Source organism: Macaca mulatta, chromosome 8 (genome assembly GCF_049350105.2).
Source record: "Macaca mulatta isolate MMU2019108-1 chromosome 8, T2T-MMU8v2.0, whole genome shotgun sequence".
Lineage (NCBI taxonomy): Eukaryota > Metazoa > Chordata > Mammalia > Primates > Cercopithecidae > Macaca > Macaca mulatta.
The window spans coordinates 66932433-67004521 of record NC_133413.1 but is presented as its reverse complement, the minus strand read 5'-3'; the positions used below and the strand labels follow the sequence as shown (position 1 = coordinate 67004521).

At 41.0% G+C, this 72089-nt stretch overlaps 1 protein-coding gene across 3 annotated transcripts; it reads left to right on the top strand.

The window, feature by feature from the left end:
• The first annotated feature begins 37483 nt into the window (after positions 1 to 37483).
• SDR16C5 (short chain dehydrogenase/reductase family 16C member 5) lies at positions 37484 to 57818 on the top strand. 3 transcript variants are annotated; one of them, NM_001260736.1, is given in 7 exon segments: positions 37888 to 38041; positions 41739 to 42085; positions 45835 to 45966; positions 48990 to 49089; positions 51243 to 51387; positions 52356 to 52481; positions 56235 to 56472. In NM_001260736.1, coding segments are annotated over 6 exon segments (930 nt in total). In that variant the 5' UTR covers positions 37888 to 38041; positions 41739 to 41752; the 3' UTR covers positions 56329 to 56472.
• The last annotated feature ends 14271 nt before the right edge of the window (positions 57819 to 72089 follow it).

Below are 72089 nucleotides of genomic sequence, written 5' to 3'. Positions count from 1 at the left end.
TCCCAGTTAGAATGAGTAGGTCTAAGGTGACAGATTCACTCCAGCATTCCAATCTCCCTAAGCCTTTGAGTCCCTTCCTCTACATTAAACCAAGGGAGATCAGGCATTTTCAGCTTGCTCATAGTGAACTATCTTTTGATCCACGTATCAGCTAACCAAGGAAATAAACTATTAGAACCTTTCTTTATAACTCCCCAAACTGCAACATTAATGCAGAATCTCTGCTTAGTGGGCACATATCAATAAATTCAGCCTGATTCAACTTTATATTTCTACCACCATTATCCCCACCATTAATATTCATTGCCATAACTTTCTACAGATTTCTGCTTACATAAATTAGAAAACTCAAGTAGTTATTTTGGAGTGTGGCGCACCTCTTCATGGGTCACATTCTTTATCTCTCTTCTAGAGACCTGCTAGGACTCAAGTCTAGTTACAAGTCTAGAAGCAAAGAGAGTGGTGGGAGTGGGTCCTGAGGAGAATCAGCATTGTCTCGCCTGGCAACTTTCTCAGGGGTGGCCACTGCTGTTTCCTCAGGTAATGCAGGATTAATTTCCCCAGACAGTTGTGGAAAGGCTGAAGCAGCCTGGGTGGGGGAGTAGATGTTGCCACTACTACTAGTGGGGGTGGGGAGGCCATTTCCTCTGGTAAAAAAAAAAAGTCTCATCAGAATTTAGGAGCTCGGTGTCCCCAGCTTACCATCACTTCTCCATCCCAAGTTACAGGCTCCCATTATTTCCCAATCAATGCCCTCACTTTAACAGCAGACACCTGGCAATGCTGAGTGTGCACTTTTTGTTGCAGGTTAGCCACTCATATGATAAGAGCTTGTGTCTGATTTTCAGCAATTTCAGCCCTTTATCTACAGAAAAGAAGACTCTCACCCAGGGTACCCTTAGAAACTGAGGCAAGTTATGTGCTTCTGGAACCAGGAGACATAATTCCTGAGCTCATCCTTTTGTTTCATCGCTGAGTCCAGTAAACTTTGGAGCAACTAACCAACTTCATTATAAAATGAATGAAAACAAGCATACAACATACCAGAAGCTCTGGGACACAGCTAAAGCAGTGTTAAGAGGAATATTTATAGTGCTCAACATCCACACCAAAAAGTCAAAAGATCTCATATTAACAACAAAACATCACACATAGAGGAATTTGAAAAATAAGAGCAAACCAACTCCAAAGGCAGCAAAAGAAAAGAAATAACAAAAATCAGAGCTGAATTGAACAAAATGGAGATGAGAAAAGCCATACAAAAGATAAACAAAACCAAAACTTGGATCATTGAAAGAATAAATAAGATTGATAGAGCTCTAGCTAGACTAATAAAGAAGGATAAGATCCAAATAAACACAATCAGAAATGACAAAGGGGACATTACCATTGATCCCACAGAAATAAATTTTTAAAAACCCTCAGAGACTATTATAAACACCTCTATGTGCACAAAGTAGAAAACCTAGAAGAAATGGATAGATTCCTGGAAACATACAACCTCTCAAGATTGAACTAGGAAGAAATTGAAACCCAAAAAGACCAGTAACAGGTTCTGAAATTGAATAAGCAATAAAAAATCTAACACCCAGAAAAATTCTGGACCAGTAGGATTTACAGTCAAATTTTTACCAGACATACAAAGAAGAGCAGGTACCAATCCTACTGAAACTATTCCAAAAAATTGAGAAGGAGAGACTCCTCTCTAACTCATTCTATGAGGCCAGCATTACTCAGATATCAAAGCCAGGCAGAGACACAATAAAAAAAAGAAAACTTCAGACCAATATCCCTGATGAACACAGATGCAAAAATAATCAACAAAATACTAGGAAACTAATCCAGCAGTGCATTAAAAAAGCTAATCCACTACAATCAAGTAGGCTTTATCCCTGGGATACAAGGTTGGTTCAACACACACAAATCAATAAGTGTGATTCATCACATACACAGAACAAAAACCGCATGATCATCTCAATAAATGCAGAAAAAGCTTTTGATAAAATTCAACATCTTTTCATGTCAAAAACCCTCAACAGACTAGGCATCAAAGGTACATACCTCAAAAATAATAAGAATGTTCTTATTATTTTGATGCCCAACATCATACTGAATGGGCAAAAGATGGAAGCATTGCCCTTGAGAATCAGAATAAGACAAGAATGCCCAATCTCAGCACTCCAATTCAGCATAGTACTGGAAGTCATAGCCAGAGCAATCAGGCAAGAGAAAGAAATAAAAGGCATCCAAATAGAAAGAGAGAAAGTCAAACTATCTTTATTCACAGATGATATAATACTATACATAGAAAACCCCATAGTATCTTCTCAAAGTCTCCTAGATCTGATAAACAACTCGGCAAAGTTTCAGGATAAAAAAATCAATGTAGAAAATCAGTAGCATTTCTATACACAAATAATGTCCAAGCTGAGAGCCAAATCAAAACACAATCCCATTTAAAATGGACACAATAAGAATAAAATACCTTGGAATACAGCTGATGAGGGAGGTGAAAAATCGCTACAATGAGAATTATAAAACACTGCTGAAAGAAATCAGGGATGACACAAACAAATCATTAAGTAAATGCAAATAAAAACCACAATGGGACACCATCTCACACCAGTCAGACTATTATTAAAAAGTCAAAAAATAAGAAATGTTGGAGAGATTGCAGAGAAAGGGGAATACTTATGCACTTTTGGTGGGAAGGTAAATTAGTTCAGCCACTGTGGAAAGCAGTCTGGAGACTTCTGAAAGAACTTATGGTAGAACTACCATTTGATCCAGAAATCCTATTACTGGGTATATACCAGAAGGAATATAAATTGTTCTACCATAAAGACCCATGCACATGTTATGTTCATCACAGCACTATTCACAATAGCAAAGACATGGAATTAACTTAGATGGCCATCTGTGGTGGACTGGATAAAGAAAATGTGATGCATGTACACCATGAAATACACACAGATATAAAAAAATGAGATTATGTCTTTTGCAGCAACTTGGATGGAGTTGGAGGTCATTATCCTAAGCACATTAATGCAGGAACAGAAAACATTCTCATCTGTAAGTGGGAACCATACATTGAGTACACATGGACACAAAGAAGGAAAGAATAGGCACTGGAGCCTATTTAAGGATGGAGGGTGGGAGGAGGGTAAGACATAAAAAACTACCTCTCAGGTACTATGCTGATTACCTGGGTGACCAAACCCAAGGGACATGCAATTTACTCATGTAACAAAGCTGCATAGGTACCCCTTGAACCTAAAATAAATGTTGGAAAGAAAATAAAATTGACAACACATAAAGAAGATAATAAAAACCAGCAGCAACCTAGCAAAACAAGTATTACTAGACCTAAAGAAAGAGATAGACAGCAATACAACAGTAGTGGGGGACTTCACTCACAACACTAGACAGATCATCAAGAGAAAAAATTAACAAAGAAACATTGGACTTAAATTGTACATTAGGCCAAATGGACTTAATAGACATTTGCAGAACATTCTACCCAACAACTACAGAATATACATTCTATCCACCATCACATGGAAAATTCTCCAAGACAGACCACCTGTTGGGTCACAAAGTAAGTCTTAACAAATTTTTAAAAATCAAACTCAGACCACAGTGGAATAAAGCTAAAAATCAATACAAAGAGAGGAACTTTGGAAATTAAACACATACATCAAAATTAAACAGAACGCTCTTAAATGATTATTGGGTCAAGAATTAAAATGAAAATTTAACAATTTTTTGAAATTAATGAAAATGAAAACATGACATACCAAAACCTGTGGATACAGCAAAAGCCATGCTAAAAACAAAGTTTAGTGCACTAAATGGCTACATCAAGCAAGTAGAAATATCACAAATTAAAAACCTAACATCACATCTCAAGGAACTAGAAAAACAAGAACAAACAATACCCAAAGTTAGCAGAAGGAAAGAAATAATAAACATCAGAGCAGAACTGAATATAATAGAGACTAAAAAGTTACAAAACATCAACAAAATGAACAGTTGGTGTTCAAAAAGTTAAAGATAGTTGATAAACCACTAGCTAGACTATCTAAGAAAGGAAGAAAGAAAATCCAAATAAACACAATCAGAAAGGATAAAGACATGACAATTGATACCACAGAAATACAAAAGATCATCAGAGACTATTATGAACAAGTATATGCTCACAAACTGGAAAACCCAGAGGAAATTAATGCCTGAAAACATACAACCTTCTAATATTGAACCAAGAAGAAACAGAACTTCTTAAAAGACCATTAGAAGCAAGAGCGAATCAGTAATAAAATATCTTCCAACAATAAAAAGCCTAGGACCAGATAGATTCACACCTGAATTCTACCAAACATACAAAGAAGAACTAATACCAATGCTCCTGAAACTATTCCAAAATTATCAAAAAAGGGGGAATTCTCCCTAATTCATTCTATGAGGCCAGGATCACCTTGATACCAAAACCAGAGAAAGACACAACAAAAAAGAAAATTACAGACCAATATCCCTAATGAAATAGACACAAAATTCCTTAACAAAGTACTAGCAAATCAAATCCAACAGAACATCAAAAAGATAACACACCATAATCAGGTAGGTTTATCGCAGGGATGCAAGGATGGTTCAACATAGGCAAATAAATAAATGTGATACATCACATAAACAGAACTAATGACAAAAATCATATAATATTATTAATAGAAACAGAAAAGCATTTGATAAAATTCAGCATCCCTTCATCACAAAAATCCTCAACAAATTAGACATAGAAGGAATATACCTCAAAATAGTAAGAGTCATCTATGACAAACCCCCAGCCAACATTGTACTTAACAGAGAAAAATTGAAAGCATTCCCTTTAAGAATTGGAACAAGACAAGGGTGCCCAATTTTACCACTATTCAACATAGTACTGGAAGTCCTTGCCAGAGTAATCAGGCAAGAGAAAAAAAATAATAAATGGCATACAAACTGGAAAAGAGGAAGTCAAATTATCCCTGTTCACTGATGATATAATCTTACATTTAGAAAACCCTAAAGACTCCACCAAAAACCTTTGGAACTGATAAACTCATTAAAGTAGCAGAATACAAAATTAACATACAGAATTCAGCAGGGTTTCTGTATACCAATAATGATCTAGTCAAGGACTAAATCAGTAAGGGAATCCTATTTACAATAGCTACCAAAAAAAACAAAACCTAAGAATATATTCAACCAAGGAGGTGAAAGATCACTACAAGGAAAACTACAAAATAATGGTTAAAAAAATGTAGATGACACAAATAAGTGGAAAAACATCCCATGCTAATAGAGTGGAAGAATCAACATTGTTAAAATGATCAACGCTAACCAAAGCACTCTACAGATTCATCAAAATACCTATCAAATTATCAACATTATTTTTCATAGAATTAGAGAAAACAACCCTAAAATTCATATGGAACCCCCCAAAAATCCTAAATAGCCAAACCCATCCTAAGCAAAAAGAACAAAGCTGAAATCACTGCAGTACCTGACTTCAAATTAAAATACAAGACTTATAGCAACCAAAACAGCACAGCACTTGTATAAAAATAGACACATAGATCAATGGAACAGAATAAAGAATCCCAAAATAAAGTCGCACACCTATCACCAACTGGTCTTTGAGAAAACCACAAAACTATAAACTGGGGAAAGGACACTATTTGCTAAATGGTGCTGAGAAAATTTGATAACTATGTGCAGAAGAATGAAACTTAACCCATACTTCTCACCATATACAAAAATTAACTCAAGACGGATTAAAAACCTAAATGTAAGACCTGAAACTATAAAAACCCTAGAAGAAAACAGGAAAAACTCTTCTGGACACTGGCTTAGGAAAAGAATTTACGACCAAGTCCTCACAGGCAAACATAACAAAAACAAAAATAGACAAATGGGACTTAAACTAAAAACCGTCTGCAAAACAAAGGAAACAACAATGTAAACAGACAACCTACAAAGTGGAAAAAAGTATTTGCAAACTATGCATCCAATGAAAAGCTAATAGCTAGAATATATAAGAAACTCAAATAGCTCAACAAGAAAAAAATAAACAACCTCATTAAAAACTTAGCAAGGGACATGAACAGACATTTTTCAAAAGAGGACATACAAATGACCATCAAACATATGAAAAAATGCTCAAGATGATTAATCATCAGAGAAATACAAATTAAAACCACAATGAGATACTATCTTACACCAGTTAGGATGGCTATCATTAAAAAGTCAAAAAAAAAAAAAAAAGACATTGGTGAAGATGTGGAGAAAAGGAAACACACATTGTTGGTGGAAAAGTAAATTGGTACAATATTTGTCAAAAATAATATGGGAATTTCTCATAGAACTGAAAAATAAAACTACAATTTGATCCACCAATCTCATTACTGGGCATATATCCAAAGGAAAGAAATCATTATACCAAAAAGATATTTGTATTTCTATGTTTTTCACAGCACTATACACAATAGCAAACATATGGAATCAACCTAAGTATCCATCAATAAAGGACTGGATAAAGAAAATGTTTATTTATATCTGTGTGTGTATATATATATATATTCAGCTTGGAATACTACTATACTACTATATATAGAATACTACTGCTCTAAAGAAAATATTTATATATAACATTTTATATATTTATAAAATATATATACTATATATGTCTCTATATTTATATATGTCATATATACATACAGATAGTAAGAGAGAGAGAGAAAACACTGAACCAGACACTGGTTCTGGTGTCAAGATAATGCTGCCTTATAGAATGAATTAGGAAGAATTCCCTTCCCTTCAATTTTTGGAACAGTTTGAGAATTGATATTAGTCCTTTATAAGTTTGGTAGCATTCAGCAGTAAAACCATGTGGTCCTGAGCTTTTCTTTGTTAGGAGAAATGTTACTACTGATTCATTATCATTACTCATTATTGGTCTCCAAGTTTTCTATTTATTTTTGGTTGACTCTTGATAGGTTGTGTACATCAAGGAATTTATGCCTTTCCTCTAAATTTATCAATTTGTTGGTGTATAATTGTTAACAATATTCTCTCGTGATCCTTTGTATATCTGTGGTATCAGCTGCATGCCTCCTTTTTTTGTTTCTGATTTGTGCCTTCTTTCTTTTTCTTAGTGAGCCTTGCTATTAGACTATTAATGGATTGTTAATTTTATCTTTTCAAAAAACCAATTTTGTTTTGTTGATCTCTTTTATTGTCTTTTTGGTCTCTATTTTGTTTATGTTCTGATCATTCTTGTTTCCTTCTTTCCACTAATTTGGAGTTTGGTTTATTTTCTCTTTTCTAATTATTTGAGGTGACTCATTGGGTCATTTATTTAAAATTTCCTACCTTTTTGATGTGGGCATTTATTACTATAAATTAACCTCTTAGCACTGCTTTTGCTGTATCCCATATGTTTGGTGTTTTTGTTGTTGTTGTTGTTGTTGTTTTTGAGACACAGTTTCACTCTTGTTGCCTAGGCTGGAGTGCAATGGCGCAATCTAGACTTACTTCAACCTCCACCTCCCAGGTTCAAGTGATTCTCCTGCCTCAGCCTCCTGAGTAACTGGGACTACACGTGCATGCCACCACGCCCAGCTAATTTTTGTATTTTTAGTAGAGATGGGGTTTCACCATGTTGACCAGGCTGGTCTCGAATCCCTGACCTCAGGTGATCTGCCCACCTCAGCCTCCCAAAGTGCTAGGATTAGAGGTGTGAGCCACTGCCCCCAGACTCCCATATGTTTTAGTACGTTTTGTTTCCATTTTTATCTTTCATGAAATGTTTTCATTGACTTCTGAATTTCTATATTGACCCGTTGTTTGGGGAGCATATTGTTTAATTTTCACGTGTTTGTACAGTTTTCAAAGCTCCTCTTGTTATTGATTTCTTTTTTCTTCTTTTTTTAATTATACTTTAATTTCTAGTGTACATGTGCACAACGTGCAGGTTTGTTACATAGGTATTGTTTTTGATTTCTAATCTTATTCCATTATGGTCAGAAAAGATGCTTCATATGATTTTGATTTTTGAAAATTTGTTCACACATGTAACCCTTGAAACTAAAAGTTGGAAGAAAAAAAGAAAATCTGTTAAAACTAGTGTTGTGGCCTAACATATGGTCTATCCTGGAGAATGCTCCATATGCTGATGAGAAGATTGTGTATTCTGTAGCTGTTAGATGCAAGGTTCTGTAAATGTTTGTTAGAGTCATTTGGTCTAGAGTACAGTTTAACTCAAGTCTCCCTTTCTTGAATTCTACTTAGATGACCTGTCTGATGCTGAGAGTAGGGTGTTGAAGTCCTCAACTATTATCATATTGGGGTCTATCTTTCCCTTTATCTCTAATAATATTTGCTTTGTGTATCTGGGTGCTCCAGTGGTGGGTGCATAAATATTTACAATTGTTATATCCTCTTGCTTTCTTGATCTCTTTATCATTACATAATGATTTTCTTTGTCTTTTTGTATGTTTTTTCTTTTTTTTCTTAAAGTCTCTTTTATCTGCTGTAACTCTTGCTTGTTTTTGGTTTCTGTTTGTGTGGAATATCTTTTTCCATCCCTTCACTTTTAGTCTATGTGTGTCTTTACAGTTGATGTGAGTTTCTTGTACGCAGCATTTTCTTGGGTCTTGGTTTTTTAATCCATTCATACAGTATTTATCTTGTAATTGGGGGGAATTTAAGCCATTTACAAAGTTGTTATTGATAGGTAAGGACTTACTCCTGTCATTTTGATAATTTTTTCCTGGTTGTTTTGTGTATCATTTTTCCCTTTCTTCTTCTCTTGTTACCTTTGCAGTTTGGTGGTTTTCTATAGTGATAACATTTTATTCCTTTTTTAAAAAAATTGTTTGTGTATGTGATCTACCAGTGAGTTTTATACTTTGTGTGTTTCATTTTCCTTCTGCTTTCAGATGGAGGACTCCCTTAAGCATTTCTTGGAGGGTCAGTGTAGTGGTGATGAATTCCCTCAGCTTTTGCTTGCCTGAGAAAGATATTTATCTCTCCTTCATTTCTGAAGGACAGCTCTGCTATGTGCAGTATTTTTGAGTGGCAGGGTTTTTTTTTCTTTCAGTACTTTGAATATCTCATATCATTTGCTCCTGACCTATAAGGTTCTGCTGGGAAATTTGCTTTTAGTGTAATGTGAATTTCCTTCCATATGACTTGATGCTTTTCTCTTGCTGTTTTTAGAATTGCCTTTGACTTTTGACAGTTCGATTATAATGTGCTTCAGAGAGGATCTTTTTGGTTTGACCTTTCCACTTCCAGTATGTAGATGTCCATATCCCTCCCAAGACTGGGGAATTTGTTAGCTATTATTTCATCAAATAGGTTTCCCATGTGTTCTAGAAATTCCATAATGTGATGCTTTTCTTTTTGGTTTTTGTGGTTTTTTTCCTTAATGGTGTCCTGTATATCCTGTAGGCTCTTTTCATTCCTATTTTTTAAAAAAAATTTTGTCTGTGTGATTTCAAAAGTCCTATCTTCAAGTTCAGAAATTTTTTCTTCTGCTTGATCTAATCTATTGTTGCAGTGCTCAATTGCATTTTTGTCTTGTTTCATTTTGGGTTTTTTTGCTTTTGTTTTTGTTTTTTTTTTTTAAGACAGTGTCTTGCTCTGTTGCCCAGGCTGGAGTACAGTGGCACAGTCATAACACACTGCAGCCTCAAAACCCTGGACTCAAGTGATCCTCCCACCTTAGCTTCCCAATTAGCTGAGATTAGAGGTCTGTGCCATCATACTGGGAGGAGTTATAAAGTAACTATAAACATTTGATGGGGAGGAACACTATACACTATACTTTGGGCTTCTCTGGGACAGGGAAACTGGGAACTTGGAAGCTGTGCTTGTAGGTTATTGGCTCCATGGGAGCATGAAAGCAGGTACATACTTGCTTTGTGCAAGTCTCTCTGTACTGAACCTCTCTCCACTTAAAACACTTCATGGTGAAGTGAAGTGTTAAAACACTCCACTTAAAACACTTCCTCAGATTCATTTCTGAGGAAGGAGAAAACGTGCCTGAACCTCTGTGTTGACTGAAGCATATGAGAGGTGAAGCCAACTGAACTTCCTGGGTTGAGTGGGGACTTGGAGAACCTTTCTGTCTAGCTAGAGGATTGTAAATGCACCAATCAGCACTCTGCAAAAACGCACCAGTCAGCGCTCTGTGTCTATCTAAAGGATTGTAAACACACCAATCAGCACTCTGTAAAAACGCACCAATAAGTGCTCTGTGTCTAGCTAAAGGATTGTAAATGCACCAATCAGCACTCTGTAAAATGGGCCAATCAGCTCTCTGTAAAATGGACCAATCAGCAGGATGCAGGTGGAGCCATATAAGGGAATAAAAGCTGGCCACCCCAGCCAGCAGCTGCAACCCACTCAGCTCACATTCCACGCTGTGGAAGCTTTGTTCTTTCGCTCTTCACAATAAATCTTGCTGCTGCTCACTCTTTGGGTCCACACTACCTTTATGAGCTGTAACACTCACTGTGGAGGTCTGCAGCTTCACTCCTGAAGTCAGTGAGACCATGAACCCACTGGGAGGAACAAACAACTCCAGATGTGCCAGCTTTATGAGCTGTAACACTCACTGCTCACTGCTAAAGTCTGAGGCTTCACTCCTGAAGTCAGCGAGACCACGAACCCACCGAGAGGGACAAACAACTCTGGAAGCGCCACCTTTAAGAGCTGTAACATGCACTGTGAAGGTCTGCAGCTTCACTCCTGAAGTCAACAAGACCACGAACCCACCGGAAGGAAGAAACTCTGGACACATCTGAACATCAGAAGGAACAAACTCCGGACACACCATCTTTAAGAACTGTAACACTCACTGCGAGGGTCCACGACTTCATTCTTGAAGTCAGCGAGACCAAGAACTCACCAGAAGGAATCAGTCCCGGGCACACATGGACTATGCAAGTTCTACTGAGAGCAAGAGGGAGAAATGTCTGCCATCGCCCACTGAAACCTGCGGCTCCTTCTGCCACCCTCTTAGTGGGCTCCTGCTCATGCTTGTCTTCTGAGTTTAAAGATTGAGTTGAACCCAAAAAGTCTCCCTATTGGGTTTTGTATTTCTCTTCCTATTTAGATATCTTTGAAATTTCAGAGTATATAGCTTTCCATGTAACTTTTTTTCTAAATCTTCGCATGCAGTCCTGAAATCTAACAAAGCAACAATACTGAATTGAGTGAGCTTTCAATTTGGTCACTTCAATTATTTCCTTCCACCCAGTTCTTAAAAAGCCTGTGGTTACAACACTTTTCATGTGTAGACCCCATCTTACTAGCAATCTGTACTTAAAACACTTCATGGGCATGTCAGTTTAGGGAAGTGAAGATTCACTTTGCATTACAAGAATATTATAACTAGTAGTTAGTCTCACCATACAAAAGTCTTCCCAACCCAGTGCAATAGAAAATAGTCAAAAATTTTAAGCATTAAAATATGTGAAAACAGTGTTTAATAATGAATTAGCCATTTAAAAATCAAATGCTTGAAAAAAAAATTTAACTGATGAAAGAGAAATTTGCAATGACTCCAAAAGAGGCTCCTACAATCTCCCAGGGGCTTTGAAAAATGAGAGCACTTTCTTTTGCCTGAGTTTATTTTTAAAAATAAGCCTTTTCTTTACTTTAATACCAGAAAGAGGGCAGATTTTGGCTTAACATAAGAAAGAACTTTCTGATAACAGCTTCCCAAAATAAAAATGACTGTTCTGAGTATTAATGGAGTTTTCCATTTCTGAAAATCAAAGGTTAATGACTAAATTACCTGGATCCCTTCCAATCCTAAAAATCTCTGATAATAATGTAATGATTTAAAGCTTGTTCTTGCAATAAATCTTTATTGAGAAACTAAGTGCAAAGCATAAATACCTGCGAAACTACTAAATGTACTTTTGATTCACAAATAAAACTGAGTAGGAGAAAAGGAAAATAAGAGTCTGAAGGTAACTTTGCAGAATTTGGGGGAAAAAACAATGAAAAGTGTGGAGGCCAAACAGAAAATAAAGAATATCTTTTCTTACAAGAATTGTACCTAGGGTGAAACATTCTTTTTCTGCAAGGAATTTGAGAAGCTTCTCAGAAAAGAGAATGAGCCCTCTCTGATCCAAGAAGCAGGGATGAGAACAGCAGGCAATCCTTGACTCGCTTTTGGCCTTTGATTTACTCAAGTGTACAACCTTAAGGATAAATATGAATTGTTTAGGACATTAGAAGGGTGCTTGAGAGGCTGTGTGGATTTAAAAGATACACTAGTTAGATAAAAGATAAATTTTCATGGGAAGGACAAACCCTAACATGGGGATTTCATTGTGTTTCTGCTGTGTGTTATGGAATATGAATTATCTTCCTCATCTATTCACAAAATGTTTCAGTTAGTGCCCTGTGGAGATAAATCTTTTTTGAGTGATGCTATTAATATAAAGTGCTAAGTATGGCCTTCAAGTGCAGCCAGGATAAAAGCAGGTTGGCCCATAAAAGCCCCCCATAGTTGTGTATATACACACACACATATATATATATATATATATATATATATATATATTTGCCTCCATGTGATCCAAGTATGGGGGCTTTTATACACACCCACACACACACACACACACACACACTGGAGGCAAATCAAAGAAAATGATGAGGAAAGTAAATCATGGACTATACACAAATTCTTCTCAAAATGAAGAAAAGATGCCTCTAGCAAGCACCCCAGGGTCAGAAGCAGGAGATGGGGTTTCTCGGGGGGCTCTGGTCACAGTCAGCTTCAAGGCATCCAGTGACAAAGGACCTAAGAGTTGAGAGAACAGTTGTGCAAACCTGTAAGAGGAAGAGCAGGGCCACTGCAAAATTAAAATGTGGAGCCCTCTGTTCAAAAAGCAGGAAAAAAGTGCCATAAAAGGATCTAAAATATAAAGCTTTTTCCTTTAAAAAATATTATATTACTAATATAACATACTAGTGATAATTATCATACATGAGTATCAACAGAAACTTAAAAATTACCCCAAAATTTTTTGCTTTAATAATTTTATATAATACAATAAATAATAATTTATCAATGTGATAACTTGATTAGGCATGAGATTTTTCTCACTCTTTTTTTGCAACTTCATTTGTTAGATCATCAAAATCTGTATCTTTTGTCACTTCATTTTCAATCAATATAATTGAAAGAAATATTTGTCACTCTAGGCAAATAAAAGATTGCAGACAATTTTTAATAATATTTAATTTTGAGAAGGAACTTTCTGCTGACACGACTGTCAAGAATATGTTGTAGACTCTAATAACATTGAGATATATTTCTGACAAATTATTACAAAACATAAATTTCAGTACATCTACAGCTGATGAATCTCATGGAATAATTTTTCTAAGACATAACTCCTCATACACATCAGTTACATGTAAGTATGATTTTAAACACAAATTCAGACCAGGCACTGTGGCTCATGCCTGTAATCCCAGCACTTTGGGAGGCAGAGGTGGGCGGATCGTTTGAGGCCAGGAAATAGAGACAAGCCTAGCTGACATGGTGAAACCCTATCTCTACTAGAAATACAAAAATTAGTTGGGCATGGTGGCAGACATCTGTAATCCCAGCTACTTGAGAGGCTGAGGCAGGAGAATCGCTTGAACCAAGGAGACAGAGGTTGCAATAAGCTGAGATCGCGCCACTGCACTCCAGTCTGGGCATGAGTGAGACTCATCTCTAAATAAATAAATAAACACACAAATTCATACAATGGCATTTTAATGTTTCCTTTGACTTCTGAATGCCATACAAGGAACCCAAAGTGGCTTTATTATTTGTACATAATTCAAAATACCTGTTTATGAATGCTGTCACTACCTTCAGTGACAAGGAAAAAACTAATTTTAAAATTGTCTTCCTTACTAATTACTGGTTCATGTGAAGCTTCAAATGAAAATAGTGCTTTTTCCATCCAACACAATGATCTTTAGACATAATTTCTATTTCTAAACCTGTGAATGTTTGCTTTGTAATGTGGCAGTTCTCAAAAACATAAATTATAAATATTCTAATAAATCTTTGATATGCTTTATTGAAATGTCTGCGCTTACAATCTTATTTTGCAATGACTTACCACAAAGCTTACTGCCTAAACACTGGCCATTCCTATTCTGGTGCTCAGATGGGAGAGTTAACGCTTGTGTTAACTCAGGGACAGACTCTGGAGATGACAGGCAAGCCAGCCTTTCACTGCGGGTCTTGGTGCTGCCCCCATGTGGAACTGTTCTCTCTCCTGTGGGCACAATCACTGCCACGGCTGATTCTGCTGCTGCTAACACAATAGCAGCACCAATCTAGGCCCACTTACAGGTTTAACCCTCTCCCTGGGGCTCTGCAGCACTCCAGACTCCCCCAAGGCATGCATCTGCATATGGAGCCAACTACTATGTGTGCACTGTTTGCTCTGCCTGGAGCCTGAGCCTGCTCATGCATGGTCTGCTCCTGGACCAACCCCGTGTGCACACTGCCACCAGGTACATCCTCTGTGCTTACGCCCAGGCTCCATTATCCCATCGAAATTCTCTTACAAAACACAAGTTCAAAGATAAATTAGGTGGAATGTTAATACAGTAAAGGCAAAACATTAAACCAAGCACAAGGTCCTTCTGATCACAAGACTGAGTGTGGCCCTGAAGGTCCTTGAAGCTGGCCCTATCCCTATGTGTCACATACGGTGCTGGAACTTCCAAGAGAAAGGCCATATGGTGGAGTCAAACTCCCTGATTCAAATTCAGACTCCCAATTTACCAACTAGGTGACTATTACTGAGGTTGCTAAGCCCCAACTTTCTTGTCTGTAAAATGCAAAAAGTAAGATGACACATCTCAATCGCTGTAGAAACAACTTTACAACAATCCATGTAAATCTCAGCACAGTGCCTCGAGCATAGTAAGTGCTCAATAAACTGTAGGTCTCCATATGTTATTGCCCATGAAAACAGGCAGGAGAGCCTCATGGTTGAAATTGTGACCTTGTTAAGAATACAATCCTGGTGCTAATTGCTACTGGTAAGTCTGGGCAGGTTAACTTCTCTGGCTTCAGGTGCCTCATCTGCAATAAAACTAATTGATTAACACATGTAAAGAACTTAGAAATTTTCCTGATGCCTTACAAGTACTCAGTAAGTGTTAGCTAAGAATATTTTTTTATCATAATTTATTCCTTACAACGCCAGGTTCCAAGATGGCCAAATAGGAACAGCTCCAGTCTACAGCTCCCAGCATGAGTGATGCAGAAGACAGCTGATTTCTCCATGTCCAACTGAGGTACCGGGTTCATCTCACTGGGGCTTGTCAGACAGTGGGTGCTGCCCACGGAGCATGAGCCGAAGCAGGGTGGGGCATTGCCTCAGCTGGGAAGCACAAGGGGTCAGGGAATTCCCTTTCCTACCCAAGGCAAGCCATAACAGATGGTACCCGGAAAATCAGGAACCTCCCACCCTAATACTGTGCTTTTCCAATAGTCTTAGCAAATGGCACACCTGGAGATTATATCCTGTGCCCGGCTCAGAGGGCCCCACACCCGGCTCGCAGGGCCCCATGCCCATGGAGCCCCACTCACTGCTAGCACAGCAGTCTGAGATCAAACTATAAGGCAGCAGCAAGCCTGGGGGAGGGACGTCTGCCATTGCTGAGGCTTGATTAGGTAAACAAAGTGGTCAGGAAGTTCGAACTGGGTGGAGCCCACCACAGATCAAGGAAGCCTGCCTGCCTCTGTAGACTCCACCTCTGGGAGCAGGGCATAGCTGAACAAAAGGCAGCAGAAACTTCTGCAGACTTCAACATCCCTGTCTGACAGCTTTGAAGAGAGTAGTGGTTCTCCGAGCATGGAGTTTGAGATCTGAGAACACACAGACTGCCCTCGCAAGTGGGTCCCTGACCCCCCAGTAGCCTAACTGGGAGGCACCTCCCAGTAGGTGCCAACTGACACCTCATACAGCCGGGTGTCCCTCTGAGACGAAGGTTCCAGAGGAAGGATCAGGCAGCAACATTTGCCATTCTGCAATATTTGCTGTTCTGCAGCCTCCGCTGGTGATACCCAGGCAAACAGGGTCTGGAATGGACCACCAGTAAACTCCAACAGACCTGCAGCTGAGGGCCCTGACTGTTAGAAGGAAAACTAACAAACAGAAAGGACATCCACACCAAAACCCCTTCTGTACATCACCATCATCAAAGACCAAAGGTTGATAAAACCACAAAGATGGGGAGAAACCAGAGCAGAAAAGCTGAAAATTCTAAAAATCAGAGCACTTCTTCTCCTCCAAAGGAATGCGGTTCCTCACCAGCAATGGAACAAAGCTGGATGGAGAATGACTTTGACTAGTTGAGAGAAGAAGGTTTCAGATGATCAGTAATAACAAACTTCTCTGAGCTAAAGGAGGACGTTCAAACCCATTGCAAAGAAGCTAAAAACCTTGATAAAAGATTAAACAAATGACTAACTAGAAAAAAACAGCATAAAGAAGACTTTAAATGACCTGATGGAGCTGAAAACCATGGCACGAGAACTACGTGACACATGCACAAGCTTCAGTAGCCAATTCGATCAACAGGAAGAAAGGGTATCAGTGATTGAAGATTAAATGAATGAAATGAAGAGAGAAGAGAAGTGTAGAGAAAAAAACAATAAAAAGAAATGAACAAAGCCTCCAAGAAATATAGGACTATGTGAAAAGACAAAATCTACTTCTGATTGGTGTACCTGAAAGTGACAGGGAGAATGGAACCAAGTTGGAAAATACTCTGCAGGATATTATCCAGGAGAACTTTTGCAACCTAGCAAGACAGGCCAACATTCAAATTCTGGAAATACAGAGAATGCCACAAAGATACTCCTCAAGTAGAGCAACTCCAAGACACATAATTGTCAGATTCACCAAAATCGAAATGAAGAAAAAAATGTTAAGGGCAGCCAGAGAGAAAGATCAGGTTACCCACAAAGGGCAGCCCAACAGACTAACAGTGGATCTCTTGGCAGAAACTCTACAAGCCAGAAGAGAGTGGGGGCCAACGTTCAACATTCTTAAAGAAAAGAATTTTCAACCCAGAATTTCATATCCAGCCAAACTAAGCTTCATAAGTGAAGGAGAAATAAAATCCTTCACAGACAAACAAATGCTTAGAGATTTTGTCACCACCAGGCCTGCCTTACAAGACCTCCTGAAGGAAGCACTAAACATGGAAAGAAATAACCGGTACCAGCCACTGCAAAAAAAATGCCAAATTGTAAAGACCATTGATGCTAGGAAGAAACTGCATCAACTAACAAGCAAAATAACCAGCTAATATCATAATAACAGGATCAAATTCACACATACCAATATTAACCTTAAATGTAAATGGGCTAAATGCTCCAATTAAAAGACACAGACTGGCAAGCTGGATAATCAAGACCCATCAGTGTGCTTTATTCAGGAGACCCATCCCACAAGCAGAGACACAGATAGGCTCAAAATAAAGGGATGGAGGAAGATCTACCAAGCAAATGGAAAACAAAAAAAAGCAGGGGTCGCAATCCTAGTCTCTGATAAAACAGACTTTAAACCGACAAGGATCAAAAAAGACAAAGAAGGCCATTCCATAATGATAAAGGGATCAATTCAACAAGAAGAGCTAACTATCCTAAACGTATATGCACCCAATACAGGAGCACCCAGATTCATAAAGCAAGTCCTTAGAGAATTACAAAAATACTTAGACTCCCACACAATAATAATGGGAGACTTTAACACCCCACTGTCAATATTAGACAGATCAATGAGACAGAAAGTTAACAAGGATATCTAGGAATTGAACTTAGCTCTGCACCAAGCAGACCTAATAGACATCTACAGAACTCTCCACCCCAAATAAACAGAATATACATTCTTCTCGGCACCACATCACACTTATTCCAAAACTGACCACATAGTTGGAAGTAAAGCACTCCTCAGCAAATGTAAAACAACAGAAATTACAGCAAACTGTCTCTCAGACCACAGTGCAATCAAACTAGAACTCAAGATTAAGAAACTCACTCAAAACTGCTCAACTACATGGAAACGGAACAACCTGCTCCTGAATGACTACTCAGTACATAATGAAATGAAGGCAGAAATAAAGATGTTTTTTGAAACCTATGAGAACAAAGACACAACATACCAGAATCTCTGGGACACCTTTAAAGCAGTGTGTAGAGGGAAATTGATAGCACTAAATTCCCACAAGAGAAAGCTGGAAAGATCTAAAATTGACACCCTAACATCACAATTAAAAGAACTAGAGAAGCAAGAGCAAACACATTCAAAAGCTAGCAGAAGGCAAGAAATAACTAAGATCAGAGCAGAACTGAAGGAGATAGAGACACAAAAACCCCTTCAAAAAATCAATGAATCCAGGAGTTGGTTTTTTGAAAAGATCAACAAAATTGATAGACCACTAGCAAGACTAATAAAGAAGAAAAGAGAGAAGAATCATATAAAATGCAATAAAAAATGATAAGAGAGATATGACCACCAATCCCAAAGAAATACAAACTACCGTCAGAGAATACCATAAACACCTCTACACAAATAAACTGGAAAATCTAGAAGAAACGGATAAATTCCTGGACACATAGACCCTCCCAAGACTAAACCAGGAAGAAGTTGAGTCCCTGAATAGACCAATAACAGGCTCTGAAATTGAGGCAAAACTTAATAGCCTACCAACCAAAAAAAATCCAGGACCAGACAGATTCACAGCCAAATTCTACCAGAGGTACAAAGAGGAGCTGGTACCATTCCTTCTGAAACTATTCCAATCAATAGAAAAACAGGGAATCCTCCCTAACTCATCTTATGAGACCAGCATCATTCTCATACCAAAGCCTGGCAGAAACACAACAAAAAAAGAGAATTTTAAACCAATAACCCTGATGAACATCAATGCAAAAATCCTCAATAAGATACTGGCAAACTGAATCCAGCAGCACATGAAAAAGCTTATCCACCATGATCAAGTGGGCTTCATCCCTGGGATGCAAGGCTGGTTCAACATATGCAAATCAATAAACGTAATCCATCATATAAGCAGAATCAAAGACAGAAACCACATGATTATCTCAATAGATGCAGAAAAGGCCTTTGACAAAATTCAACAGCCCTTCATGCTAAAAACTTTCAATAAACTAGGTATTGATGGGACGTATCTCAAAATAATAGGAGTTATTTATGACAAACCCACAGCCAATATCATACTGAATGGGCAAAAACTGGAAGCATTTCCTTTGAAAACTGGCACAAGACGGGGATGCCCTCTCTCACCACTCCTATTCAACGTAGTGTTGGAAGTTCTGGCCAGGGCAATCAGGCAGGAGAAAGAAATAAAGGGTATTCAACTAGGAAAAGAGGAAGTCAAATTGTCCCTGTTTGCAGATGACATGATTGTATATTTAGAAAACCCCATCATCTCAGCACACAAACTCCTTAAGCTGATAAGCAACTTCAGCAAAGTCTCAGGATACAAAATCAATGTGCAAAAAACACAAGCATTCCTATACACCAACAACAGAAACACAGAGAGCCAAATCATGAGTGAACTCCCATTCACAATTGCTTCAAAGAGAATAAAATACCTAGGAATCCAACTTACAAGGGATGTGAAGGAACTCTTCAAAGAGAACTACAAACCACTGCTCAATTAAATAAAAGAGGACACAAACAAATGGAAGAACATTCCATACTCATGGATAGGAAGAATCAATATTGTGAAAATGACCATACTGCCCAAGGTAATTTATAGATTCAATGCCATCCCCATCAAGCTACCAATGACTTTCTTCACAGAATTGGAAAAAACTGCTTTAAAGTTCATATGGAACTAAAAAAGAGCCCGCTCTGCCAAGACAATCCTAAGCCAAAAGAACAAAGCTGGAGGCATCACGCTACCTGACTTCAAACTACACTACATGTCTACAGTAACCAAAACACCAAAACAGCATGGTACTGGTACCAAAACAGAAATATAGATCAATGGAACAGAACAGAGCCCTCAGAAGTAATACCACACATCTACAACCATCTGATCTTTGACAAACCTGACAAAAACAAGAAATGGGGAAAGGATTCCCTATTTAATAAATGGTACTGGGAAAACTGCTAGCCATATGTAGAAAGCTGAAACTGGATCCCTTCCTTACTCCTTATACAAAAATTAATTCAAGATGGATTAAATGTTAGACCTAAAACCATAAAATTTCTAGAATAAAACCTAGGCAATACCATTCAGGACATAGGCATGGGCAAGGACTTCATGACTAAAACACCAAAAGCAAGGGCATCAAAAGCCAAAATTGACAAATGGGATCTAATTAAACTAAAGAGTTTCCACACAGCAAAAGAAACTACCATCAGACTGAACAGGCAACCTACAGAATGGGAGAAAATTTTTGCAATCTACCCATCTGACAAAGGGCTAATATCCAGAATCTACAAAGAACTTAAACAAATTTACAAGAAAAAATCAAACAACCCCATCAAAAAGTGGGCGAAGGACATGAACAGACGCTTCTCGAAAGAAGACATTCATGCAGCCAACAGGACACATGGAAAAATGCTCATCATCACTGGCCATCAGAGAAATGCAAATCAAAACCACAATGAGATACCATCTCACACCAGTTAGAATGGTGACCATTAAAAAGTCAGGAAACAACAGGTGCTGGAGAGGATGTGGAGAAATAGGAACACTTTTACACTGTTGGTGGGACTGTAAACTAGTTCAACCATTGTGGAAGACAGTGTGGCGATTCCTCAAGGATCTAGAACTAGAAATACCATTTGACCCAGCCATCCCATTACTGGATATGTACCCAAAGGATTATAAACCATGCTGCTATAAAGACGCATGCACACATACGTTTATTGTGGCACTATTCACAATAGCAAAGACCTGGAACCAACCCAAATGTCCATCAATGATAGACTGGATTAAGAAAATATGGCAAGTATACACCATGGAATACTATGCAGCCATAAAAAGAGGATGAGTTCACGTCCTTTGTATGGACATGGATGAAGCTGGAAGTCATCATTCTGAGCAAACTATCACAAGGACAGAAACAAACACCACATGTTCTCACTCATAGGTGGAAATTGAACAATGAAAACACTTGAACACAGGATGGGGAACATCACACACCGGGGCCTGTCATGGGGTGGGGAGAGTGGGGAGGGATAGCATTAGGAGATGTACCTAATGTAAATGATGAGTTAATGGGTGCAGCATACCAACATGGCACATGTATATATATGTAACAAGCCTGCACGTTGTGCACATGTACCCTAGAACTTAAAGTATAATAAAATAATAATAATAATTTATTCCTCACAACAACCAGAGAATTAAAATACTGCAGAAAATTTTTTGTAATTGTTAATTTTGAGAAGAAATTTTCAAAGTTTCTGGAACAACTGGAATAGATATGTGTTGTCATGCTTACTCTACAAATGAGAAAACTGAAGCTCCAAGAGGTCAAGCAGCAGCAGGGTTGAACTAGGTCTCAAAAATAAGGTTGTGTGGTCTTTTCCACAGTCACTGGTTTGTGTGACCTAATCTAAGGTTACACTGCCAACAAGGGGAAGAACTAGGTCTCAAACACAAGGCTACACAACTGCCATCCAGCTCGGGCAGATTCTGAAGGCTAAGCTCATAACCCTTGCTACTCCCTGATACAGAGAATATTCCACCCAGGACTCTTCCAGTTAACTTGGCAGTGAGGGTCCCACATCTCCCAAGTTACTTCTGTAAAACCACATAGCTTGTGGATTTCCAAAATCCTTCCCAGCTCTAACACCTTATAAAAGGTCAAAATGTGTTACATTATTTCCATGTGACTTTCACTCACGTGCACTTTCCCTAGCACACAGTGACATAACTGGACTACCTGGACAGATTCACTATATCTGCAGACAAAGGAGATCACGCGATGGTGTTGCCTGCCAGCCTTTGACCACAGCCAGCAGTTCAGCTTCCTCCTCGGTTCCCACTGAGCCAGGGTTCAGTGTAATTGCTCTCTCGTGGTCCTCTCCTCTTCTTTCTTCCCCATCCATCCTTGAAACCCCACTCCTGTGGAACAGGCATGTCTCGGGAGAAGCCAATCTGGGCACTAAACTCACACAAGAGTAGCTCCTGGGCAGGCGCAGAGAGAGGGGGAAAGGAAGGCCCCCAGCAGAGAAAGAGAGGTCAGGTACACCAGCTGCTGGTCCTGTTAGGGACCAGATGGCGTTGGCCCCACTCTGGGGAGGACAAACCTTCTTCCCACTGGCAAATCCAAAGGGGTGATTCCTCAGAAGTTATGACTACTGTCATTTTTCAAGTCGTAAAGATAAAGTTGTGGCATGATATGTGGGAAAGCCATAATTATACATGTGATAGCATGGAAGTTCTCCGTGAATGACTCTATCTTCAGAACATGAGCCTGCTGTTAAACTTTTGAGAAATCTACTCAGACTAAAAGCAAAGATTGCCTGTCTTGGTACCAGAGGCTCCCACTACATGTGAGGCACTCCCCTCTGGGAGCACAACAGGGGTGGGTGGTGTGAGGCAAAGTAGCATACGTCTGCCTCTGGCCAGCCACATAGTCAGCCCTTGTCATAAAGAGACCATGTTCGGTCATTCTTCCTGTCAGCATAGCCTCACAAACCCCTGGCTCTGGTTGAGCACAGCCCATGAAAAATGCCTCAAAGACAACAAGCAGAAAGGAGTACAGGTTTCCATGTCTTGTCTAAATCACTGCATTTTTTAAAAAAGATAAGTCCAGTGGATTTCGAGGATCATAGCAGATGAGAGGCAGGACTAGATTGCAGCTCCCTACATAGCAGCATGTGGAGGCGTGCACTGTGAATTTTAGCTCCAGATCAACTGCAGTAACAAACCAGCAATTCTGATAGGACCCAAAGACCCTCTGAAGGAAGTGGACTGCTTCTGCAGGACTCAGGAGACACCCTAAATACTGTGAGTGCCCCAACTGGGAAGTGGGAAAGAGAGACCCTCCTCTCCCAAACCAACACATCCCCACTGGAGAAGTTGAAGGTCTGTTTGCGGGAAAAGTTTCCAACTTTAACTAGAGCTGAGTCAAGTTAGAGGGTCAAGTGAAATGCGGGGGTAGGGGAAGCAGCAAAAAGGTCCTCCTGTGTCCGGAATTGGCTCCTTCCAGTGGGTTCTTGGTCTTGCTGACTTCAAGAATGAAGCCGCGGATCCTCATGGTGAGTGTTACAGTTCTTAAAGATGGTGTGTCCAGCGTTTGTTCCTTCAGATGTTCAAATGTGTCCAGAGTTTCTTCCTTCTGGTGGGTTCGTGGTCTTGCTGACTTCAGGAGTGAAGCCACAGACCTTCACAATGAGTGTTACAGCTCTTAAAAGTGGCGCGTCCAGAGTTGTTTGTTCCTCTTGGTGGGTTCGTGGTCTCAGTGACTTCAGGAGTGAAGCCGCAGACTTTGGCAGTGAGAGTTACAGCTCATAAAGGTAGTGCAGACCCAAAGAGTGAGCAGCAGCAAGATTTACTGTGAAGAGCAAAAGAACAAAACTTCCACAGCATGGAAGTAGACCGGAGCTAGTTGACACTGCTGGCTTGGGTGGCCAGCTTTTATTCCCTTATTTGGTCCTGCCCACATCCTGCTGATTGGTCCATTTTACAGAGTGCTGATTGGTGCATTTACAATCCTTTAGACACAGAGCACTGATCGGTGTGTTTTTACAGAGTGCTGATTGGTGCATTTACAAACCTTTTGCCAGACACAGAGCACTAATTGGTGTGCTTACAATCCTTTAGCTAGACAGAAAAGTTCTGCAAGTCCCCACCCAGCCCAAAAGCTCAGCTGGCTTCACCTCTCACTGGGAGCTCACTGGGTCCCCAAGCAGCCCTTTCTTGCCTGGCACCACAGGATCCATCGGGAGGGTGGCCAGAGGAGCAGGGGGTAAAATTCCACAGGAAGTAGTTCTCTAGCTGAACTTCCTAACAATTTGAATGGGGTGGGAAGCCTCCTAGCCAGAACTCCAGAGTGCAGACTTCACAGGAAAGGTGAAGAACTAAAGCTCTTTTTTCACAGCTGGGAGGCAGATAGCCTCGGGAAAGTTTTCAAACTGGTCTCCCCTTCTGCCTGGAAACAGAACTGGGGATGTTGGTGGGGGCACAGTGGGAGGGAGCTGGGTCCTTTGTTTTGCATGGGAACTGGGTGAGGCCTGTGACTGCCAGTTTTCCCCCACTTCCCTGACAACCTGCATGACTCTAGGGGCAGCCATAATCCTCCTAGGTACACAACTGGAGTGACCTAGGAATCTCACCCCCATCCCCACAGCAGCCACAGCAAGACCCGCCCAAGGGGAGTCTGAGTTCAGACATGCCTAGCCCCGCCCACACCTGATGGTCCTTCCCTCTCCACCCTGGTGTTGGAAGACAAAGGGCATATAATCTCAGTCCCTCTCCATACTATTGCAGAGGATGCTTTCTGGAAAACACCACCTCCTGGAAGGAGGCCAACCAGCACAAAAATAGAGCATTAGGGCCAGGTGCGGTGGCTCATGCCTGTAATCCCAGCACTTTGGGAGGTCAAAGCGGGTGGATCACAAGGTCAGGAGATCAAAACCATCCTGGCTAACATGGTGAAACCCTATTTCTACTAAAAATACAAAAAATTAGCTGGGCGTGGTGGCAGGCACCTCTAGTCCCAGCTACTCAGGAGGCTGAGGCAGGAGAATGGTGTGAACTTGGGAGGTGGAGGTTGCAGTGAGCCAAGATCACACCACTGCACTCCAGCCTGGGGAACAATGAGGCTCTATCTCAAAAATAAGTAAATAAATAAATAAATAGCATTAAACACCAAAGCTAAGGACTCTGATGGAGTCCATTGCACCCTTCCCCACTGCCACCAGAACAGCTACTGGTATCCATGGCTGAAAGACCCATAGACGGTTCACACCACAGGACTCTGGCAGATAACCTTCAGTACCAGCCCAGAGCCGGGTAGACTCGCTGAGTGGCTAGACTCAGAAGAGAGACAACAAGTACTGCAGTTCAGCTCACAGGAAGCCACTTTCATAGGAAAAGGGGGAGAGTACTACATCAAGGGAACACCCCGTGGGACAAAGGAATCTGAGCAACAGTCTTCAGCCCTAGACCTTCCCTCTGACAGAGCCTACCCATATAAGAAGGAACCAGAAAACCAACCCTGGTGATATGACAAAACAAGGTTCTTCAACACCCCCAAAAAATCACACTAGTTCACCAGCAATGGATCCAAACCAAGATGAAATCCCTGATTTACCTGAAAAAGAATTCAGGAGGTTAATTATTAAGCTAACCAGGGAGGGATCAGAGAAAGGCAAAGCCCAATGCAAGGAAATCAAAAAAGTGATACAAGAAGTGAAGGGAAAAAATATTCAAGGAAATAGATAGCTTAAAGAAAAAACAGCCAGCCAGACACAGTGGCTCACTCCTGTAATCCCAGCACTTTGGGAGGCTGAGGCAGGTGGATCGCCTGAGGTCAGGAGTTTGAGACCAGCCTGGCCAACGTGGTGAAACCCTGTCTCTACTAAATATACAAAAAAATTAGCCAGGCGTGGTGGCAGGTGCCTGTAGTCCCAGCTTTGGGAGGTTGAGGCAGGAGAATCCCTTGAATTCAGGAGGCAGAGGTTGCAGTGAGCCAAGATTGTGCCACTGCACTCCAGCCTGGGTGACAGAGTGAGACTCTGTCTCAAAAACAAAAAACAAAAAGAAAAGAAAAGAAAAGAAAAAACAGTAAAAAATTCAGGAAACTTTGGACACACTTTTAGAAACGCGAAATGCTCTGGAAAGTCTCAGCAACAGAATTGAACAAGTAGAAGAAAGAAATTCAGAGCTCAAAGACAAGGTCTTTGAACTAACCCAATCCAACATAGACAAAGAAAACAGAATAAGAGAATGTGAACAAAGCTTCCAAGAAGTCTGGGATTATGTTAAACGACCAAACCTAAGAATAATTGGTGTTCCTGAGGAAGAAGAGAATTCTAAAAACTTGGAAAACATATTTGGGGGAATAATATAGGAAAACTTCCCCAGCCTTTCCAGAGAAATCTAGACATGCAAATAGAAGAAGCACAAAGAACATGTGGGAAATTCATTACAAAAGAATCTTCACCTAGGCACATTATCATCAGGTTATCCAAAGTTAAGACAAAGGAAAGAATCTTAAAAGCTATGAGACAGAAGCACCAGGTAACCTATAAAGTAAAGTCTATCAGATTAATAGCAGACTTCTCAGCAGAAACCCTACAAGCTAGAAAGAATTGGGGACCTCTCTTCAGCCTCTTCAAACAAAACAATTATCACCCAAGAATTTTGTATCCAGTGAAAGTAAGCATAAAATATGAAGGAAAGATACCATTGTTTTCGGACAAGCCACCACTATAAGAACTGCTAAAAGGAGCTCTAAATCTTGAAACAAATCCTGGAAACACATCAAAACAGAGCCTCTTTTAAGCATAAATCACACAAGACCTATAAAACAAAAATACAAGTTAAAAAGCAAAAGCAAAAAAAAATTTTTTTAAGTCTAAGTACATAGGCAACAAATAGCACAATGAATGCAACAGAACCTCACATTTCAATACTAACATTGAATATAAATGGTCTAAATGCTCCACTTAAAAGACACAGAACCACAGAATGGATAAGAAGTCACCAACAGGGGTAGTATTCTTATATCAGACAAAACAAACTTTAATGCAACAGCAGTTAAAAGAGACAAAGAGGTACATTATATAATGGTAAAAGGTAAAATATTACAATCCTAAACATATATGCACTTAACACTGGAGCTCCCAAATGTATAAAACAATTGCTAACTAATAGACCTAAGAAATGAGATACACAGCAACACAGGAATAGTGGTGGACTTCAATACTCCATTGACAGCACTAAACAGGATATCAAGACAGAAAATCAGCGAAGAAACAATGAATTTGAACTATACCTTGGAAAAAATTGACTTAACAGATATATACAGAACATTTCATCCAACAACCACAGAATACACATTCTACTCAACAGTGCATGGAACTTTCTCTCCAAAATAGACCATATGATAGGCCATTAAATGAGCCTCAATAAATTTAAGAAAACTGAAATTATATCAAGCATTCTCTCAGACCGCAGTGGAATAAAACTGGAAATCAACTCTAAAAGGAACCTTCAAAACCGTGTAAAAACATGGAAATTAAATATCCTGATCGTGAATGAGCATTGGGTCAAAAACAAAATCAAGATGGAAACTGAAAAATTCTTTGAACTGAATGACAATAACGACAGAACCTATCAAAACCTCTGGAATATAGCAAAGGCAGTTCTAAGAGGAAAGCTCATAGCCCTAAATGCCGACACCACAGTCTGAAAGAGCATGAACAGACAATCTAAGGTCACACCTCAAGGAACTAGAGAAACAAGAACAGGACAAACCCAAGCCCAGCAGAAGAAAGGAAAAAACCGAGATCAGAGCAGAACTAAAGGAAACTGAAACAGAAAAAGAAAAAAAATACAAAAGATAAATGAATCAAAAAGCTGGTTCTTTGAAAAGATAAATAAAGTTGATAGACCATTACCAAGATTAACCAAGAAAAGAAGAGAGAAAATCCAAATAACCGCGCTAACAAATGAAACAGGAGATATTAAAACTGACAACACTGAAATACAAAAGGTCAGTCAAGGCTGCTATGAACATCTTTATGAACATAAACTAGAAAACCTAGAAGAGATGGATAAATTCTTGGAAAAATACAACCCTTCTAGCTTAAATCAGAAAGAATTAGATACCCTGAACAGACCAATAACAAGCAGCAAGATTGAAATGGTAATTAAGAAATTACCAACAAAAAACAGTTCAGGACCAGACAGATTCACAGCACAATTCTACCAGACATTCAAAGAAGAATTGGTACTAATCCTTTTGACACTATTCCACAAGACAGAGAAGTAAGGATCCTCCCTAATTCATTCTATGAAGCCAACATCACCCTAATACCAAAACCAGGAAAGGACACAACCAAAAAAGAAAACTACAGACCGATATCCTTCATAAACATAGATACTAAAGTCCTTAACAAAATACTAGCTAACTGAATCCAACAACATATCAAAAAGATATGCAGCAATGGTTTAACATAAGCAAGTCAATAAATGTGATACACCACATAAAAAGAATTGCTGACGACATGATGGTTTACCTTGAAAACCCTAAGGACTCCTCCAGAAAGCTCCTAGAACTGATAAAAGAATTCAGCAAAGTTTCTGGATACAAGATTAATGTGCACAAATCAGTAGCTCTTCTATACACCAACAACAACCAAGTGGAGAATCAAATCAAGAACTCAACCCCTCTTACAATAGCTGCAAATAAATAAATGAATAAATAAATACTTAGGAATATACCTAACCAAGGAGGCAAAAGACCTCTACAAGGAAAACTACAAAACACTGCTGAAAGAAATAACAGATGACACAAAGAAATGGAAACACATCCCATACTCATGGATGAATATAATCAATATTGTGAAAATGACCATAATGCCAAAAGCCATCTACAAATTCAATGCAATCCCCATCAAAACACTATCATCATTTTTCACAGAATTAGAAAAAACAAATCTAAACTTCATATGGAACCAAAAAAGAGCCTGCATAAGCAAAGCAAGACTAAGTGAAAAGAACAAATCTGGAGGCATTACACTACCTGATTTCAAACTATAAGGCCATAGTCACCAAACAGCATGGTACCGGTATAAAAATGGGCACATAGACCAATGGAACCGAATAGACAGCCCAGAAATAAACCCAAATACTTAACAGCCAACTGGTCTTCGACAAAGCAAACAAAAACATGAAGTGGGGAAAGGACACCCTTTTCAACAAATGGTGCTGGGATAATTGGCTAGCCACATGTAGGAGAGTGAAACTGGATCCTCATCTCTCAGCTTATATAAAAATCAACTCAAGATGGATTAAGAACTTAAACCTAAGACCTGAAACTATAAAAATGCTAGAAGATAACATTGGAAAACCCCTTCTAGACATTGGCTTAGGCAAGGATTTCATGACCAAGAACCCAAAAACAAATGCAGTAAAAACAAAGATAAATAGCTGTCACCTAATTAAACTAAAGAGCTTTTGCACTGCAAAAGGAACAGTCAGCAGAGTAAATAGACAACCTACAGAACGGTAGAAAATCTTCACAATCTATACATTTGACAAAGGACTAATATCCAGAATCTACAATGAACTCAAACAAATCAATAAGAAAAAAAATTCATCAAAAAGTGGGCTAAGGGCATGAATAGAACAATTTTCAAAACAAGATATACAAATGGCCAACAAACACATGAAAAAATGCTCAAAATTACTAATGATCAGGGAAATGCATATCAAAACTGCAGTGATACCACCTTACTCTTGCAAGAATGGCCATAATCAAAAAATCAAAAAACAGTAGATGTTAGAGTGGATGCAGTGAACATGGAACAATTCTGCACTGCTGATGGGAATGTAAACTAGTACAATCACTATGGAAAAAGAGTCTGGAGATCCCTTAAAGAACTAAAGTAGAACTACCATTTGATCCAGCAATCCCACTACTGGGTATCTGCCCAGAGAAAAAGAACTCATTATTCGAAAAAGATACTTGTACATGCATGTTTATAGCAGCACAATTCACAATAGCAAAATTGTGGAACCAACCCAAATGGCCATCAATCAACGACTGGATAAAGAAACTATGAGATGGAATTCTACGCAGCCATAAAAAGGAATGAATTAACAGCATTTCCATTGACCTCAATGAGAATCGAGACTATTATTCTAAGTGAAGTAACTCAGGAATGGAAAACCAAATACTGTATGTTCTCACTGATACGTGGGACTCAAGCTATGAGGATACAAAGGCATTAGAATGATACAATGAACTTTGGGGACTTGGGAGGAAGAGTGGGACAGGGGTGAGTGTTGGGGTCCATGTGTTTCCTAAACAAAGGAATGAACACACAAGACAACACAAGACAAGACAAACATGGCGGCCGCCTCGAATGGCGCGCTCTGCTTTATTTTATACAGTCGTTTGTGGAATGTTGCCAAGTCACAAGACACATTGTTGTTTTTCTGACCTTTCCCTGACTTTCTGGATTTTCAAGATGTTTACACATAAACAAGCCCCCAGGATCTGCTGTTAGGCTGGCTCCTTTGTCCTCCCTGTAAACAGGGAAGGAACGCCCTGCTTTGTTTGCAAGAGCAGGACTTACGGGGAACGCCCTGCTTCCCTGCTTCGTTTGCGAGAGCAGGACTTATCAGGAACGCCCTGCTTCGTTTGCAAGAGCAGGACTTATCGGGAACACCCTGTTTGTGAGCACGTAGTCCTCTACAGGTGAGGGACAAAAGACTACAAATATGGTGCACTGTATACTGCTCCGGTAAAGGGTGCACTAAAATCTCACAAATCACCACTAAAAAACCTACTCATGCAACCAAATACCACCTGTACCCCAATAACTTATGGGAAACAAAGAAAGAAAATGAATATAGTAGCTCAAGGAAAAAAACAAAAAGATAAGTTCAATGATGCTAGACTTTGACTCTTTCTATACATAATATCTGACAGGATTGATGATTACACCTCTGTAATCTATAACCAGATGTACTCTTGCACCCAAACTTTGATGAAATTTTGCTGTAATGTAACTTCATAGCACACGCAGAATCTCCACCACCTGACATACAAGCTGTGGACTGAAACACTGGTTTGGAACCACGTAGAAACCCTCTGTAAAACACTTCTGGGTTGCAATCAGTAAGAGGGAACAAAATGAACTTTGTTTGAAAGCCTGATTTTTTTCTTTAGTTCACAGTCAGGAGGGTAGAAGGATTTGGAATATGGGAACTTTCATTGAAATAGAACATACATTCAAAAAAAGTGCATAGAAGTGTATACAGCTAGATACGTTTTTAGACAGTGAACATAAATGTGTAACCACTGCCCAGGTCAAGATGTAGAACATGAATGCCACCTCAGAAACTTCCCATTTACCCTCTGTTGGTCATGACTCCTCAAAGGTAACCACTGTTCTGACTTTTTCACATGGATTAGTACTGCTGTTTTTGAACTTTATGTAAGTGCAATCACATAGTATGTACTCAGGTGTGTCATTTTTTTTTGGCTCAGTATTATGTTTGTGAGAGTCATCTACAAATTGTGTGTAGCAGTAGTCCATTCCTTTTCATTGCTGTATAGTATTCCATTGTGGAGATATACAACAAGTTATTTGGATATTCAGTCCAGTTTTGGGCCATTACAAATAATTCCAAAATTAGCACTTTGTACAAGTCATTCAAATGAGGTGGACCCAAAATTACTAAAGCCTCTTTCAACTCAGAACTAATTTCTAACCATAACTTTATTGTATTTGGTAACTGGATAGGCCCTTTGCTAATTTTTTTTCATAGTTTCCAGCTAGGTGAAAAACTTTTGCAGAATAAGAACTGTCTTTATAAAAATTAAAACAAAAACTCAAAGAAAATGTTTACAAAGATGACTATGATGACAGCCATTTCTGGCTGTAGGAATTACTAGACATCCAAAGAAACTGTTTCAGTATAGATCTAAAAATTACGCATAAAAATTTTTGTTTAATCCTCTAAAGTAATCAATGAACTGTTGGGGAAAGAAGTAAGATCTGTACCCTAGATAATAAGAAACTAAAAATCCTGAGAGTTAATCCTGAAAGTTAAGGCATTATCAGCTAATGCCAGACTGCCATCCATAAAGGACACACCTCCTCATTGTCAGGAGGTAGTGACGGGGGGTATATTCGTTATCCCAGATGCTCATGTGATGGGGAGAACGGACAAAAACATGAAGCCAAGAGGATGGACTAGAAAACCACATGATGCCAGAATCTCAGAAAGGTAGAACTGTCAGAGGCTTGACCTGGGAAGTGGTGGTGAGTGGGGGCAGAAAGGAGGGTTCTAGAGAAAACAATGGAGAAGCTTACTTATCATCTTTAGATCTAAATAAAAAATAAAAATGGAAGGTGGGAATCCTTAGAGAATACCTAACCACAAGTTTGTTACCACATGGGTTGGGGCCATGGGGGCCATGAGTGGGGCTACCTCCATTCTCCAATAAATCTAAGTCAAATATTTTGTTAAAAATATTTGTTAAAAATATTAAATATCAAATAATTATTAAAATATCAAATTATTTTGTTAAAAATATTCCCAGGTGTGATGGAAGCATTCTGAAACTGGAATGAAGTAATGCACAACTGTACAACTCTGTAAATTTGCTACAACACAGACTGTACACTTAAAATGGGTACATTATAGCATATAAATTATACTTCAATAAAACAGAGTAAGAGAGAGAGCACGCCTGTCATACTCCTCATCCTAATCATATATCCACCAAAAGTTTTTTTCTATAACTGTATAAGCAAAAAATGCCCTTCACAAATAGTATTTCCACTGATCACAGAGAGAATCAAAAAGGAAGAGAAATTCCAGATGAGAAAAGCAGAGTGAAAAGAGGAGAAAATTTATCTGAGTCCATAAGTCTCTAGCTGTAAGTAATCTTGGCACAACAAGCCAGGTCAAATCTACATACCGCTCATGCTATGATTATTCAGGGAAAAAAATTTGTTAAAGATGATAAAGACCTTGGGATAAATAGAAGAGCAAGAACAAACATAAAACAACACATCCTTTTGTCTTTTCAGTGAGAGATGGAATGAGGAGTGTCGGGCTTCATGCCCAGTTGTTCTGAAAAATGTAGCACACAGGGAATTTCAGTCATGTGCCCAGTCCTATCAGTGTTTTCCTTGAGTCTTGGCTTTCTGAAACTTTTGCATTTCTTTGGTATACAGTTACTTTCCCCAACAAAGTGACAGGGCACATGTCCCCTTTCTCCTTCAACTCTTGGATTTATTATCAGTATATATTATTCATCCTACTCTTTCACATGTTTGTTTACTACTTCTGTTCCAGCCTAACACTGATCTCTTCCTGTCATTGAACAAACCAGTCTACCTTTACGCTAATCATGTACTTCTCTGAGGATTTCACAATCTCCTTCTGCCAAATCATGCATTTTGGTTAAACATATATATTTGTGAAAGTATCATCTGCTGACTGTACTTATTCTACCATTTTACAAAGTAATCCCCAAAGACAACATATTTTTAAACGAGTCTTTTAAAAGTAGGCATTTTTTCATCTTTTTTGTTTTTAATATAACAAAATATTGCATGCCATTTATAAAAAGTCAAACAATACAGAAATATATATCATAACGGAGGCTACTCTCCTTGCCCCTTACTCAATTCTGTGCCCCTCCAGAGCTAAGCACTGCCAATGGTTTGGTGTGTGGCTTTCCAGATCCATTCTTCTGTGCATTTCCATCTGTATTACACACATGTGAACACACATGCGCATGCACAATGCACAGTAATCATCAATTTAATTTCAATGGATTAATTCTGTACTTTTTTTTCACTGACCACAGCCTGGAGATCTCCCCCTGCCAGTAAATACATTTCTAACTTCATTCTTTTTTTTGGCTTCAGAGAATTCTATTATATGAGTATATCATGATTAATGGAATAGCTGTGCATTCAAGTAGTTTCTCATTTTTTGCTATCACAAACAAGCTTCAATAAAAAATTCTTCTGTTACAAGTGTCAATATTCTTTTTTTTTTTTTTTTTTTTTGAGACGAAGTGTCACTCTGTCACCCAGGCTGGAGTGCAGTGGTGTGATCTCGGCTCACTGCAGCCTCTGCCTCCCGAGTTCAAGCGATTCTTCTGCCTCAGGCTCCTGAGTAGGTGGGACTACAAGTGTGTGCCACCACACCCGGCTAATTTTTTGTATTTTTAGTAGAGATGGAGTTTCACTGTGTTAGCCAGGATGGTCTCAATCTCCGGACCTCATTATCCACCTGCTTCGGCCCCCCAGAGTGCTGGAAGTGTCAATATTCTTATGTGATAGATTCCTAGATGTGAAATAGAGGTCAAAAGTTAAGATAGCTACTACCCAATTACTGTCCATAAAAGACTCAACGATAAATACCCCCACATTGTGTGAGAATGCCTGTGTTCCCACACCCTTGCCAATCCTGAATTCTTTTTTTTTTTCCCCCGAGACGGATTCTTGCTCTGTCACCCAGGCTAGAGTGCAATGGCGCGATCTCTGCTCACTGCAACCTCCGCCTTCCAGGTTAAAGCAATTCTCCCTGCCTCAGCCTAGTGAGTAGCTGAGATTATAAGCGCCCGCCACCACCCCCAACTAATTTTGGTATTTTTAGTAGAGACGGGTTTTCGCCAGGCTGCTCTCGAACTCCTGACCTCAGGTGATCCGCCTGCCTTGGCCTCCCAAAGTGTTGGGATTACAGGCATGAGCCACCATGCCCAGCCCCGATCCTGAATTCTTATCTGACTTTTTAATATGTGGATATTAATGAATGAAGAAAAGGTTATTCCTTTTCCAATTTCCTTTTCCAGAATATGAGTGAAATTTAGCATTTTTAAGGCATTTTCAATAATTTATATTTATTTACCTATAAATTTCTTTATCAATTTTTCCCACTGTCTTATCTCAATCAGATTATAGAAATGCTATATATTATGGCCAATTATCAATGGTCAACTCTTTATGCAAAACTATTTTCTCCTAGTCTGTTGTTTATCATCTTACTTCACTTATGATATTTCCTTGCCTAGTCCCAAATTTCAAAACAATTTTTCAATATTGTATTTCAATACCTGCAGAGTTTTGCTTTTCAAGTTAACACTCTTATCCATCTGAGTGTCCCGTGTCCTATTTACACTCTGTGTTTGTTTGCTGAATTGGGGTTACTCGGGCTTTCTGTTGGGAAGAATGACTCATTTTTGCAGTACCTTCCGTGTGTCATAGCTTAAGGTATCTTTTGCTCTGGTTTCTGGAAATAGGATCCATCTGCTTAATGAAGTCAACCCTCACTGGTAGCTCCTTTCTTTTTTCTAGCACTAACGTGTTTATTTGCATTTTTATATTTTCTCTTTTATTTCCATGGAATTTTGGAAGAAAATAGGATATGAATGCATATGTTCAGTGTGCCATCTGGAATGGAAGCATCTGTGTATGTGTGGCCACAGAAACATTTTTATTGTGAGATAAAGATATACACATAGTGGAAAATTTGGAAAATACCAAAAGATACAAAGAAGTAAATTCAACCAACATTCCACTACTATATTATAAAAAATGTTAAGATGTTGGTGAACTCACTTCCAGTGTTTCTAATGCATATACATAAAATTTTCACAGAAATTAGGATCATAGCATATACATTTAGTCTTTTTTTTTAATTTATTTATTTTTTTTATTATTATACTTTAAGTTCTAGGGTACATGTGCATAACATGCAGGTTTGTTACATACGTATACTTGTGCCATGTTGGTGTGCTGCACCCATCAACTCGTCAGCACCCATCAACTCGTCATTTACATATTTAGTCTTGTACTGTGTTTTTTAAACTCATATTCTGTGAAGTGTACTTCATACTCTTGAAAAACATGATTTTATAAAGATGACTATAGAGTACTCCATCTGCACATACTTCTTAGGAATTAAAAATCAATTTATTTTGATTAATACACTTATTTCCTAAAAAGGTACTACATTCACATGATTCAGTGGAGTGAAAAGTCTCTTCCCCATCGCTGACTCTCAGTGACCCAGTTTCCCTTCCTGAAGGAGCACAGACAATACCTGGGTATTTGGTAAAGATAAAGGTGGAATTGGGTCAGAGGGTATATCCCTTTCTAATTCTTGATACATATTTGTTTTCCAGAAATGCATAATTTATACCCCCACATGAAGGCATTCTTTTAAAAAAAACTTTCAATTTGCAAGGCAAGAAATGTTTTACTATGCATCTCTTTGGCCCTAAGATCAAAGAAATTAAGATTAAGATTAAACCACTTTTTCATGTTTATTAACCCATGACACATGTTCTATCATAAACTGTCCATTCCTAGCCTTTGCCAAAAGAGACCCTTTAGAAATCCTTTCCTAGCTTTCAGGATTATGGTCAGTCCTCTGAGTTTCCCCCACATCAAGTCAAAGCAGGGCCCTTTCCAACCAGCAGGACCTCTGGCTTCTTTCACTGCATCACCGGTGCATCCCCCACTACTTACTCTCATCTTTTGTACTGATGAGATTTCTAATAATGCTCCAAATTTCTTTCTTGAGGTCCACCCAGGGCTTCTGACCAGAAAGAAGAGTGACAGCCCAGGATTCTGCTCAGAGAAGCCATGAAGATAATAGGAAGCTGATGTTTCCCAGTGTCCACCCATCTGAACTCTTGCAGGCAGACGACACCATCAAGGGCCCATTACCCGACGTGTCTCTGCCTCAGTCCACTCTCACTCCCAGGCGCTGCTCACCTCCACACCTTAACCCATTCTGGAAGGCCCTTTGAGTCCAACTGCCTCTCCTCCTGCAGGCTGGTTGTGGACTCTGGAGGCACCTGGGGTGCATGTCTATCACCCGCACTGTTCATGAATGTGTCTCCCTTCTCCCTCCGAAGCCCTGCAACTCCCCAGAGCCCCACACAGCAGTGTCGCTGGGTGGTGACGGCTGACCTGAAACCAATGCACACACCCTTACCCCACTCACCTTCCCACATGCCTCGCATAGCTTGCCACAGTTCGCTGCTGCTGCCTAAAGCACACAAGTAACCTCTTAAGCACTGAAAAGAAAGTCGAGGGTCTCCCCTGCACCTACTTTTCTAAGCTTATACGACCTGCCTGTTTCCTCTGTCACTTAAATAAAGAACAAATGTGCAGTTCCTCTACTCCAGATCTGTCCCAGATATAGGCTGGCTAAGGCTGCTCTTCGACCCCTCACCACTTTTCCTGTCCTACTCAGCCCCGGCATGAATTTCAAACCCAATCTCATCCTGACTCCCCTGTTTTGCAATGTCTTTCAACATCCCATAATTTATTGTCATTTCTGCTCCTCATTGCCCCCAGAAAAGTTCACTCTCTATTATTAGCATTTCAGTGATGTCTTGTGCTTATATTAACTCTTTTACTGATTTATTAATGAATGTTTACCCTTTTTTTTTTCTTGACAGATATATCATCGCTGTATTTTCCGGATCGCAGTACACCCAGATGCTTAATATATCTTGATTGGGTCAGAGTGCCTGGTGACTTACTCTATCTTCATTTCTCAGCTTCATTTTGTTAGAACAAATTTCCTCGCCCTCTTCTCCTAGGCCGCCTGCCAGCGCCGCACCCACTCCCGCCCCTGCCTGCACCCCACCCACTTCCTGGGGACTCCCGAGCCCACGCCCACATCCCTTACCTCCAAGGGGCAAGGAAGCTGTTGACTTAGGTTCCCACGTGGAGCAATCAGATGCTGCTGGAGAACTCCCCGCATTGCAGGCTCCAGACAAACGACCTGGCCCCTCCCCCGTGGACGCCTACACTGCTCTTTGTTTTCTAACTCCAGAGTTCCCAGTCTCGGGGTTGTGCCTTGCAAATACCTGGGAAACTCTTCTAGCTAATGCCTGGGCCCCTCCCAACCCAGAAATTCCCATCTAATACTCTGGGGTGCAGCCTAGGCATTGAAACGTTAAGCCTAAGAGAAATCCGGCGCTCGCATCCAGTTTCCACCACCGAATTTCCAGCTTCTTAAATCTGCGGGTCCAGAAAAAGAAGATAGGAGTGCGGCCCACGTCGCGTGCTGGGGCTACTGCCGGCCCCACCCCCGGCGCTGCCGCGGCCGTCCCGCCCTTGGACTTGGCCTCGGGCAGCATCTGGGTAAACACCTGAACCTCGCTGAGTTACTAGGCAGGGACTCGGGTGCCTGGGGCAGACAAGGCCGGCTTCTCCGCGGGCAGCTAAGGAGAGTGTCCTGGGTGAGTTGCCGAGGTCGTCGGTCCTGGGTGCTGGCTCCCGGAGGAGGTGGCGCTGGCGGGGGTCGGGCGAGGCGGCCCTTTGGGCTGGTTTCACGCTGGGTCGCGCGCAAGGGGGCGCGGGTCGCCGAGCCGCGGCCGGACCCACCCGCGAGCTGGTGAGAACAGAACTCCTCCCGGGAGCGCACGGCTGCAGCGTCCCCGAAGCCCAGGCTCGCGTGGCTACGGCTAACGCAGACACCCCGCCCCCGGAGGTGAGCTGCCAGCCTCCCTCCCCACTCAGAGCAGAGGGCAGGATGCCTCCCTGGACCTTCTTCTTCGGTCCGTTCTGCCCAGGTTCCTTGCTCTCTGCTGCTCAGTGAATCCACCTCTCGGGCCCTACCACCCCCATATCACCCCTTTCAACCCAAGCTGTGATTGTCAGTCTGTCTGCCCTCCCGTTTCGTCCGGGTGCCCTCACCAGAGCCGACTTGCTGCCGCCCACTGGCCTGGGAAGCCGAGGGCGCCTGTTTGGATTGGGTAGGCCGTGAGCTAGAGACACCTAGAAACCTGCCAGATTAAATTGTATATGCTCCGTAACATTCTAGGAAAGTCTCTGCAGTAAAATAGAACCGTGCATTCACACCTGTTTGTAAGTATACTATAACCATATTTCATTGGTATAGCCAGGGATTATTAATGCATTTGCTTAACAGGAACACCAGTGGAAGTTCTAGCCATTAATTATTTTGCTGTCATTCCGTGCCTGGCACTGTTCTAGAAAGGCCTCCATGTTATGGCTGTGCCACATTATTATGGGGACTGAGGAGCAGAGGGGGAGACATGTAAGCTGGCAGGTGTTGGAATCCAAACAACTCCTCTTGCACCCCCTCCCCAACCCTGTACACCCCGCAGAGGACTTTGTGCAGAGTAGTGCCTTTTTTTTTTTCTAATTTGTTCAAAGGTCTCACACAAGCTAGTAGTGACCACATAACGCTCCTTAATACTTTACCTATATAAACTGGTTTAATTCTCACAGCTCCTCTGTGTGGTAAGTATTCCTATGTACTATTAGAAACTCCCTTTTTAGAGGAGGAAACCGAGGCACAAGAAGGTAAATCATTTCTACCAAAGTTGTAGGGAAAATCAGTGATGTATCTGGAATTCCAAACCAAACTTTAATCTGTAGACCTCATTGCTTATGTGGGTACCCAGCAGGCACCCTAAACTTCAACTGGGGAGGGGGTAACTCAGCCTGACAAGTTCTTAGAAATCTAGTAAGCATCTGCCAAGACAGGGTTAAAAGATGGACATATTTTAGGTCTTGCATCAAGCCAACATGGAGACAGTGGAACACTGAAATCTAGAATGTTCTGACATTAAGAGCATTCATGTCACCCAGGTCAATGTTGAGACTTCTGGCCACTGCTGAGGTGCTGGAGCCCTGTAATGGGAGAAGTAGACCTCTGTCCCTCTGTGTGAATTCACATAGTGATATAAAAGGGAGTGTGGTGGTCTGACCAACTACCCTTGGTATGGATTTTCCAAAGTTGGCAATGCCCAGGCTGCTGTCTGAGAAGGGTGCCTGGGGTTTCCCATTACTGTGTGCACAGTCTGACCCTCATCCTTGCAGATCCACAGGCACAGGCTCCATGACTGTGTATTTGAAATAAGAGTCCTCTTTCAGGACGCCTTCTTTTCCAGTTCTGCAGCGCCTGGGAGGCCTGAACAATCTTCTAAAAGTTTCTCTGTGAATGTAAATCAGAGCAGAGATCACAGAGCGTTTGAGGTCTATTTCATCAAAGCATGGATGAAAATGTCCTTCATTTGACAAGAAGGTCCATGTTCCTTAGAGCCAGCATTCTTATTCTCTGGACAGCCCTGGACACACAGGTCAAACCTGCCTTACAACAAACTATTTTGTCCCTCTGCCAGGAAAGCTATTGCTCAATATCCCTACCTCCCACCATCATCATTTGGATATCCACTCAAAGGGTCACTTTCCAGCAGACCTCTGTTACTTCCTCCCCCAGGCCCAATCTGAATCAGCTCTCCCATCATTCTCTCTATAGCACACTGCACTTTTCTTTATAACACTATGGCTTGTAACGATGTATTTATTTGTTGAATATGTCTCTTCAACTAGATTACTTGGCTCACCTGCACAGAGATTATGAGAGGCTGCTCATCCCCTCAGCCTCAGTGCCCAGATAGAACCAGCACGGGGTGAATACTCAATAAACAGAACACATGAACCAATCTGGCCCACACCAGCTAACCAGCACAGGGACCTGAACAGTCACATACATCTTCTCTCGGATCCTCAGTCTCATCTGTACAATAAGCCAGGAACAACAGCCTGGGTCACATCAACTCTTGACATTTCCTAAGGGTGTGACCACGTACCAAGTCCTCCTGTAGATGAATCTATCCAGTCTTACTCATTAACCATAACTAGGCTGACTTCAGCCAAACTGTGAAGTGAAGACCTGCTGTTTTTTCATTACTCCCCTCCCGTCTCCTCACACCTGTGCCTTCGTCTGAGCCTCTCAATTAAGCACCCCATTCAGAGAAGGCTCCTACCCCCAGCACAGTATGCCCTCTGCTAAGTATGTCTTCTGTTCTCATCCTGAAGGAAATAAGACCTTCCCTTCTTTCTCAGCTAGTGGTTAGGAAAGCATTTTATATACTCATTCACACTAAAGTGTGAGTAACTGGTAGCAGGATGTAAGCACTAAGCTCTGTATGAGTTTGTCAAGGGGGGGCCTTTTATTCATTCAGCAGACCTAGTAGGTGCCTTCTTGGTGGGCAGTACCATGAATCTGAGAAATGTGATAACGTCTGTAAAGCACTGACTATAAGTCAGGCATTGTGGTGATACGTGGAACATTCTCATTTCATCTGCAAAAACACCCTATGCCACGGGACCAGTACAGATGAGGATACCAAGGCCCAGTGTTAGGCCAAGACGCTCCCCCCTGGGGTTTACAGGTAGGCAGAGGCAGTGCAGGGCAGGAGTCCAGGTCTGCCTCCCCTCTGACCTTTAATCACACAGAGTGGTAAGTGATGTGGAGTTGGTGGCGTGGGGACCTCAGAGCCTAGGGAAGGACTATCTGGTGCTGATCGCAAATCTGTCGGAAAAGGTCTAGAACATCTGGTTACTTCCTGTCAAATGCTTTCTACAAATAAGATTTTATATTTTCCTCTCAAATCTCAGATTTTATACAGTAATGCAAAATTAAAGAACAATAATGCAAATGAGAAAGCACAAACATCAAAGGAGAGAAAAATAAAGTCAGAGAGGTAGTAATTATGTTATAAACATTGTGATGTGGTCAAGACTTTGAACATAAAATCAGCCAACAGTATTCATGATTATTATGAAGAAAGGCTAACTATAAAGAATAATGAACTTATTCTTTATGTTAAATTTGGGTGCGGTGGTTACAGTTCCTGGTTAACAAACATTTCTGTTGTATACTGCACGTAGCAGTCATGCAAATAATGTGCTGAGCTTAGGGCCAAGTATGAAAGTTGAGTAAATATAGTCCCTGTGGCTTCCTCCTCCCCCTTTCTGAATTCGGAGTCTGCTACCAGGAGAGCTGTTTAAATCACATAGCTCAGTTACTTTCACTATTTCAGAATATAGGAGCTCCGTGGAGTAAACAACTCAGAGGAAATGGACAAATAAGTCCTCACGTGAATCTGTCTTTCTTCATAGGTGTCAGCCAGAACATGTCTTTCAACCTGCAATCATCAAAGAAACTGTTCATTTTCTTAGGAAAATCACTGTTTACTCTTCTGGAGGCTATGATTTTTGCCTTACTCCCAAAGCAACAGAAGAACGTTGCTGGTGAAATAGTCCTCATCACAGGTGCTGGAAGTGGACTCGGAAGGCTCTTAGCTTTGCAGTTTGCCCGACGGGGATCTGTGCTTGTTCTCTGGGATGTCAATAAGGAGGGGAATGAGGAAACATGTAAGATGGCTCAGGAAGCTGGGGTCACAAGAGTGCACGCCTATACTTGCGATTGCAGCCAAAAGGAAGAAGTGTATAGAGTAGCCGATCAGGTAACTCTTGTGTGTTTACTATTATAATTTGACATATATCATGTTCTTTTTCCCTTGCCTTTCTCAGTGCCTGTTAGCCTTTCTCCAGTGTTCCTTTAATGTAGACAAGATTATGGGAGAATGGAAATTGGGACTTTTGAATTCTTATTGTATGCAAGACACTATGCTAACTACCATGTATGTATTGTAACCTTATAAAGTAAAACCCATTATTATCCCCATTTCACAAGTAGGGAGACTAAGGCTTAGGGCAGGTATGTAGCTTACCTAAGAAACACAACTAGTAAGTAGCAAGACTAAAGCTGCCACTGTGTCTGTTGACACCTGAGTACCTGCTCCTAACATTACACTGCACTGACTGTACCGGCCCCTATTACAGTATAAGTTAATGGAGGGATAGAGGCATCCTTCTTTGAGGATAAAGAAATCGAGATACAGAGACATTAAATAACCTGCCCAGGGTTCACAGACCTGGTGTGTGATAGAGGCAGGATTTGAATCCATATTCTGTCTGATTTTAAATTTAGGCTGTGTCCACCCCACCTACATTCGAAGTATTGCTCTTAAGTAGTCGTAAGACAATCAAAATCTTTTATTAATCCTAAAGACTCAGCTACGTTTTCTTCTTTGGTGTTTATACAGATACACATAAAGCTTTCAGAAAACCAAAGCTCTGACATGAGGATGGTAAGGATTTTCTTACCATCGTAGAGGCACGTGCCCATCCCTCACAAGGAATTTTTTTTTTCTTTTTTTTTTTTTTTGAGACAGAGTTTCGCTCTTGTTGCCCAGGCTGGAGTGCAATGGCGCCATCTCAGCTCACAGCAACCTCTGTCTCCCGGATTCAAGCGATTCTCCTGCCTCAGCCTCCCGAGTAGCTGGGATTACAGGCATGTGCCATCACGCCCGGCTAATTTTTTTGTGTTTTTAGTAGAGACGTGGTTTCTCCATGTTGGTCAGGCTGTTCTCGAACTCCCGACCTCAGGTGATCACCCACCTCGGCCTCCCAAAGTGCTGGGATTACAGGTGTGAGCTGCTGTGCCTGGCCTAAGGATTTTTGTGTCCTCACATTGGCTTAAGTACTTCACTCATCACTCTCCTGGGACACTTTGTGCCTCCCAGAATTGCCCAACTTATTGAGAAGGGAGGAACCAACCAAACCTGCCGTGAGCAGCCTGACTACATTGTAAAGTTACTCCATAGTTTCTAGGCTCAACCAGGATTTCCTTGCTAAGGTTTGCAGGTCCCTGGCAGGTAAGTTTATGACTTTCAAGTTTGTCTTTACATTTTGCCTCTCTGCTACCACCATCTCCAACCACAGGCTGCCCAGTACAGGCTGGAGATCCACACCTGACAAGTTTGCTAGGCCTACACTGGGCCCACTCTTCCAAGCACAGCTGATCTCACAAATTTAGCTACTCAGAAGTTAAACACCTGGCATGTTGACTTACACTGACTACAATTTATCTGGCCAGCCGTAAGCAATAATCGGTTGATATTCAAACAATGAAGATTATTAGCTATGGGATAAACTAGTATGAAGCACTCTATAAATAATTACCTCCCTTTCCCTTTCCCCTGTAATGGTGATTTAGTTCTGCCCCAGGTGCTTGACTTCAGAAATAGCCAAACATGTCATTACCAGCTTATTATTCAGGTTTTATCACTGTGAGGTCTTGGAGGGAATTAGTTATTTGCTCCTCTGAATTCAGGGGAAGGAAATTACTCCCCATCCGTATAAACCCACCATTTCCACTTTTTATTCTGGATAGAAGGGAAAGTACCAGAGAATTTTTTTTTTTTTTTTTTTTTTTTTTTTTTTGAGATGGAATCTTGCTCTGTCGCCAGGCTGGAGTGCAGTGGCATGATCCCGGCTCACTGCAACCTCCGCCTCCCAGGTTCAAGCGATTCTCCTGCCTCAGCCTCCTGAGTAGCTGGGACTACAGGCACGTGCCACCACACCCAGATACTTTTTGTATTTTTAGTGGAGACAGGGTTTCACCATGTTGGCCAGGATGGTCTCCGTCTCTTGACCTCATGATCCGCCCGCCTCAGCCTCCCAAAGTGCTGGGATTACAGGCGTGAGTTACCATGCCCGGCCAATACCAGAGAATTTTTAAGAAGTAGCCCATAGACAAACAATCAAAGAGAAAGCTTTCAGAGTGATGTGACAGCGTTTTGTCTCTGCTGAGTCTCCGATAACTTTGAAAGCTTGTATCCCTAGGCCACAGCTTAGCCTTGAGTTCAGGTGTCCATCCTCGGAAAGAAGAAAACCAGCCAGTTGATGAAAACAGGACAGGCAGATTCTAATCTGTGCTGTGTGTTTAAAATATATACAGTCATGCACCATATAATGACATTTTGGTCAATGATGGACCATATACAAAATGGTGGTCCCACATTATGGGACAGATTATTACAGTATTTTTACTGTCCCAATGTTCTATGTTTAGATACACAAATACTTACCAATGTGTTAACAGTTGCCTGCAGTGTTCAGTGTAGTAACACACTGTACAGGTAGGTAGCCTAGGAGCAATAGGCTCCACCATATGGCCTAAGATGTGTAGTAGGCGCACATCTAGGTTTATTAAGTATGCTCTGTGATCTTCACATAGCAACCAAGTCACCTAACAATGCACTGCTCAGAATGTATCTCCATTGTTAAGTGATTTATGACTGTATTTTCTTTTTTCCTCCATTTATTCCCTAACCCAGCCCCTTCTTCATTTGTGCAAAGTCTTGATCTATACCCCATTTGGCTATAATGAAGCTATTCTTATGTCCCATCACATTGATTAAAATGAAATGCCACAAACAGAGCACAGAACAAAGTTACTAACCACTGAGTAGAAGAACAGCTGTAACTGTAAACAGAAAGTAGCGTTTCGACAACGGACTCGTTTTAAGAAAAACAGGAAAAGCACATCAAAACTTGATCTCTGGAGGCCGGGCGCAGTGGCTCACACCTGTAATCCCAGCACTTTGGGAGGCCAAGGCGGGTGGATCACAAGGTCAGGAGATTGAGACCATCCTGGCTAACACGGTGAAAACCCGTCTCTACTAAAAATACAAAAACAAAATTAGCCGAGTGTGGTGGCAGGCACCTGTAGTCCCAACTACTTGCGAGGCTGAGGCAGGAGAATGGTGTGAACCCAGGAGGTGGAGTTTGCAGTGAGCCGAGATCGTGCCACTGCACTCCAGCCTGGGCAACAGAGGGAGACTCCATCTCAAAAAAAACGAAAAAAAAAAAAACAAACAAACACACACAAAAAAACTTGATCTCTGGTACACTGTAGACTCAGCAATGTAAATAAACCAAACTGTATTTATTTATTCATTTAGACACAGTCTTGCTGTGTCACCCAGGCTGGAGTGCAGTGGCGTGATCTTGGCTTACTACAACCTCTACCTCCCTGGTTTAAGCAATTCTCCTGCCTCAGCCTCCCGAGTAGCTGAGACCAGAAGCATGCGCCACCATGCCTGGCTAATTTTTGTAATTTTAGTAGAGACAGGATTTTGCCATGTTGGCCAGGCTGTTCTCAAACTCCTGTCCTCAAGTCACCCACCTGCCTCGGCCTGCGAGAGTGCTGGGATTACAGGTGTGAGCCACTGAGCCTGGCCCCAAGCTGTATTTTTAGAGTGCATAAACTCAGTATGAATTAACCAGGATAAAAAAACATAAAACTGTGGGAAAATAAAATCTAGATCATATAAGGAATTGGTGGTGTTGCTCTTATTCAATTCAGGTTAAAAAAGAAGTCGGCGATGTTTCCATCCTAATCAACAATGCCGGAATCGTAACAGGCAAAAATTTCCTTGACTGTCCAGATGAGCTTATGGAAAAGTCATTTGATGTGAATTTCAAAGCACATTTATGGGTAATAATTGTTTCTTCTCATAATAAATGTAAAGTTACTCTGGCATTTAGAAGTACTTTCCTCTTGCTCTTTTACAATGTTACTAGCCTCTAAGTAAAGCGGAGACTTCTCAATTTTGGACTTGTCCTGGTCTACGCAGTTGTCCTCTTCTGATGCCACTTAATCTACAGCTCCCAGGACCTCTGCTCAGGGAATCCTACAAGGACAGAACTGTCCTTATGGTCCTGCTACCATGTATTGATTAGCTGCAAATGTTAGGGAATACTCCAGGTGGCTCACATATTTTCCTTAAAACAGCTTGGTAAGATAAGGGATCATAGAACGTAAAAGATTTGCTCCAGGCTACATAGCGGGTAACTAAACTTAGACAGGACCAGGGTAGCATTGTAATTTGTCTAAGCTGGGATGCTTTTGGAAGTGAAATTCAGCATTATTAATGAGCAAGCGTTAATCAGGTCTGTTATGGGCAAACCAAAACCTACAGTCACCTTCGTTAGTACCCAACCAGAGAAATTAGAGGCTCCACTGGTAACCCGGGTTACCACCTGCTACCAGCACTAAAAACACAGTCCTGACTTCTAAAGCTACCCACTCAATTCCAGAAGTTGCATTTTTCTGGCATGTGCTGAGACCAGCCATCTCAGGCCGCCCCACACTATGCATGCACCGTCTTGCTACCTCTCCCAGCTTTTATTAAAAGTTTACTTTTATTTTACTTTATCATTTTATTTTAATTTTTTGAGACAGAGTCTCCTTCTGTCTCCCAGGCTGGAGTGCAGTGGTGCAATCTCAGCTCACTGTAACCTCCGCCTCCTGGATTCAAGCGATTCTTGTGCCTCAGCCACCTGAGTAACTGGGATTACAGGTGCGTGCCACCACACCCGACTAATTTTTTGTGTTTTTAGTAGAGACAGGGTTTTGCCATGTTGGCCAGGCTGGTCTTGAACTCCTGGCCTCAAGTGTTCCATCTGCCTCGCCTCCCACAGTACTGGAATTACAGGACTTTTGACCTGTTTGGTTGCAGCCCTGCTCGTAGCTCGTCATTCCTGGGCAAGGCTGTCTCCCGGGAGTCTTTGCTGGAGATTTCTGAGCTCCTCCTCAATTCTCCTCACACCTTTCTGCCCAACTCTTCTTTAGCAGCCTTCAAATGTAATTTGGAATTTGTAGATTTTCTGTCCCCTATTTCCACCAAAAATGTAATGGTGCTGGTGCTATTCTTGGTGTTTTGTAAAGTTTTCAGGAGAAAAATGGAAAGATTCAGAATTTAGTGGCTACCATGTTCCTACAGGAGCTACTGCAAATGATTTATCTTGTCCCAAATGTCCCTCTCCTTGGTGCTTGCTTATACTCATATATAGTTGGAATGAAGATAAAGATCATGGTCCCTGGAAGTCTCCACTCCCACTCCCATGGCTTTGTGGGGGTTTTTTTTGTTTGTTTGTTTTGTTTTTTTGTTTTTTTTGAGATAGAGTCTGACTCTGCTGCCAGACTGGAGTGCAGCGGCACAGTCTCGGCTCACAGCAACCTCCACCTCCCGGGTTCAAGCAATTCTTCTACCTCAGCCTCCCAAGTATCTGGGACTACAGGCATGCACCACCACGCCCAGCTACTTTTTGTATTTTTAGTAGAGACGGGATTTCGCCATGTTGGCCAGGCTGATCTCAATCTCTTGACCTTGTGATCCTCCCACCTCGGCCTCCCAAAATGCTGGGATTACAGGTGTGAGCCACTGCACTCGGCCTGACTCTGTGTTCTTTTCCTACCTCTCTGTTTTTCCCCAGGTGCCTTCATGTTCTCTCTCTCTCTCTCTCTCTCTCTTTCTCTCTTTCTTCTTCTCCGTCTTCCTTCCTTCCTCCTCCTCCTTCTTTTTCCTCTTCTTCTCCTTCTTCTTCTTCTCCCTCCTCCCTCCTCCTTCCTCCTCCTTCTTCTTTCTCCTTCTTCTTCCTCCGACTCCGACTCCTCCTCTACTTCCTCTTTTTCTTCCTTCTCCTCCTCCTCCAATGCTGGTGTTTCCCTGGCTCCTATCACTCCTTATGTCCTCTCACTCCCTTTACTTCTTCTGGGCAAGTTCATGTACATTCTTTAAGCATCTGCACGTTGCCAGGCACAAAGACAGTGACTCAATTGCTAGAGTGTCCAAGAGCTACCTGAAGGCTGGGCTCTCAAAGGCAGTATCCCTACTGAGAAGTGTCCCAACTCATGGCAGACCCCGGATTGTTTGCTGCCCTGCTTCCTTTTGCTTTGTTTTGATTTCCCACCTCTCTCTACCTGTTAGTTTCTGTCTGAGACTTATTGCAATGCAGGCAAACAAGTGAGGTTTGGCCTTTGTAAGAGATCCCTTTTCTCACCTCCATGTCTTTGGATGTGATTAGTTACTCCTTTGTTGCAGAAGATGTCTTCTTCAAAAGCTCGTTTCTGTCTCCTTTACGTTCTTTCTCCAGACCCCCAGTCAATGGTGAAGGTGTTGGACAGTATACAGATGTGCCCTCTTTCTAATAGATATTCTGTTTTATGAAATGGAACAAAAATAAGAAACTTATTTTAAAGAGTAGAGATGAGTTTAAAACAAAGTGCTCTTTTAAAATTGAAGTCAACAACCAGATGTCCTGTGAACAATGTTCAGGGAAAATTTGAAACTCAAAATCAAGCTAAGGAGAGAGAAGGCAATCTAAATCTAAAGCATCATGTTTGTGAGGTTTGGGGTTGTGGCTGCCACAACAAAGATTTTCCCATACTCCGTCAATTCTTGTCTTAATATTGTGTCGTTAAAAGTCAAATATGAGCAAAAACGTAAGTCTGAATAAATCATTTTAATAATACTGGAATTGCCATAAAAAATTGATCTAACAGGTTAAATAAGTTAAAATGATTGCTTTCTAGATGTTTAAGTTTTTATATCCCCATACCTTCAGATATTTTATGGGCTGAAAAGAAAGATTTTTTGATCACAATGAGTATATAAATATCTGATAAAATTATACAATGTGGCATTAAACATCAAAAGTTTTCCTTTGTCTTCTTAGACTTATAAAGCCTTTCTACCTGCTATGATTGCTAATGACCATGGACATTTGGTTTGCATTTCAAGTTCAGCTGGATTAGTTGGAGTAAATGGGCTGGCAGGTAAGAAAAACATAGCCATTTACAATTGCAAAATTCCCTATAACTTTAACTTGCATAATAGCTCTGAATAATTAGCACTGACTTGATGTCCTAATGATAAAGAATAATAAGCTAAAAAGTATAGTCAATAAGTGGTTGATAACTTCATCGTGTAGCAAAACCGCCCATCAGATAGACTTACGTGAAATTGGACTGTGCCCTTTGGAATCATTAGGTCTTATGCAGTCCCCTTGGTTTAAAAGAGAGAGAAGCCTCACTGATAATTTTTTTGCACAAGTGATCAACATAACAACTGTCCCCCAAACTTCACACTGACACTGTCACAGGATGGTAAGGAGGATGACCCTGTCTTCTTCTGAAGTTTCCTTTAAGTGATCTCCCCACTGCTGTGAGCTTGGATAAAGTTTCTTCACCTCAAGAAACCTAAAGTTAACTGCTTTGTTTTTCCACTGGTTGAAGACCTGCAGGAAGTGGCGGGCATTTTCATCTCCCTTGCAACAGCCAACTGACTTGACAGTAGCAGTGGGGAGGAGGCAAAGAGATCCTTTGAGAGCCTCAACCAAGGAGGCCCAACTTGGGAGCTGGCTCTAGAAGGAACAGAAACCTTGACCTAACCTACCATGGCATCCCCTAGCGCAAATGTCCCATGTCCTGGCTTACAAGGATTGCTAAAACTCATCCAACAGAACTGTAGCAGCAACATTCAGGTAACAGATAAGCCAGTTTGCCAGTTCGGTAGTTCCTAATGCTTTGAAGCAAAGTGGCATAGTTCAAGATTGACAAAACCAGTCTTAGCTCAGTATGTCCATCACATGAATAGGTTTTTCAGAACCACCAGTCACCCTAAATATCACCAATCTATCCTCCTTATGACCCAGGACTTCCCTTCCTCTCTCCTTCTTAGAACTTATCAGCTATTATCTTACCTCTGTCTTATACATCTGTTAAGTCACAGGCCTTTGAAATCATTCAGGTATATTTACAGCTCCTTATCAATCCTTTTCAGACAGAATATTCCTGTCTTCAGATACAGGACTCTCCCACCCGCAGCTCATCTTGGAAACAAGTGTAAGCCTTTGGTATTTCCCATCGTGTGAGTCTTTACTCCCCTGCATCAGAACCACCAGGGATGCCAGTTTAGCATGCAGATTCCTTGGGTCATGGGCCATATCTGCTCATCAGAATCTCAGGGGTCAAGGGGCTCAGCTGCATTTATACCTGATGATTTCAATTACCCTAGAAGCTGCTCTGGACTCCTCCTCCCCCTTCCCAGTCTCTAGCCTCTGATCCACTGTCTGGACAGCACTGGGGCTGGACAACCCCATGCCTGGCACTTATAAACTGGCTCTTACCAATTGCAGTAGCTGCACCGTAACATAGCAAGTTTAAATATGCCTCCTCTGAATGTGTGGGGCAAAGGAAAGTGTTAATGCACCTCAACACCATTTCTTCTCCAAACTTTTTCACTTAGTCAATTGAATAGTCAGATGTTTTGTTAAAACAAGTATGATTAAAGACAAAAAGTTCAAAATGGACACAAGTGCCACTTTCCATTCCTCCCTCTGCCCCTACCCTGCATTTTCAAGGTATTGAAGAGGTGGAGGTTGAAGCTACCAAGCCCTTTGTTTTATTTGTTGTTGTTGTTGTTGTTGTTGTTGCTGTTGTTGTTTTTCTGGAAGTGAAGGAAAGAGTTAGAGTTGGAAGAAAACTTGATCTGAGAATCACAACCCATGCTGGCCTCTCTTGCCTAGATTCCTATATCAGTTAGTGTTTTGTTTCTTCTTTTGAATGTCTTCATGCCCCAGTGGGATTGCAATTTTTTGAGACAGGGCCTCATGTAAGAACTAGCACAGGGGCTCACAATGCATTGACTTGCTAGTAAAGTCCAGCAGTGTGACCTGAGGCAGGATCTCTGCAGCCCTTCTTGTGCTGGGCCTCACTTGATCATTGTCAGCTGACCCTGATCTTCAGTTAACCATGTCCCTTCCCACTCCCTACTCACTTCTTCCAGTGGGAGTAGACCAAGATTACACAAAAGGAGAACTCTGAAATTGTTTTCTTATTATCTGTTGCTGTTAGCATTATGGGTAGACCTTAAGGTAATGCCATTTTAAAACTTTGGAATATACATGAACATGCTTTGTCTTTTGCAGATTATTGTGCAAGTAAATTTGCAGCCTTTGGGCTTGCTGAATCTGTATTTGTAGAAACATTTGTCCAAAATCAAAAGGGGATCAAAACCACAATTGTGTGCCCCTTTTTTATAAAAACTGGAATGTTTGAAGGTTGTACTACAGCGTAAGTATACCCTTTAATTTCACAGAATCTACACTTTTAAAAATGATTTGCTATCTATTTTATTTTGTTCTGTTTTTTAAAGTTGTTTAAAATATATTGTTCTGGGATTCAGTATGATTTATAAATGGTCTTGGAATTCTGAGGTCTTTCTTAGTATGTGTTTGTGTGAAGGATACCAAGTTGAATGGGAATGGTTTATCAAGGCAGTGTCTCTCTGATAGCCCCCCAGGCCCTGCATCTGTTCCACCATCTCCCAGGCTCTCCTGTCCACATCCCCTTCCTGCCATCCAATCCCATTATGCCCCCTCTCTGATTCCAGAAGGACTGGCAATCATTGGAGAGACACTGTCTTGGTCATACAGAAGGAGTTGCTATAATGAACTATCATACACTAGGTGGCTTAAACAAGAAAAATGCCTTTCTCACAGTTCTGGAGGCTAGAAGTCCAAGACTAAGGTGCTGATAGGCTCTTCTCAGACAGGCACTAATCCCATTCATCAGGGCTCCACAATGGTGACCTAGCTACACCTCAAAAGCCCCACCTCCAAATGCCATCACATTGGGAGTTTAGGCTTCAACATGTGAGTTTTGTGGGGGACACAAATACCCAGGCCATAGCAGTCACAGACGCCCAATTCTGTATCTCATGGAGACTACAGGCAATGTGTTTTCAACAGCTTGCCTTACAAATATTTGGAATATTTGTTTAATATGATTTCACATATATGTATATTGTAATATCAGTGTGTTAATGAGAATCACTTTTCATTTCATATTTTAGTTATGTTACTACTGACTGCATTGACACATTGACAATAAAGGAGTAAATATAAAAATAAATGAAATTTGAAAGGGAAAGAAAAAAGTGATAACGTCTTAAAACCTTTTATCCCTAATTTGAAAAACTATCTTTATTTGTGAATTTGGCCTTTGGGGTTTTTTTTAATTGTTGTCATTTTATATTCTAGTTGTCCTTCTCTGTTGCCAATTCTGGAACCAGAATATGCCGCGGAAAAAATAGTAGAAGCTATTCTACAAGAAAAAATGTACTTCTATATGCCAAAGTTTTTATACTTCATGATGTTTCTTAAAAGGTAATTATGTTAGCTTCTATTACTTCCCTAACATGCCAATCTACAGTTTACTCCAAATCCCACCAGGAGAAGCCACTTTAAAAATACCTGATAAATTAAAATTCATTCATTTAATTCTATTAAGTCCTGTTAATTCTATCATTGTGCCCATTGCTGACACAATACCAAATTTACATAGTTGCAGTGCCCCCATGAGTCAAGAAAATGGGGTCTAGCCCTTCCTGCCACCTTAGTATCGAATTATTCTGAAAAAGAAGTGAATGTACTGGCAGATGGAAAGATTGAAATGATCATTTTTAGGAGAGATTTTCTTGTGCTCATGATAAAATAATCCTGTTGGAATAGATATTGTATCCATGCCTCCTCAGGTACAGGGCCCCAAAGTCAAGGCTAGACAGTAAGCCAAGTGCTACAGAAATTTGTGGTATGGGTACGATTAGTAATACATAATAAATTCGAACTCTTAGGATGGTTAAAGAATTTGAGGGAAAAAACGTAAAACCACCTCTTAAAAGCACAAGAAAGGGCTGGGAGCAGCGGCTCACATTTGTAATCCCAGCACTTTGGGAGTTCAAGGTGAGAGGATTGTTTGAGGTCAGGAGTTCGAGACTACCTGGGAAACAAAGCAAGACCCCATCTCTACAAAAATAACAAATAAGCCAGGCATGGTAGTGCAAGCCTGTAGTCCCAGCTACTTAGGAGCCTGAGTCAGGAGGATTGGTTGAGCCCAGGAATTTGAATTTGTAGTCCCAGCTAGTCAGGAAGCTGAGGCAGGAGGATTGCTTGAACCCAGGGGTTTGAGGCTGCAGTAAGCCACGATCAGACCACTGCACTCCATCTTGGCAACAGAGTGAGACTCTGTCTCTTAAAAAATAAAAAAAGTACACAGTGACGCGTGCCTGTAATCCCAGCTACTCCAGAGGCCGAGGCAGGAGAATCGCTTGAAACGGGAAGGCAGAGGTTGCAGTGAGCTGAGGTCACGCCGTTGCCCTCCAGCTTGGGCAACAAGACCGAAAACTCCATGTCAAAAAAAAAAAAAAAAAAAGTAGAAAAAGCATTCTTGTGCACCCTTCCCTGCTCTCCATGGAGTTTCAGTGCTGAAATTCATAGGTACTGAATGAGCATTTGACCCGGTTACAAGGATAGTGGTGCGCTGCTGATTCCTGTTACCTCAATTCATTTTCTAGACTGTAACAGGTCATCTAGTTAAATCTTGCCTCACTGGCAAGATTATTTCCAAATGTCATTCTTGCATCCTATCATTTCTCCAGGCTTCATCTGGCACAGGAGGGGTCAGAATGCCTGACTGAGGCTGTGTGGGACAGAGCAAAGGATCCTTGATAAGCAATTCGAAATCCAGGCTTATGATCCCACTATTGACTAAGTCTGTGACTCTGAGCATGCCCTTTATTCTCCAGGTTTTGGCTTCTTCATTTACAATGTAGAGACAATGTTTGTCATAGCTTGTAGATTCATGTAATGCACTGTTTATTGGGCAGGGTGTGCATTCACACAACACACTAAGTTCTTTTTGCTTAATAGATAGATTATATTACAGTAATGCCAATGGTAAGAACATGGAACTTAATTTTTCTACTTTGAATAACTGTGGAGATTATGTTTAGTTTTATGACATACTAGTTATGGGACATGTTTTGAGAGAGGGCTAGATAGCTGCTGAGTAAGCCAAAGGCAAGGTGAAGAAGCTCAGTAAAGGCAGTCACATCAAACACTCCACCAAACATTCATTCAGCAAACATTCAGAGAGTGCTGTGTGTGTCATGAATCACCCACCATCCAAGGATCTGCGCTCAGGGTTACAGCAAAGAACAAGACAAACAGTGGTCCCTGCCCATGTGGAAATCACTTCCTGTGGGGTGAGGGGACAGAAAAGAAACAAAAAAAAAAAACAGTAAAGTAAAAGAAAAGACCGTAAGTGCTCTAAAGAAATATAAAGCAGGAAAGGGAAAAAAGGAAATCCCACAGTGGGAGGTAGATGGGTGCAAGTTGAGTTTTACTTTTTTTACTTTTTTTTTTTTTTTTTTTAGATGAAGTTTTGCTCATCACCCAGGCTAGAGTCCAATGGCGCGATATTGGCTCACTGCAACCCCCACCTTCCCGGGTTCAAGTGATTCTCCTGTGTCAGGCTCCCGAGCAGCTGGGATTACAGGTGCCTGCCACCATGCCTGGCTAATTTTTGTATTTTTAGTAGAGTCGGGGTGTCACCACATTGGCCAGGTTGGTCTCGGACTCCAAGTGCTGGGATTACAAGCGTGAAACACTGCGCCTGGCCAAGATTTACGTTTTTTTTTTTAATTTTACTTATTTAATTTTTTTTGGAGACAAGGTCTTGTTCTGTCACCCAGGCTAGAGTGCAGTGGTGCGATCATAGCCCACAGCAGCCTCAAACTCCCAGGCTCAAGTCATCCTCCCACCTCAGCCTCCCAAATAGCTGGGACTATAGTTGTGCACCATTATGCACAGCTAATTTATTTTTATTTTTTTAGAGATGGGGTCTTGCTATATTGCCCAGGCTGGTCTCAAATTCCTGGCTTCAAGCAATCCTCCCACTTCAGCCTCCCAAGGCGTTGGGATTACAAGCATGAGCCACCACATCTCGGCGAGATTTAATTTTTTTTTTTTCTTTTGAGACAGACTCTTGCTGTGTTGCCCAGGCCGGAGTGCAGTGGCACGATCATGCCTCACTGCAACCCCCCACCTCCCGGTTTCAAGCAATTCTCCTACCTCAGCCTCCTGAGTAGCTAGGATTACAGGCATGTGCCACCACGCCTGGCTAATTTTTGTGTTTTTAGTAGAGACAGGGTTTCACCATGTTGGCCAGGCTGGTCTCAAACTCCTGACATTGTGATCTGCCCGCCTCAGCCTCCCAAAGTGCTGGGATTATGGGCATGAGCCACCGTGCCCAGCCTGTGAGATTTAATTTTAAGAGTGGTATTTAATGGGTGGGGGGAGTCTCATAAAGAAGGTAGTAGTTGACTAGAGACTTGAAACGGTGGAGGGGATGAACCACCTGTAGATCTTGGGGTGCCCAAACAGGGGAACAAGGAGCATGGGGTCCTTTCCTTTACTCCCCACCTTAGGATGAGTCTCAGGTTTCCTGTGCCTGCTTTGTTTCCTTGCTCTGCAGTATTGAATGCTAAGGCCAGTGGAGCAGAGTGCTCTGTTGGGATGATGATCATGCATATATATGGCTTTGCAGAGGGGCAGGCGGGGATGGAGAAAATGAAGTGTTAGTTGAGTCTTGCCCAAGGTTTGAGGAGTTATTGCATCTCATCCTCATAGTAGTCCCAGAAAGGCAGATTGATGACCTCATTTTACAGCTGAGGAAATTGAGGTCTGTGAGCTGAGTCAGTTGCCTAAGGTGGCATTGCAAATGACAAGAGCTAGGATTCCAGCCAGGCTCATCTGCCCCCAGAGCCCATGCCTACACCACAACACTCCACTGCTTCCTCTGTGTCATTGTACAGTGGAGTGATGCTTTGGAAACCGAAATGAGAAGTGAATTGAATAACTTAAGTAAAGCCACAAAACCTGTCGAGGCCCTGGGCAAGTGTCCTCTGATATAGTGAAGAAGGCCCAGTGACCCTGAGGCAGGTAGCAGTCAGGCTGCATAGTGTGTGCATGAGTGAATGACTTCATCTGCCGCAAGAGGTGACACTGCTTTTCAGTAGAGGTGCTAAAGAGGCTTTCATGAATGATAATCACGAAAGTTTATTCTTGTGTTCTCTTTAGCTTTTTGCCCCTCAAGACAGTACTGCTTATAGGTGACTATCTTGACATCTTTCATGCAATGGATGGCTTTCTTGAACGAAAGAAGAAGCTCTAAAGACCAACTTTATGGCTGAGGTCATCTGATACACAATGTTACATAATGTGTACTTCAATGAAGAAAAGTATTTTTGTCTGACAGTGGAATATAGCTGGAGACCACAAGTACCACTCCTGTTCTATTATCTGGACTAGAATTTTCAACCAATGCATTTGAAAATAATGTTGCTATCACCTATTTGGTTGAGTTTTGGTTTTTTCTTTTGCTATTTGTTTTCCAAAAATAAAGACAGCCCATTTTTGTCATTTCCATTTACCGCAGATGTAAGAAAGTGATAAGCCATGGCCACAAGCTGCCCTGAGCTTTTTGGTCGTTGGGGAGGTGGCTCAAATGGAGCTGGTGGCTGTGGTTAACCTGCATTGGGGAGCAGGGCTGAGGGGCAAAGAGGACATGTGGGTATCCAGTCAGAATGCCCTCTCTCCAGAGGACACACAGCTCTGGATTCCCACCTCCTTGCTCTCCGCTCTGGCCTTTTTGAACCTGTACCACCTAATGTAGAAAAGCCCCGCCTCAAATGCCCTTCTTTCCAAAACAGCTACACAAATACTTATCTCTGAATGCCCTCCTGGATACCCAGACTGAGTGCCAGTCTGGCTAAAGGCCCATCCAGCACCATTGTCCCCAAGAGCCTTACTGGGCATTCCCTGAACCCCCCTCATAGGCGGTGATCCTAGACCAAACTCTTAAATCGAATCACTTTTGTTTCCTAGAAGACATAAAAGAGTGGTTGCTTCTTATTTTGAAGATGAAATTCTACCAAGTTAGGTTTTTTGCTATCTATTGATCCAAAAAATATATTCATGCAATTAATTTTAAGTGTTTAACTTAGTGTTTCAAGTTGGGATTCAGGTTGAGGCATTTTCCTGCAGAATGGGCAATTTTATGCATTTACATTCATCAGTGCTGCCCTCACTTCGGATCTATTGTATTCTTACAGTTTAATCAACTGGCAAAGTGCTTTCATGCTTTGGAGATTAACTACAAAAGCAAGATTAAGAAAAATATGTTAATTACCATATCCCTGGAACTCCTTCTCAGGCTGGCGGAGGCAGCCTTGCAAGAGAAACAGCAGCCTTTGTCACTTCCCTCTTGTGGGGAGCAAGGAAGGGATGAGCGGTACCTTGGGAGACCCTGTAAAAGTCTAAAGAATTGCGAATTTGACTATCTTGGGGGTAAAATGCTGTCATGGGGCAGTGATCTCAGGGAGTGTAAACTCTGGAATCCACTGTGGTCTGATTTACCTTGAGTGGCCTCCACAAACATGACAGCTCTGTCCTGTATTTCCTTTCCATTCAGAAAGCCTAAAAAAAAAAAACAAACTTGTTTTATGATAATACTATAACAATCATAACTCACCATTTACTGTGTCTGGCAGCAAATTAAGTATTTGACAAACGTTATTTCATTAAACAAGACTGTCAATCATTACTCAAAGAATGATGAAGGTATTTGGTGTATGCCAAAGAATAAAGGCGTTTTATTTCACAGAGTGACATCTTACTCCACTGTAGATGTGTACTGAGAGGATAACAAAGGCCCTCTTAGAGTCACCCACCGACGTTCCAAATCCTTGGTTAACAAGGTTAATTAAGAAAGAAGCACAATATTGCTGTAATATTACAATTCCAGAAGCGTATCTTCTAGGGTCCTGTCTATTTAGTTGAAGAATAAAGCTCAGACTCTTCGGGGATTCAATACAACAAAGGTCCAGGAGCACTGCAGGCATCCCCCACGTCATAACATCATTAATAGCAATTATTTCTAATTGGAGTGCATCTTGGCTGGACTGTGACAAAGCCCTGAAATTCAATTGTGGTTTTACAATACCCATAAAATTGTCTAAACAAATTCAGATTTACTTGAGACACTTCTATGAGAAGAGACCACATGTAAATTAGAGGATTCTAGAGGGCACTAAATAACAAGGTGATTTAATGCCCCGGGGAGCGAGGAGTGCTCTCAGCATGTGTGTCATGCCCGTTTCCATCCGAAATTTAGTCCTAATGTAGCCATGACCAAGAGCCCAACACCTAAGCAATCCTGAGGAAACGGAGGGACACAGGGCCAGGGCTGTGCCCCATGCCTGGGCATTCTGCCCTGCAGGGCGCATCTTCCAGCATCTTGTACTCACTGAGCTGCTCCAAAGCAGAGAAGAATTCTTGGTGTAAGAAGGAGTTTGACTGGGTAAAAATGTGTGCCACGCATTGTGTGTGTGTGTGTGGTTTTACATTGTGATGCTGTCTTAGTCCACTGGCTGTGTGTGTGTGTGTGTGTGTGTGTGTGTGTGTATGTGGTTTTACATTGTGATGCTGTCTTAGTCCACTGGGGGGTGTGTGTGTGTGTGTGGTTTTACATTGTGATGCTGTCTTAGTCCACTGGGGTGTGTGTGTGTGTGTGTGTGTGTGTGGTTTTACATTGTGATGCTGTCTTAGTCCACTGAGGGGTGTGTGTGTGTGTGTGTGTGGTTTTACATTGTGGTGCTGTCTTAGTCCACTGGGGCCACCATAACAAAATGCCACAAATTGGGTACTTTAAACAACAGAAATTTAATTCTCATAATTCTGGAAACTGGGAGTCCAAGATCAAGGTGGCAGCTGATTCATTTTCTGGTGAGGGCTCTCTTGCTGGCTTGTGGAGAGAGAGAGAGAGAGGGTGGCAGGGAAAGAGGGAAGGGGAAGGGAGAGGAGGGGAGGGGAGGGGAGGGGAAGGGAGGGGAGGGCAGGGGTGGGGGAGCTATTTCTTCTTCTTCTGAAGACACCGGTTCCATCATAAGGGCTCTACTTTCTTGACCTCATCTAACCCTAATTACCTCCCAAATTCCCATATCATTCCTCATAAATTTTGGGGGAACACAGACATGCAGTCCATAACAGATGCCAAGATAGAAAAAGAAACCAGACCACAAATGACATTTATACTCCTTAGAGTCCTCACACTGAGATGGTCACTGTTCATCAGATGAAATCATTTAAAATCTTGGAGGCAGAGTGAATTGAGAATGCCTGAAAGAAACTAATTGCAACCTCCGAGAGTCAGCACTTGAGAAAAACATGACTGAGAATCTGGGCCACCAGACAAAAACTGTTGTGAAGCCAGAAGTCCTGTGCAGAGCAGCTCTGGGACGAACATGTCTGGTACTAGGCACCCTCAACATTCCAGGCTCATGAACCAGGTTGGACTTGGAGCAGGGCTCACGCATGTAATTCCAGCTCTTTGGGAGGCCAAGACAGGAGGATACCTTGAGGCCAAGAATTCAAGACCAGCCTGGGCAACATAGCAAGACCCTGTCTCTACAAAAAATTTAAAGATTAGCCGGATGTGGTGGTGCACACTTGTAGTCAGAATTCATCACATGACTAAAGCAGCCCTCAAAGGATGCTGAGAAATATGGTATTGATTTTGCACCACCCTGAGCCACCTAAACATAGGGGCTATAGTAATAGGGGTCCTATTACTATGTGAAAAGATAAGAAAAAGATAAGAAAAGATAAGATCCAGATGTTGGATGTTAACTTACAGTTCCTGCCACAGTCTTTCACATATATTTATGTATTCTCTTCTAATCAGATAGAACCCACAGACCCTCTCCACTGTAAAGATCTGCCCAGTCACTGCAGGTCACCAGAAGTCCAGAACCTATGGGCTAGGCAGCACCCTCCATCAGATCCTCATGACTCCTCATGGCCGAATGACCAAGAAGAGACAAGGTGAGTGATTCACCCCCATCTCACTCTACATACAGTGGTGCATGAGAAGCAGGATAGCCATGAGTCAGAAATGAGAAGGAAAGGAGATGGGAGGAGTGAAAGGGAGGGGAAGGAAGGGGAGGAGAGGGGTTAAAAAAAAAAAAAAAGAAAAGAGAAGGGGAGGGGAAGGAAAAGAGGAGAAGAGAGGAGGGGATTCAAGGGAAGGGGAGAAGAGAAGAGGGAAAGGGGAGGGAGAGGAGAAGGGAGGGGGAAGGAAGAGGGAGAGGAATAGAGTGAGGGGAAGCCAGGAGACTTTCCATTCAAAACCAGGAAGTGGGCAGAAGAAACACAGTGATGGGATTTTGCTGGGCAGGAATCACAAGTGCTTCCTGTCTCAGGCAGCCCTGTCTGCTTCTACTCTGTGATATGCCATCTTGACCATTGCCCTCCATGAACCTAGAGGGTTCTTTGTTGTTTAACATTTTCCCCACAACTGAGGTGAGCTTTGCGGACTATATTCTCTCTTAAGGCTACATAGATTGTATAGTTTTAAACTAGAGGGAGGAAGAATTATAGCCTGTGTCAAGGCTGTCTTCACTTTTGCAATACAATTGCCTCCAATAACTCAGTTGGCTTCTTGTGTATTTATTTCATCCCCCTCATTGGCCATTTAAACCACTGCCACAGATCTTGCTTGGATGAAGCTTTAAGCCTGAACGCTGCTCTGTAATTGGCACCTGTGCTCTGCCCATGCCTGCCTCTGTCTCTGTTTGGTGGATGTGGTGGGAAAGGTTTAAGGGAAAGGCCACACCCATGGTGTGATGTTTATTGCTGGCTGGATCCCAGGTCTGGCATGCAATCCTTAACGGAAGGTGCTGGGGAAAAGCTTAGGACCACAGTATTTCTTCCCCTAAGGCCATTGTCTGGGATCTACACTTCTGAGGGCTCCCATCAGGCACAGAGGGTATTGGCTGTTTCAACCCTCCAAGGCTCCAAATTGCCATGCTCTCAGTCAGCTAGGCTTGCAGGTAGAGAGGGCTGGCTTCCTTCCCTCCTCTGCTCGCACACTGTGCTCTCCAGCCTGAGCTCCCTTCTGTGAGTCTCTGCTAAAAAGCTGCAGAACACCCAAGCCACAGAAAAATTCTGAATTTGTCTTACCTTTTCCCCTCATGCTACAGTCATACTCAGCAGGTAATACATTTTCCAGGGCAGAGTAGGATCCATTTGAACCAAATGTTCCCACTGCCAAACAAGTATGCCCAGATTTCTGCAGAATCTGGAAGATTCTGAACACTTAAACCACCTCTCACCTAACAACACGACCTTCGTTATACCGCATATTTCCATTTCCATTATGTGGAGCACCTCCTGCGGGGTACTAAGTTCTGTATTCGCTATAACTGTGGCCCCAAGTAAACAGCCATGTAAGAGTTTGAAAGTCTGCTCTTCTCAGGTGAAAGTCCAGAGGAAGACAAACCATGTCTTCTATGTTGGTTCTGCTCTAAGAAGCAGGAACCCAGGCTACTGACAGCCCCTCGCTCTGCCATCCCAAGAATATGACCATCATCTTTAGGGTCACGAGAATGGCAGACCTAGGAAGGGATAAAGTCGAAAGCAATCAAGGCACCGATTTGCCTTTTAAGAATATTTCTATTCCCTAGAAAGCAGACTCACATTAAAAAAACATAATACAAAGACTATTTCTAGAAGCTCACACAGCACTCCCCTCAAATACTATTATTTGAGATGCAAGGATGCAAGGGAGATGGGTGATTGCAGTTTCTAGGACAGTAGCCATAATTCCGTCGAATGACTGTGAAAATTTCTAAGAGTAGGAAAGCAGGCATTAGTAATCCTGGACACGGGCTCTCTCAAGTCACAGATGTGGATTCAGATCAATCAGTTTAGCTATGCAGCTGTTTAAACTGATTGAAGTCAAGTGATTTGAACTTTCTGAGACCCTTTTCCCATATCTGTAAATGGCTGCAGTTCTTCATATGACTGTCCCAAGGATTAAATGAGTCGACAATTGTAAAATGCCAAATGCAGGGTTTGACACATGCTAATGCTCAATAGACATCAGCATCTACTGTGTCCCCTATCTAAACTCTGACCTTGAACTTCTGGTATCATTTGAAATCTCTTTATATTAATATTCATATATCTTATTCACTTTTTCCCTCTATATGTTAAGAATATTTTGATATTTCACTGTGGGAAGTACAATTGCTTAAAGCTATGGATTTTAATTCTTTTTAATAGAAAATTGTTGGCCTCACTCATTTTCTAGTATGCTTTTTTAAAAAAAGAGAAAATATAATGCCTCACTTTGAACTTCTGCTCATGCTGCTATTCAACATATACTATGTAGGCCATTTATTTTGAAATAATTTATGATAAATTTTGAATCTTGGCCCTCTTTGCCCTTATGCTTCCTATTTTATCTCCATTTCTTGCTCACCTGCTCTCTTCTCACTGCCCTGTCTCTTTTCCTCTCTTTATTTTTCCATTCAAAAATATGTAGTGAGTGCCTGTTATGTTTCAGTCACTTTACCACATGTTACATAATAGATATATAAATATAGGTTATGGGATGTCAAATCGAACTTTTTTGATGTCTTGAAATTTTGGCTGAAGCCACAAAGCTGAGAAAGAATATGGATGGTAAGTACTTTATGTTCTTAGAAAAAGGTCCTGGCTGGGCATGATGGCTCACGCCTGTAATCCCAGTACTTTGGGAGTCCAAGGCAGGTGGATCATGAGGTCAGGAGTTTGAGACTAGCCTGACCAACATGGTGAAACCCTGTCTCTACTAAAAATACAAAAGTTAGCCAGGCATGGTGGCATGCGCCTATAATCCCAGCTACTCAGGAGGCTGAGGCAAAGAGAATCACCTGAACTCAGGAGACGGAGGTTGCAGTGAGCCAAAATCACACCACTGCACTCCAGCCTGGGTGACAGAGCAAACCTCTGTCTAAAAAAACAAAAAAAAAGGGTCCTAGACATATCTGTGAAAGGACAATAAAAATCTGAGGACCCCAAACTCTGCCAAAAGGAAAGTTAAGCTTGGTAACTGAGTCATGCAAAAACCGCCTTTCTTTTGTTCCCAAACAGCTGTGATTTCACATGATTACTTTATCTAACCTAAAATATAGATTTACTGAGTGCAAGTTGAATGTGTATTTGACATCACCCCCAACTCCATTCTTTTCACATGTAAACTGTAGATCCCTTGAGTGCTAATCAGAGCCTCACAAGAAAGCCATCATTGGCATCATTGCCCACCCACCTCCTCTTTTTTCCTTTCCTCCTTCCCCTCCTGCTCACTCTTTCCCCTTTAAATATTGAAGTCCTCAAAACCCTCTTTGGAAAAAGCCCAGGACACAGATTGTGCTGTGTGTGTTTCTTTTTCCTGGTTGCATTCTCAACCTGGACAGAATAAATTTCTAAATCGATTGAGGTTTGCTTCAGTCACTTTTTGGGTTACTTATCTGTGTAGAGCTAAGGGAGGAAACCACCCCTCATATTGTCTTATGCCCAATTTCTGCCTCCAAAGAAAGAAGAAGTAAAAACTAAAAGGCAGAAATGAAATCCACAAGCAGACCCTGGATCACACCCTGGGCCTGGTAGTTAAAGATCGATCCCTGACCTAATTGGTTATGTTATCTATAGATTACAGACATTATATAGAAAAGCACTATGAAAATCCCTGTCCTATTCTGTTCCGTTCTAATTACCGGTGCATGCAGCCCCCAGTCACGTACCCCCTGCTTGCTCAATTGATCACGACCCTCTCAAGTGGACCCCCTTAGAGTTGTGAGCCCTTAAAAGGGACAGGAATTGCTCACTCAGGGAACTCACCTCTTGAGACAGGATTCTTGCTGATGCTCCCGGCCGAATAAACTACTTTCTTCTTTAACTCGGTGTCTGAGGGATTTTGTCTGTGACTTGTCCTGCTACAGATCTTGTAAAAAACCTATCAAAACCAGACTTCAGATTTCATTTCCAACATGCAAAGGATTTGAAAGTCCCACTCCTTTCCTTACAATAATAAAAAGCTGGATAAATGGAAAATAAATCACTTTTCTTGGATCAATCAGAGAATAGAGGCCATAGGACAAACTGCCAACCAAAAACTCTGGAGAAACAGGCTCATTCAGAAAGACACAGCCAAGATCTGCTCATCTGGAGCAGACGCTGCCTGGAGCTCTTGACTGCTGGGAGCCTTGACAGGAAAATTTCAACAAATTGCTGGAGGAGTGTGAATTAGCATAAGAGTGAGAAGTTCTTGAGGATCAAAGTCTTAGTAGGCCATCCACACAAATGTGGGCTTCACATCCAGGAATTCCAGCAGGTTCTCACAGGGAAGCTCTGAGAAAGATCCCCTCCTGGCTCTGGAATGGAGTAATCACTGTAAAATAGGACCAGAACCTTCCCCATGCAAAGGCTTACCCCTCCAGGAGAAAGGAGTCTGCCAGCCTTAGCCCAGCTGCAGGAAGGGTATTCCTTTCTGCTCTCTCTCCCCAGCCCTGTTGTCTCACCTAAGGGGAAACAAGATTCAAAATGGACCAGGGCTTCAGGGAAGGAAGAGGAGATGGGAAAAGCTATACACCTGGGCAAACACTTGTGAACGTCAGCTCTGAGAAGCAGGGCCTCGAAGGCTAAGGTGTAAACAAAAGATAATACAATACTATCCCTCCCCCTGCACCTAGCTTCTGCACCAACAGAGCTCCAGTGTAACAGTGGATCACAGCTGAAAAAGCTACAAGACATAGGCTTTCTCTGAAAAGAAACACTTACGGAAACCCAAACATAACACAGGAGACATAAACAAGCACCCAAGAGGAATTTGAAGCCTCTGGCATTTAAAGCTACAGCAAACATTAAATACCACCCAACTCCTAGCCAGATTAACATAAATCCCCACACCAAGGGCCTATTTACCCCAGTTCCTATAACCCAATAAAACATGTTCAGCTTTCAAGAAAAAGTTACAAAGCATACCAAAACGAATAAAAAGTACAGTGTCAAGAGATAAATTGTCAGAACCAAACTCAGATATGACACAAATGTTTGATTTATCAGACAGGGAATTTAAAATAACTATGGTTCGTATTTTAAGGACTCTAATGGAAAAAGTAAATAATATGCACAAGCATATGGATAATGAAAACAGGGCAATGGCAATGCTAAGAAAAAAACTAAAGAAAATGCTAGAAATCGAAAATGTCATAACAAAAATAAAGAATACCTTTGATGGCATTCTCAGTAGACTAGATACATCTGAGGAAAAATTTTAAACTCAGTGAGAGTGAAGACAGGTCAATAGAAATTTCCCAGAGTGAAACACAAGAGAAATACATAATGAAATTTTTTTTAAAAAAGAAGCAGAACAGAGATCTAAGAACTGTACTTCAAAAGCTGTGTCAGATGTGAGATTAGAATATCAAAAGACAAAGTAAGGCAGAAGGAAGCAGAAGAAATACTTAAAGTAATTATAGCTGAGAACTTTCCAAAATTAATGGCGGACACCAAATCCTGACTACAGTAGAATTAGACTAGAAACAAATAACAGAAAAATAGCTGGAACGACCCTAAATATTTGGAAGTTAGCAACACACTTCTAAATAACCCATGGATCAAAGACCTCTCAAAAGAAACTTAAAAATATTTCAAACTAAATAAAAATGGAAATACAACTTACCAAAATGTATGGAATCCAAGAAAAGCAGTGCTTAAAAGGAAATTTATCTCATTAAATGTGTTGAATAGAAAAGAAGAAAGCTCACAAACCAATAATCTAAGCCTCCACCTTAAGAAACCATATAAAGAGAGCCATTTAAGCCTAAAGCAAACAGAAAAAAAAGAAATAATACAAATTATAACAGAAATCAATAAAATTGAAAATAGGAAAACAATTTTTTTAAATCAATGAAATGCTAAGTGATAAAATTGTATCATATAAAATGTCAATTAAAGCCAGAGAAGGCAGAAAAAGAGATCAACAAAATTGATTGTCCTCTAGCCAGATTAAGGGAAAAAAAGGAAGACACAAATTACCAATCTCAGAAATGAAAAAGGAGTCATCACTACTGATCCTGTGGAAATTAAAAGGATGATCAAAGATAGCAAAGCAGTTCAGCAACTACTCTTCTCAATAACCACAAAAGAAAACTGGAGTTTTAAAAGCAACTTGAATGAAGAGGCACTTTGAAATGTGAGTCCCTCAGATCAGAGAGCACTTTACATTTCTCCTCCCCACCACACCCTGCACTGTCCTTCCCCATCACGTCTGATGGCATGTTCTCCAAACAGGTTATTGGTGGCAAACTAGGAGATGTCCATGAAGATAGGGAATTTAGAATTTCATGGTCCAGCTGGAGGCTTGCTAAGCTGCCAGGATCATAAGCAGCCTTTGGGTAGAAATGCTATTGAGAGGACTTGACATGTGTCCACAGGGGTTTCAGGCCTACATGAAAAAGGTTCTTGCCTCTTGATTGAAGAATTCTGACTCCAGGAGACTGACTAGAGCTTCTCAGTATGGCAGGATCCTGGGAAACCATTCAGCAGTTGGTCAAGCAGAAATGTAATGTGGTGGATCAAGAAGCACAAATGGATGTTTAGGCCTCCTTGAAGCAAAGAGGGTTGCCAGCCAGGAAAAAGAGACCCCCTGCAGAAAGAATTTGTGAACATTTACTACTGGTGTACAAGAGCTGGGATGTATATGCGGCTCAGTGAGAAATCTTACCTCATTGGAGAATGGTGGCATAAAGGGGCAGGGCTTCCCAAGACTGCCAAAATCGAGCCCTGAGAGAGAGAGCATTTGGACACCTGTTATTGCAGACATTGACAACTGCATCACATCAGCACCCATCCCACTGTTCTTGTGACTTTATTCCTGCCTGTTTCCTCCTCACCACTGAAGTGTTCATGGAAAGCATCAACAGAACAAGATGTAAGAAGAGAAAAAGTAGATCATGCCTCCCCACCCACCCTCTCCAGGACAGATCTTAAAGAGGCTTTAATTTAGAGTGGATTCGACTTTAAAAATCTCCAAAAATGAGATTAAAAATGACTGAAAACCATGAGATCTGCTAATCATGCTGTTAAAAGTTGGGAAAGGGAGCTCTGGCAGAACACAGGAGTGAGAAGAAAAGGCAACTGTCTGCTGACCTGTCCCACTGAGTGGAGTCACTGAATAATCAGACTACTAATCATTGCTTAAAGAATAGTAGAGGGAGTTGGACATCTGAAGAGCAAGAGCTATAGCTATCACATAGCTGATTCTCATTATTCACAGTAGTTCTGTTCTACAAAATTGTACAAACCCTGAATTTGTGAATAATGAACCATTGCTCCCAAGATGAAATACAAGTTTAGGTTCCGAAAAGCCTCTGGTAATACTTTTGTCAACCCATCAGTACTCAACCTTGTTTTATGTGTGTTTTTAATTAAAGATACCTTATTTTATATTATATATATATATGTATATATGTACACACAAACACACACATGCACACATATATATGTATAGTTGATTCGTTAACATTGAAGCCATGCCAACAACACTGTAACTCATTCCTGAAGGAAGCTGATGTAACACACATATTTTCTCCACAAGGCACATCACAGCCTCTTGGCTTAGGAACATTAGACAGCACTTCACTTGAAAGCCATTTTAAACACCAAACTCACCAAACAAACATTAAAAAAATGCAAAAATGTGATACTAAATAGATTGTAAAAAGAACAGTTGTTTACAGTATGGGAGCACAAACAAGAAAGCATAGTATTCAACCTTGTTCAACCTCAGCTAAAAACATGCATGTTGGGAGACTCAAATTTTTAGTTGCTTTTAGCATGTCCACAAATGACCATGAAAGCACCACAAGTGTTGATTTGGGAGTTATAGATAAATTTTAGCAAATAGGCAAATTCACAAATATGAAATTCATGAATAATGAGGATGAACTGTACAGGCTGGGTCCAGGGTGTGGGAGGGGTCCTGAAACCCCACACTTGCCATTATTCTGGTTTTCAGTATTACTCTGTCTAATAATGGTACAAGTCATATCATTGTTTAAATAAATTAGCCTGTAATCCCAGCACTTTGGGAGGCCGAGACGGGCGGATCACAAGGTCAGGAGATCGAGACCATCCTGGCTGACATGGTGAAACCCCGTCTCTACTAAAAATACAAAAAAAAAAAAAAAAACTAGCCGGGCGAGGTGGCGGGCGCCTGTAGTCCCAGCTACTCCGGAGGCTGAGGCAGGAGAATGGCGTGAACCCGGGAGGCGGAGCTTGCAGTGAGCTGAGACCCGGCCACTGCACTCCAGCCTGGGCGACAGAGCGAGACTCCGTCTCAAAAAAAAAAAAAAAAAAAAAAATATTTCTCTAATTTTTTAGCATCTCTGATATGCTTATTAGCCCTTGGTGATTCCTCTTCTGTAAACTGTCAGTTCATATTCTTTTCCTTTTTGTCTGCTGGGATTGTTCATTTGCAGTTCCTTCTCTACGCCAGGCACTAACTACTTATTGATATTACATGCAGCCACCTATGACCATACCACCCTGAATGCGCCCTATCTCGTCTGATATTACATACAGCAAATATCTTCTCCCAGCTCACCATCTTATTAATTCTGTCGTTTTGATGGAAACAAGCCACTAGTTTGTTTTTTAAGTTTTGATTAAGAAGTTCCTCCCTCTTTGGGAGGCCGAGGCAGGCAGATCACCTGAAGTCGGGAGTTCAAGACCAGCCTGACCAACATGGAGAAACTCCAACTCTACTAAAAATACAAAATTAGCCGAGCATGGTGGCACATGCCTGTAATCCCAGCTACTTGGGAGACTGAGGCAGGAGAATCACTTGAATCTGGGAGGCGGAGGTTGCGGTGAGCCAAGATCATGCCATTGCACTCCAACCTGGGCAACAAGAGTGACACTCCATCTCAAAAAAAAAAAAGAAGTTCCTCTCTGCCCATAGGTTATAATAACATATTTTCTACTATTAATTTATTTTTCATGTAGGCTTTTAATCCATCTAGATTCCACCTTTATATGTGGCATTGAGTACTAATCTATTTTTTATATTCTCCGCATGTTGAGCCTATCTCTTTGTTCCTCATTATTCCTCCTTCATCATAGTTTAAGTTGTTATATCTACATGAGTCTATCTCTGGACTCACTATTTTGTTCCATTGGTCTTGTCTGTCCTTGCACCCATACTAATGGTTTTTTCTAAATAGAGCTTTGTAGTTTCATTAATGTCTAGTAGTAAAGGCATTGTTTTTAAGATTGAGTTAAATGGACTTTAGACTTTAATTCCATCATATAATTTTTACATGTATAAAAGTTCACTTAAAAATCTAGGGTTTAGCGGTATTGAACATATATATGGGTTCTTTCAAGAAGATTTGACACCTTTATGATATTAAATCACCCCCTGATCCTATTCAAAAATATAGAGTGATAATTTATTTGAATGGTTTTTAATGTCTTTTAATAATTTTAAATTTTTTCTCCATAGAGGTCTTGTGCTTTCTTGGTTAATTCCTAGATATCATTACAGTTTTTGCTGTTGTTGTGAGTACAATCTTATTAACAAATTTTTTTCAAGTTGGTTATTACTTATTAGAGAAATGCTTTTGATTTTTATAGGATGTTCTCATGTCCTAGAAAGTTGCTGATTTTTCATTAGTTCTGATAGTTTATCTGTTGAATATGTTGGGTTTTCTAGGTAGGTGATCATATCGTCTGCATCACCTCCAATCTTTACATCTCTCTTTTTGTTTTGTTTTGTTTTGTTTTGTTTCGTTTTGTTTGTTTGAGATGGAGTTTCACTCTTGTTGCCCAGGCTGGAGTTCAGTGGCGTGATCTCGGCTCACAGCAACCTCCGCCTCCTGGGTTCAAGTGATTCTCCTGCCTCAGCCTCCCAAGTAGCTGAGATTACAGGCATGCACCACGACACCTGGCAAATTTTGTATTTTTAGTAGAGATGGGGTTTCTCCATGTTGGCCAGGCTAGTCTCAAACTCCCGACCTCAGGTGATCTGCCCACCTTGGCCTCCCAAAGTGCTGGGATTACAGGCGTGAGCCACTGTGCCTGGCTCAATCTTTACACCTCTTATTTCACTTTCCTTTCAATATTGGTTAGGCTTTTCACTAGTGGTAATAGCATATATATCTTGTTATTGTTTTTAAAAGAAATGTGCATAAAGCTTCTTAATTAAGTTTAAAGTGTATTATAGGTCTTTTGCTATATAAACTTTATTAAATGAAGAAAGTTTCCTCCCATTCCAAATTTTCCAAGGGTTTCTAAACTTATAAATATGATTTTTCAACTTTGTGATGTAACTTGTATGAAACTGGAATTGGTACAAATTTACCAAATCTGTACATAAAAAATTTGGCAGACTTTACTGCATGGGCTTGTAGGCTTTTGAGAGAGAGGTACTTTGATCATTATTTTCACTCATTTAATTCACATTGGTTGATTCAAGTTCTCTATTTTCTCTTGCATAAATTTTATTTTTTAAATTTTAGACTCAGGAGTTACATGTACATGTTAGTTATGTAGGTATATTGCCTAATGCTGAGGCTTGGGCTTCTAAATGATTCCGTTGCAAAATAGCAAACATAGTACCTGATAGTTTTTCAACCCTTACACATTCTTTGCCTCCCCCTTTTTGGAATCCCCTGTGTTTATTATTCCCATTTTTGTGTCCACATGTAGATTATGTTTAGCTTCCACTTATAAGTGAGAACAAGAAGTATTTGGTTTTCTGTTTCTGCATTAATTTGCTTAAAATAAGGGCCTCCAGCTGCAAAGTACATGGCTTTGCTCTTTTTTATGGCTGCGTAGTATTGCATGGTGTATAGGTACCACAGTTTCTTTATCCAATCCACTGTTAATGGACACCTGGGTTGATTGTATGTATCTGCTATTGTGAGTAGTGCTTCTATAAACATACGAGTGCATGTGTCTTTTTGATAGAATAATTTATTTTCCTTTGAGTATATACTCAGTAATGGGATTGCTGGATCAAATGGCAGTTCTACTTTTAGTTCTTGAGAAATCTCAGAACTTCTTTCCACAATGGCTGAATTAATTTGCATTCCCACCAACTGTGTATAGTTGTTCCCTTTTCTCTGCAATGTCACCAACATCTGTTCTTTGCTGACTAATAATAGCCATTCTGACTGGTGTGAGATGGTATCTCATTGTGATTTTGATTTGCATCTCTCTGTTGATTAGTGACATTGAGTAATTTTTCACGTTTGTTGACCACTTGTATGTCTTTTTGAGAAATGTCTTTTGAGAAATGTCTTTTCATCTTTTGCTCACTTTTAGTGAGGTTATTTGTTTTTTTCCTGTTGATTTATTTAAGTTCTTTATAGATTCTGGATATTAGTTCTTTGTTGGACGCATGGCTAGCAAATATTTTCTCCCATTCTGTAGGTTGTCTGTTTACTCTCTTGATAGTTTATTTTGTTGTCTTGCATTAATTTTTAAATTGTATATTTTTCTAGGAATATAGTTATTTCATTCCAGTTTTCAGTTATCATATAGCTATTTATAATACTCTTTTATTAATTTTAAATCTCTTTTTTTCTGTAATTGTTTCCCCTTCTTCTGTGTTGAAAATGATGGCTAATGCAGCTCTTTCTTCTATACCATATTGCCCTTATTAGAAGTTGAGGCTCCTGTATTTATTTTAACATGTACATAATTTTTTTTCTAGGAAAAAAAAAATAAAGCTTGGCCTTGTTAAAGAGGCTGACTTTTCAACAGAGATGTTCACTGTTGACCCTCCCAAGGCAAGTAGCGTAGCCAGGCCCTGAGGCTTAATTTGAAGCTGAGGTGAGGGCTGAGGCTGCTGCAAGAATGATTTGATAGGGCCAAAATTCAGAAAGGACTGAGATTAAGAGATTAGAGACCCAGATGCTGTGATTGTACAAATTGATTTCTTAATCTGTCACCTGCATAGAGCATATGGGGCCTCTGAGTTTGAGGACAGCATTCTGTGACTGCTCCCAAACAGCACAGAGTTCAGTGCACACATCTGAACTG

Bases quoted from the DNA above. Each gene is read 5' to 3' on its own strand.
- SDR16C5 (XM_028852122.2), top strand. From the start codon at position 41,753: ATGTCTTTCAACCTGCAATCATCAAAGAAACTGTTCATTTTCTTAGGA. The intron at 49,090-51,242 runs GTAAGAAAAACA...TGTCTTTTGCAG, and splicing joins TGGAGTAAATGGGCTGGCAG to ATTATTGTGCAAGTAAATTT. The intron at 52,482-56,234 runs GTAATTATGTTA...TGTTCTCTTTAG, and splicing joins TTCATGATGTTTCTTAAAAG to CTTTTTGCCCCTCAAGACAG.